At 41.4% G+C, this 72,089-nt stretch overlaps 1 protein-coding gene and 2 non-coding genes across 3 annotated transcripts; 2 read left to right on the forward strand and 1 right to left on the reverse strand.

The window, feature by feature from the left end:
- Window positions 1-3,223: 3,223 nt before the first annotated feature.
- Window positions 3,224-3,332, reverse strand: LOC136478646 (small nucleolar RNA R71). The gene has a single exon (XR_010764365.1). It is a non-coding gene; the product is annotated as a small nucleolar RNA R71 (small nucleolar RNA).
- An 8,825-nt stretch (window positions 3,333-12,157) lies between these two features.
- LOC136478694 (small nucleolar RNA R71) lies at window positions 12,158-12,266 on the forward strand. Its single transcript, XR_010764411.1, has one exon. It is a non-coding gene; the product is annotated as a small nucleolar RNA R71 (small nucleolar RNA).
- Window positions 12,267-67,964: 55,698 nt separating this feature from the next.
- On the forward strand, window positions 67,965-68,691 carry LOC136473623 (putative germin-like protein 2-2). Its single transcript, XM_066471274.1, has 2 exons — window positions 67,965-68,079; window positions 68,153-68,691. Exons 1-2 carry the CDS (start codon window positions 67,965-67,967, stop codon window positions 68,689-68,691), a joined length of 654 nt encoding a protein of 217 aa, XP_066327371.1.
- Window positions 68,692-72,089: the final 3,398 nt, after the last annotated feature.

Below are 72,089 nucleotides of genomic sequence, written 5' to 3' on the forward strand. Positions count from 1 at the left end.
TCTCCTTCAGCGGCGCGAACAGTAGTGGTGTAAGCCTATAGCCACTATGTTGGGATCATCCTTCCTTTGTAGGGCTCAACCCTAGTGATTTTGAAACCATGGGGCCACTGAAGTGTTTGGAGCACCCTTGTGAATGCTAGGGGCCCTATGGGGTTGTCGACGCTGTTGTCTATAGCATTGCCGGTGGTGAGCGGCTCGAGAGCTAAGTTCGGGTTACCTTACTCTTGCTTGTACTCCTAGCGGTGGCGTACTTCTTCTTCATGGCGACTGAAGCGGCATTCATCGATACGCCGTCGTGCATCTCGAAGATTTTTGAGGTGCACTCTAATGTCCTGGTCGACCTCCTGGTCATGTTGGTGGCGATGTTTGATGCGGTTGCCCCTAGCTCTAGCCTGGAGGAGTTGCCTATTGTCACGGTGTTGGTCGGTGAAATGACTTTGGCGGTGATCGGTTCTTATCGTGGCTGATCGGCGAATCAAGGTTGAGGAGTATGAAGGTCTCTGATCCTAGCGGATCTCATTGACCTGATAGTGTGCCGCTTTAAGCATGGCAACAACCTTGGCGACCTCGGGTGTTTGTGAGAGCTGCGTGAGCTCGTTGGCGGCCACTGTGAGATTGGCGCTTGGGGTCTTGTAGACATCATGGCTGTCAATGCGGACAAACTCGTCATCAAGGTTTGCGTTGGAGTGGCCTTCCTTGTGAGTCATGTTGATGCTCGACCGTTGCAAGAGCAATCTCGTTTGCATGGCGCTGCGCACGGTTGACATTCTAGTTCTCACGGGTGGCGCATTCCTCCTTGGTTTTGCCATTCTGAGGTGGCTATCGATGCTAACATTGAAGATTGTACATCCACAGAATGGAGGGGGAAGAAGTAGGTTAGTGGTCATTTCGGTGATGGTCTCCATAGGGCCCTTAGACTCAGAGTCTAGATTCTCCTCCGGGATGGTCTGGAGGGATGCTCCAGACCGTCGACCGACATGGAGCATGTTGATGATGGGTGGAGGCTAGTCAGTGATTTTGTCGGTAGGAGGATGGACATCTCCATCCTAGTCAGTGAATCTGCCCCTTAGGGCATCTTGGTAAGCAGCAGCGGCGTTGGTGAACCCAAAGGGTAGGGCCATAGCCCCTAGAGTTTCCTGAGCAGCCTTCAATAGATCTAGATCAGAGGGTGGTTGGTGCTGAACCAGAGTGTCTAGAGTCAATTCGGTGATGGAGAGGCAATCGTCGAGCTTCAGACCAACTTGATCGATAGATGCGATTAGATCATCATTATTGATCTACATCCTCTAGTAGCGAGGAAGTGGGCGACGAGTTGTCGATGAAGGTGACCTCAGAGGTGGTTCCGAGATCGGATCTGTAGTCACAGGTGTGGGGGTGATCGGTACAGAATTGATCTGCACTGGTTCAAGGAGCTCTCTGACTCTGTCAGTGTTGATGATCCACGAGATTGATCTGACTATGAAGATCTGGCCGGGCTATGGGAGGGATGAAGAGCCTATGGAAAAAGCCATCTTGTTTGATAAGGAAACAGCACGCACACCCCTACCTAGCATGCCAACTGTCAATAGAATATTGTCGGTAGTCCTCCGAGGGGTATCCCATGAAGGTAGATTGATGAGAAGAGAAGCATGTGATCAAGAACAAGAAGGCAACAGAGACACACGAGTTAGATAGGTTTAGGCCGTCAGTATGACATAATACCCTACTCCTGTGGTCTATTGGTTTGTATTAGCTATCGTGTGATATTGCGTGAGTTTAGAGGGGGTCCCTGCCCGCCTTATATAGTCTGGGGGGTAGGGTTACAAGTTAGTTAGATCTGAGAGATAATTGGAAAGTAATAACATATTACAGAAATCTTGGGATCATACGTATCCTAACAGATCTTGTAGTATCTTCAGGATATCTTCCCAGAGTCTTGCAGGAGGCACCAAGTAGAGTCGAGCCCCACAAGGTTTTGTCTTGTGGGCTGGGCTACCCATGGGGGCGCAGCCCATGTGGTCTAATGTGGGTATCTGGGGTCATACCCCCCACAAATATTCTACTTAACCATGCTAATGCCATAGAAAGGAGTACTCTGAGTGATCAATGATTAATTATTATGCACTATTCATATATACATTTACCTCTTGACTTACCCTTGTTGTGAGTAGAATATTGGTCATGGTTTACTTCTCCATCAATAGTATAAGTTATTAATACATGTCCTTGCCAAACCTTCCCTGTGGTAAAAATATAAATAACGATACCTCACGGGTGAAGTGCTACAATGGTATAATTATCTATGCACTTGCAGATCCCTTTCATTCATATATATATACAATCTTTCTAGTCACATAAAATAATAAAGAACTACTCTAGTAGTAATACTAGGTAGTATCAACAAGCATCTCTGGCATCATCACTAGGGATGATAATCTGGTAAAGTAATGTTAAGAGATGTAGACATACATTAGGTGACTACTAAAACAAGTGACAAGTTAATAAATACCAGTAAGCATTTCTGGCATTGTTGCTGGAGACTAGCTTCAACTTTGTTCTTAGTAGCGACGCTAAGGAATGTCAACAAGCATTTTTTGCACCATTGCTGGGGAAGATAGCTAGACAAAGGAAGTATTGATAAACTTATACTTATTGATGTGATCAAGAAAAACCATTGACCTCTGCTCAAACAGGCTTACCCTTGTTTTGTCTACTTTTGTATCTTATGCAGGGTAATGTATGACCGGTTTTGACCTTTCGACAAACTATGTTGAAGATCCTGAAACATTAATCAGGAGAACTAGAGCTAAACTCAAGAAAGTTTCAGCTTTAGAGTTGGAAGACAACCAGATAAGGCAAAGCTTAACACCAGAATTTGAAGCTATGGATGACAAGACTCTCCGAGAGTTCTTTGCTCCAACTACGGCTAACATTCGTACTGGATCGGTGATCAATATCAGAGATAATGGATTTGAGCTCAAACCAACCCTCATTAACATGGTGCAACCTAGCCAGTATTATGAAAAGGCACATGAAGATGTGAGTGCACATCTCCAACACTTCCTAGAAATCTACAACACTTTCACCATCAGAGTGACCCGAGATGCCATATTACTTCGCCTCTTCCCATTCTCTCTCTTGGTGAAGGCAAAGCAATGGTTCTACATCAACAAAGATTGAAACACTACATGGGATAACTATTCCACTGCCTTCCTAGCCAAGTTCTTTCCCATAGGCAAGACTAATGCTCTGTGTCGGAGAATCTCAAGCTTTCAACAATAACATGATGAATCTGTTCCTAAGGCATGGGAACGCTTTCAAGACTACATATCAGAATGTCCTCATCATGGAATAGAGAATTGGCTACTCAAGCAGACTTTCTACCATGAGTTGACCAACAGTACCATGAGACGATGGATGCTGCTCCTAGAGGTGCTTTTTCTATCACTCACACTCCTAGCTGCAATAGCTCTCGTGGAGAAGATGGCCTCCAACCAAGGTTGGAATGAAGAATGAGTTCAGACCCATAAGAGAGGTGGAGGTATGCATCAACTCAAGGAAGTAGACATCTTGTCTACCAAGATGGACCTGCTGATGAAGAAGCTTGAAGACCAAGCCAATGAGAAGCAAGAAGTCATGCACATTCATGATTCCCGCAAGACGTGTGAAGAGTGTGGAAACACTACGTATTCAGGGAATAGCTGCCCTGAAAATCATGAGGATGTGTATTTCGTCTATAACAACTACTTTCGTCCTCAACAAAATCAAGGATGGAATTAGCAACAGAGGCCGAACTACTAAGGTAATTACCAAGGTAACCCTCAAGGTAATAATTTCAATAATTTCAATCAACCACCCTTGAGAGAATTGATTTCTGGCCAAGCTAAAATAATAGAGGGCTTATCTAAGAAATTAGCTTCCAATGATAGAGTTTTAGAAAATATGAGTACTAAAATGGATAACCTCTCCTCTGTCATTAAGGACTAGCATAGCTTTAATTAAATGATAGAATCACAAATAGGTCAGCTGGCTGCTGCTATTCCTCCGATCGACAAAGATAAGATTCTAGGGTAACCGAAGATCTAGAAATTACAAATCTTGTTGATATTCACAATGCAACATATTACTATATACAGCCACCGATGGGAAGGTGGATAGATTGTACCTTGCCGGAAAAGAAGAGAGATCCAGGGAGACCTGTCATCCCCATCACCATTGGACCTCTCATTGTCCAAGAAGCTATCTATGACTTCAGAGCAAGTGTCAACATCATGCCTAAGGTAATTTATGATCAAATTAATAGAGATACTTTGTTGTACACAAACATGTGTTTGTAGTTTGCAGATCAGTCACTCTGCTACCCCTAGGCAATTCTTGAAGATGCTATTGTTCGAGTGGGACAATCATATGTTCCCATAGATTTTGTGGTTTTGGAAATAGGTAGAGATGTAAGGGCGCCCATTATCTTTGGCCAACCTTTCCTAAGCACTGCAAAAGCCATCATCTATGCAGACAATGCCAAGATCTATTTCACAATCATGGATAAAAGGGGACATTTTCTTTCAAGAATCATATCCTACAATCTCCTAGACATCCGTAGATGTCGTACCCATTTAAAGAGACAACAGTGACCAAGAAGAATAATAGGAGAAGGTGGAAGAACAAGGCCAGGCAGCTACAAGAAGAATCAATCAATATGATCAACACACTCAGATAAGAGTATGACCACCTCCTCGCTTCACCATTGCTTGCTAAGAAGGATGATGCAGGAGTACCCATGATCAAGTGTACCATTGGACAAAGAATATTCCACAAGACCTTCTACGACATTAGGTCGAGTGTCAATATAATGTCCAAGGTAATGTATGAATACTTATTTGATGATGAACCCTTGTTCCCTACATATATGCAATTGCAGATGGTAGACCAATCAATCCAATTTCTAGAGGGAATAGCAAAAGATGTCATGGTATGAATACATGACCAATATGCCCCTACCGATTTCATGGTTCTGGACATGGGTGAAGAAAAATATGATACACCAATCATCCTTGGAAGACCATTCCTTAACACTACCAATGCAATCATCTATGTCAGATCTGGACAAGTCCACTTCCAATTCCCTGGAGAAAAGGTACGCTGTTATTTCAATAGTTATATCACTTATGAACAGCCGAAGAAGTCCAGATCTAGGAGGAGACGTCGATCATCCCAACGCCAAAGGAATCAGCTCCCAAAGAATGATTGGGAAGACAATGAAGAACCTGAAGAAGTTGTGAAAGATGAACATACTTCTGCTAAGACCAGTCCACAAACGAAGCAGGTATGGAAAGAAAAGGTGACATCATCTGAGTCACCATCACTAGAGGTGCAACCATCAAGGTCTCCATCCCCGGGACCAATAGATGCACCTAGAGAATAAAGGACTATCTCCAGTCAAGTCCTGTCCGGAGGACTTAAAATCCGAACCCTCGCCGAGAGGTAACATCGGTAGTTATCCATATTTACTTTCTAACATTGCATAAATTCTTTTCACTTTAGCATATTTACTTTTCTGCATTAGCATTACATTTAATAAAAGAAAGATAAAAAGTTTCATGACTGCATTCTATCATTCAATTATAAATCCTAAGCCCCATGTGAATAAATCTATGGTGTAAATACACATGGTAGTATTCACTGTGGTGGCATAAAAATTAAGAAATATCAGGTACACATATTTTTTTGTTCTGCATATCATAAAACTAGAAAATCCAAAATATATTAGGTAAACATCCTGCCAAAATTCTACCAATGCAAAAATATTTCTAACCCTCAAGAACAACTACTCTTAGGACGGCTGACCGCTAACCTCTTATCCTAATGAGTTTCACGAGTTTTGGTATTCTTGTTGGTATTTTACAGGATGATGCACAAAGATCAAGAGCAAGTTCACCCAGTCGTTTTTTCATCTCATTTCATTTCTGGACAAGAAGGACATCCATTGGTAAAACCGCTTTAAGAAAGACCACGACAACATCTAGCTTGGGGGAGGAGCATCCCCCATGTATCTAGCTAAGTATTCCTTTCTATTTTCTATTTTTAAGTCTGCTATATAGTTCCTAAAAAATAATAATAAAATAAAAAGATGTATAACTAAAAACAAAATAAAAATTTATCTTTCTTATATATATATATTAGCAAGGTGTGATCTAGATGATGTAAACAAAATAAAAAGTGTGTCTAGTCTAAGTTTTATGTTTTTAAGAGCTAAATAAATGCATAAACCTATATCCCTAACTTTATTAGGTTGTCATCCCTATTGTTGATGCAGAGATATTTGTTGGTACTACATAGTATTACTACTAGAATAACACTAAGCAATTATTTATTAATTATGTGACTAGAGAGAATATATATAAATCTATGAACCAAAAGTATTCGCAAGCACCCAGATAATATACCATTGTAGCATTTTACCCGAGAGTATTCCAGGTATCGTTATTTATATTTTTACCACTGGGAAGGTCTAGCATGGATATGTATTGATAACTTATACTATTGAAGGAGAAATAAACCATAACCAATGTTCTACTCATAATAGTGGTAAGTCATAGGATAAAAGATATATATAATAAGTATTGATCAATGATAAATCACTTAGAGTACTCCTTTCTATGGCAATAGCATGGTCAGGTAGAATATTAATGGAATAATTCCTAAGTCATTCTTAATTACAAGTCAGAGCAAACTTTGATTAGTGCAATTATACCAAGTAATCTTGGCTAAGATCATCTTCATATCTACACATAAGGGATATTACTAGGGAAGAGTAAGAACAGAGCTTATCTTCCTTTGTAATCAGATCCTACGTGCTACCTACATCGAGGAGTGGACTAGAAAGGACTCAATGGGAGTATCACGTCCGCAATCTGCCACATGACCCAAAATATAGGGTGTATTCATAGGTAAACAATGTATAAGCACCACGCTTACACAATGTTGACCACCCACCCATGGTACCTTAGAGTGAGGGCTATACAAACTTATGCATGAACATGATGATAATTCAACTATACTAAGCATATAATCAAAGTAGATGATGAACATTATAACAAAGAACAAGATTAAGATGAATACTAATATTGTCATAACAATTGTAGCAATCATATAAAAATAATGGAGATACAAAAGAGAGAGGGGGTACAAACATTATACTAAACCACGCTCTCGACATGATCGGGAATCCAAGCGAAGCCTGCTTGCCTTCCTCTAGACCTAGCCTAACTAGCTATGCTCTAGAATATGCTGGAGCTCTAAGAATGATTAGGGTTTCTGTCTTCTCAAATGAATTGATGACTAGTGTTATGCTTGGGGGGAGAAGCAGGGGCTGGATTATATAGCCCTGAGGGTCCAACATGAGCCCTTGGATCAAACTGACTTAAGCAATGACCTAGATGCATCCTCAAAGGCGGTGGGAGAGCAACATACGAAGTTGGCTGATAGGTGGGCCCATCAGGGGCCGAGCGGCCTGATAGTGGGGCCGAGCGGCCCCACATGTCATCCCCTTGCTCTTTGCTTTGGTGACATGGCTTCTAGAGTGTTCTAGAGTCTTCCCATGCAGGTACCACAGTGGATCTCCTTGGTGGTTTTCTTATTAAACCCTGCTAGAAACATAGATTCACCAAAACTTGTGGAATTTATTAGTTATACCCCTAAACCTTCATTGATGATTATATTTATGCCCTTTATGCATGTTTAATTGATGGTTTATATTGGTTGTTAACTACCATCAACAACTCCCCCAAGCTTACCTTTTGGTAGTCCCTTAGCAAAACTAAACTTAGTAACTAAATCTAGAGTTTAAGGATTTTGAAAACATTGAAGCAACTCCTCAAAAGTACACATGCATTCAAACAAGAATTCTCCTCTGGATTCGAATAAACCGATCTAACTTTCAAACTTACCCATATTACCTTCAACCATGGGGCTTCTCAGCCTTCACTTAGGTCTTGAGCAATTGAAAGATAGAACAATCAAGTCAAGCACTATGTCTCAAGTTATTCGCTCAACAATTATTCTAGAGTTTTCATAGATTTTCAAAATAAAACTCAAAGCTTCCCTTGTATGACACTCTCAAGTCTCTCAATATTTGTGGTATTTGTGGATCCTTACCAAGGCAATAGTGATGTTATGCCTTTCTCTTCCTACAACTAAGTCTTATGTGGAGTTCATAGGTAGGGAGAAAGCATAGAGTATACTTGCAATACATATATTGTAAAGTCAAACCTCGGATCCAAAGAGAGTTGAGTCATACAATCAAATCAAGATATGCATGTGTATGGATATATGGTGAATATAGTTGGTGGCTAACCTAATTCTACTTTGCTCCTCAAAAACACATCTCTCTTTTGAAACTTGGAAACAACTTTGCAAGAAAACATGGGCTATCTTATTCATCTCTTCTTTTTCTTTTCTTTTTAGGTGGGCATCTAAGTACCCATTGTTTTCAATATCTCAGACACTTGTCCATTTTTTTCTTTCTTTTTTTCTTTTCATGAATAACTTTTTGCATAGCCTCATGCTTCTTTTGATTGCAACAAAACTTTTGAGAGATAGCAACAAGAATTTGGAGCATTTATTTGGTTGATATCCTATAGTGTATATTTTTGGTGTTCACTCCTAGTGTAAGAGTAAAATATTTTTGGATGGATCTAGATGGAATGGCATGGTCTTTGCACCTACCCCAAGTGTAGGAGTAGTGCATATAGGGTTGGTGTGTATGTGATCTTGATTTTTAAGAGCATGACAAACCTCTCATAAGGGTCAATAAAGCTTGACTAAACTCAATGCAAAACAAGCAACATATATGTGGAAGTTTTCCTAATCTAAAAATCATATATGGCTCTGGTAGGAATTCAAGCTTTGTCATACAAGGAACTCATCATGTAGAATTTTTATGTTTTTCAAAAGATAAATCTCCAAAACTCTAGTATCACTTGGAACTAGATAAATAGTAGCTTAGACAATGTCATATCATAATCATCAATTACCTAGACTTAGATCAAACATATGCTACCCACGAGTTTCAAGTTCAGAGTAAATTCTTATATCAAATGAGTCGTATCCAAAACTCGGGAGAATTCAAGGTTGAAAACTAGGTACTTAAAAGAAATTACAACAGAGCAACTATTCATCATTTCCGTTGTAAGAGATTATCTCAGAGTCCATTTATTTAGCTCTTAAAAATTAAATTTTAAAGAAATCTAGACACATTTTTTGTTGTGGTTTCAAGATTTAAAATCATACCTTAATACTAATGTATATATATAACTAATTAGCTAAGATAATTTTTTATTTTGTTTTAGTTTGTTATGCATCTTTTTATTTCTTTAGCTAATATAAAGCAAACTCAAAAACATAAAAACTAAAGGAAAGAAATACGTAGCTAGATACATGGAGTATGCTCCTCCCCCAAGCTGGATGTTGCTATGGTCAATTGTTGAATGTTGAGTGATCCTTCTCAGAGCGGGTTTGTCGGCGTATGTCCTTCTCATTCATCTAGAAGTTGGGTTCCTCATGTGTAGCGAGTATAGCAGCGGTTAAGGAAGATGTACTTTGGGTGGATGAAGACAGTCGGGTAAACTTGCTCTTGATCTTATGTGTCATCCTGCAAAATACCAACAAGAAAACCAAAACTCGTGGCACATGTTAGGATAAGGGGTTAGCGGTACGCCATTTGAAGATTAGTTGTTCTTGAGGTTTAGAAATATTTTTGAAGCGATAGAATTCTAGCATGATGTCTATCTAGTATTTTTGGAATTTCTTATTTATATATTGCAGAAAGCAGTATGTATGCATGTTTATTTTTATGCCACCAAAGTGAATATTCTTGTGGGTGTTTACACACCACAGATTTATTCACATGGGGCTTAGGATTTTTTTTGATGCAATGATGTAATGTAGTAATTGAACTTTTTATTTTTCTTTTCTAAATGCAATGCTAATGCAGAAAAGTAAATATGCTAAAGTGAAAAAATAATTCATGCAATGCTAAAAGTAAATATGGATAACTACCGTTGTTACCCCACGGTGAGGGTTCGGATTTTTATGTCCTCCGGACAGGACTTGACTAGAGAGAAGTCCTTCATTCATTGGGTGCATCATCCAGTCTCAGCGATGGAGACTCAGATGGCTGCACATCTTGTGATGGTCACTCTAATGATGATATCACCTTTTCTTTCCACACCTGCTTGGGTTGTGGACTTGTCTTAGGCAGAGTAGGGTCATCTTTCACAGGTGCTTCAAGTTCTTCATCTTCCCATTCATTCCATTGGGGTTGGTTCCTTTAACATTGGGATGATCAACATCTTCTCCTGAAGCCGCTATTTTTGGCTGTTCATAAGTAGTATAACTATTAAAATAATAGCGTACCTTTTTCTCCAGGGAATTGGAAGTGGACTTATCTAGATCCGACATAGATGATCGCATTGGTGGTGTTGAGGAATGGTCTTCCAAGGATGATGGATGCATCGTCTTCTTCTCCTATGTCCAGGACCATGAAATTGGTAGGGCCATAATGATCTTATATTCTTACTATAATGTCCATCGCTATTCCCTTAGGGAATCGTATTGATTGGTCCGCCATCTGCAACTACATATATGTAAGGAATAAAGGTTCATTACCAAATAAATATTCATACATTACCTTGGACATTATATTGACGCCCGATCCAATGTCGTAGAAGGTCTTGTGGAAGATTCTTTTTCTAATGGTACACTCAATCATCAGTACGCTAGGATCGTCCTTCTTAGCAAGGAATAGTGAATGAGGAGGTGGTCGTACTCAGATTGGACTGTGTTGATCATGTTGACCATTTCTTCTTGTGGTTGTCTGGTCTTGTTCTTCCTCCTTCTTTGGTTCTTCTTCTTCTTGGTTACTGTTGTCTCTTCGGGCAGGTATGCCTTTTGTGGATGACTAGGAGATTGTAAGATGCGGTTCTTGAACGAGAACTTCTCCTTCTTGTCCTTGATCATGAAACAGATCTTGGCACAGTCTGCGTAGATGATGGCCTTTGCGGTGCTTAGGAAAGGTTGGCCCAAGATAATGGGTGTCCTTACATCTCCACCTATTTCCAAAACCACAAAGTCTATGGGAACATATTATTGTCCTACTCAGACAATGGCATCTTCAAGAACTCCCTTAGGGTAGCAGAGTGAATGATCTGCAAGCTACAAATGCATATTTGTGTACAATAAAGGATCTCCTAAAATTTTCTCATAGATTACCTTAGACATGATGTTGACACTTGCTCCGAAGTCACAAATAGCTTCCTAAAAGATGTGCGGTCTAATGGTGATGGGAATGACAGGTCTCCCTAGATCACCTTTCTTGTCAGGCAAGGTGTAATCTATCCACCTTCCCATCGATGGCTCCATGTAGTAGTAAGCTGCATTGTGAATATCGACAAGATTTATAGTTTCAAAATCTTTCGACTGCTCCAGAATCTTACCTTTGTCGGATGGAGGAACAGTAGCGGCCAGCTGAGCTATTTGTGATTCTATCATTTTATTAAAGCTATGCTGGTTCTTGATGGCAGAAGCACTATCCATTCTATTATTTATGTTTTCTAATATTTTATCATTGGTAGCTACCTTCTTAGATAATCCTTCCATAAGTCTAGATTGGCCAGCAATTAATTCTCTCTAGGGTGGTTGATTGAAGTTATTATAATTATTACCTTGAGGGTTACCTTGGTGGTTTGGCCTATGTTGTTGGTTCCATCATTGATTCTGTTGAGGATGATAGTAGTTGTTGACAAAGTTTGCATCCTCTTAGGTTTTAGGACAGCTATTCCCTAAATGCCCAGTGTTTCCACACTCTTCACATGTCATGCAAGAATCATGAATGTGCATGACTTCTTGCTTCTCATTAGCTTAGTCTTTGAGCTTCTTCATGAGTAGGTCCATCTTGGTAGATAGCATGTCTACCTCCTTGAGTTGATGCATACCTCCACCTCTCTTGAGGGTCTGAACATGTTCTTCATTCCAGCCTTGGTTGAAGGCCATCTTCTCCACAAGAGTGGTCACAACTAGAAGTGTTAGTGACAAGAATGCACATCCAGTAGCAGCATCCATGGTTTCATGGGTTCTATTGGTCAACCTATGGTAGAACATCTACATGAGTAGCCAATTCTCCATCCCATGATGAGGACATTCTGATATATAGTCTTGAAAGTGTTCCCATGCCTTAGGGATAGATTCATCATGTTGTTGCTAAAAGCTTGAGATTCTCCCACACAGAGCATTGGTCTTGCATGTGGTAAAGACTTGGCTAGGAAGGCAGTGGAGCAGTTGTCACATGTAGTATTTCTATCTTTGTTGGCGTAGAACCATTGCTTTGCCTTCACTAAGAGTGAGAATCGAAAAAGGTGAAGTAGTATGGTGTCCTTGGTTACTCCCATGAGGTGAAAGTGTTACAAATCTCTAGAAAGTGTTGGAGATGAGCACTAGCATCTTTATGTGCCTTTCCACAAAATTGGCTTGCTTGCACCATGTTGATGAGAGCCGGCATGAGCTTGAATCCATTGTCTCCAACATTGACATTAGGTCCAGTACGAATGTTGGCAGTGGTTGGAGCAAAGAATTCATGGAGAGTCCTGTCAGCCATGGCTTCAAATTTTGGTGTTAAGCTTTGCGTTATATGCTATCTTCCGACTCTAAAGCTAAAACATTTTTTGAGTTTAGCCTTAGTCCTCTTAAGTAGTGATTCTATATCATCAATGTAGTTTGTCGGAAGGTCAAATCAGTCATACATTACCCTGCATAAGATATGAAAGTAGACAAAACAAGGGTAGTCCTGCTTGAGCAGGGGTATATGGTTTATCTTGATCACATCGATAAGTATAAGTTTATCATTACTTCCTTTGCCTAGCTACCTTCCCCGGCAATGGCGCCAAAAATGCTTGTTGGTATTTCTTAACGTGTCACTTGTTTGAAGTACTTAGCCACCTATCATAAACCTATATCCCTAACTTTACTAGTTTGTCATCCCTAGTGTTGATGCAGAGATATTTGTTGGTACTACATAGTACTACTACTATAATAACACTAAGCAGTTCTTTATTAATTATGTGACTAGAGAGAATATATATAAATCTATGAACCAAAAGTATCCGCAAGCGCACAAATAATATACATTGTAGCATTTTACCTGAGAGTATTCTAGGTATTGTTATTTATATTTTTACCATTGGGAAGGTCTAGCATGGATATGTAATGATAACTTATACTATTGAAGGAGAAATAAACCATAACCAATGTTCTACTCATAATAGGGGTAAATCATAGGATAAAAGATATATATATTTATATAATAATAAGTATTGATCAATGATAAATCACTCAGAATACTCCTTTGTATGGCAATAACCTGGTCAGGTAGAATATTAGAGGAATAATTCCTAACTCATTCTTAATTACAAGTCAAAGCATATATTGATTAGTGCAATTACACCTAGTAATCATGGCTAAGATCATCTTCATATCTACACATAAGGGATATTACTAGGGAAGAGTAAGAACAGAGCTTATGTTCCTTCGTTATCAGATCCTACGTGCTACCTACATTGGGGAGTGGACTATAAAGGACTCAACGGGAGTGTCACGTCCGCATTCTACCACATGACCTAGAATATAGGGTGTATTCGTAGGTAAACAATGTATAAGCACCATGCTTACATAATGTTGACCACCCACCCATTGTACCTTAGAGTGAGGGCTATATGAACTTATGCATGAACATGATGATAATCCAACTATACTAAGCATATAATCAAAGTAGACAACGAACATTATAACGAAGAACATGAATAAGATGAATACTAATATTGTCATAACAATTGTAGCAAGCATATAAAAATAATGGAGATACAAAAGAGAGAGGGGGTACAAAGATTATACCAAAGCATGCTCTTGACACGATCGAGAATCCAAGCAAAGCCTACTTGCCTCCCTCTAGAACTAGCCTAACTAGCTATGCCCTAGAATATGCTAGAGCTCTAAGGATGATTAGGGTTTTTATCTTCTCAAATGACTTGATGAATAGGTTTATGCCTAGGGGGAGAGGTAGGGGCTAGATAATATAGCCCTAAGGGTCCAACGAGAGCCCTTGGATCAAACCAACTTAAGCAATGGCCTAAATGCATCCTCAAAGGTGGTGGAAGACTGACATATGAAGCTGGCTAATAGGTGGGCCCATGGGGGGGGGCTAGGCAACCTAACAGTAGGGACAGGCAGCCCCACATGTCATACCCTTGCTCTTTGCTTTGGTGACGTGGCTTCTGGAGCGTTCTAGAGTCTTCCCATGTAGGTACCATGGCAAAACTCCGTATTTTCCTTTGACGATTAGGTCCTTCTTGGCGGTTTTCTAATTAAACCGTGCTAGAAACACAGATTCACCAAAACTTATGGAATTTATTAGTTTAAACCCCTAAACCTTCAGTGGTGATTATATTTATGCCCTTATGCATGTTTAATTGATGGCTTATGTTGGTTGTTAACTACCATCAACAATGGGTAAGTTTGAAAGTTAGATCGATTTATTCTAATCCGGAGGAGAATTCTTGTTTGAACACATGTGTACTTTTGAGGAGTGGAAGCATCGACGCAACTCCTGATCTAGTTGCTGAGTTTAGCATTGCTTAGGGACGAGCAAAGTTTAAGCTTGATGGTAGTTAACAACCATTTTAAACCATATCTACTGAAAAAACTACTCGTTGTACCTTGTTGCACTGTATCTACCGATTATTATTTTTATTTGTGTGACTGCATCTGCGGCTATTTGAACTAAGGCCTATAATTTGGAAGCAAGGGAAGGCAGGCCCAGGGATGGAAAACCCTCCATAAATAACTAAATGGGTTATTGATATCCCCATGGATTTCCCAACCTAAAAAAAGTCATGGATTCTATGGGGATTTGAGTTTCCAAAGAAAGAGAAAAAATGCATCCCCCTGCTCCCTAGTGCTCTGGCGATTCGCTGGATGAGTGGCAGTACTTTGGATCATCATCCTCCTCACTGGAGTCATAGTTGGTGTTGTACTATGCCATCGCTCGAGTACATTCCCGTTGCTCGTCGTCGTTACTACTCGAATCGCTAGTGTAGTAGTCAAGGGGTTGATGCATTTTTCTGCTCTGATAACGAGAAGTCCACAGCTTTGTGTATTTAATGCATGGGACTTTCTCATAATTAGAACAAGAAAACACACCCACCCCTCGACTACTACTCTGACAGCTCATATTCTTAATCTATTTTATTAGTAATTAGTAACGTTACAATGACTCACGTCTTCTAACGTTTGTTAGCGTCTATATCGAGTATAAATATCCTTCCTGGTCTCTTTTACTTTTCACTTGCAAGTTGCTAGCCAAGGAAAGGAGGCAGTGTTACAACTTCATTAGCAGCTATTGCCCATAGAACTATAGTGATCGTCCTTATTGAGGTGAGTTTTAGTTTCTTTGTCATTTTATTCTAGTCAGGAGCAAGATCTCAATCAAGGCTAAGATATGGCCTAGGCAATATTCTGTTGCTTTGTACTGGTTCTTGCTTGTTCAAGGTGTAGTGTTTTTTCAGATGTGGTTTTTTCTAATGATTTTTTCCTTGTGTTTTTTGTTCTGCATATAGAGAGATGTCATCGTACCACAACACCCATATGTTTACTCCACCAACAAGCTTGCACTCTGGCTGCTAGGAATGTCACAGGTATCATAGAAGGGGTGCTTGTTGCTTGGAGACATCATGTTTATCAACAGCCCATCTGATCATTGTTCAAGCTATAGTTCATTATATGCTTGGTAAAGATTGCTTTGTTACAGTTATCGAAGACAATGATAGTGGTGAGATTTTTGTGCGTGTTAGGAATTTTGAGCAAATGAAATGACTTAGTAGTGTTACTATGTTTGTGGGAGGAGACTCTATCATCTTCACTCATGTTGATCAACTGAATGCAATTTGCCAACTGTCTGACATGAGTCCCCTTGGAAAGATGAGATGTTTTAGACATTAGAGATTAGAGAAATACTACGTAATGTACTTTTGTATATAAAGGAATGAAGTTATTATGTTGGTCCAACTATATTTATCTTCCTTTATTTCTTTCATACTTCATATACTTCGGTTGATTCTTATTACATTGAGTTTTTTTTATTTGGTCACATTTGACAATTCTGACTCCTTGATTGGGGACAAAGGGAGTAGTTGAATTTAGATTTGGGCTGATAGCAATGGTCAAAGGACGGATGCATAGCCATTGAAATGTTTGTGCATCCTATAGACAGAATGATCATCTAAAATTTTCACTAGCTGGACACTAGTGGAGCGATAAGGTTTATCATAGAAGGTCTGGTGGTTTTAAATCGTGACTACCCGGATAGTATTGATGAACAACATGTGGCATCTATTTTTGTCTTGTAGGCTCCTAGATTCCCACGCAAGTGCACGCGCATGGGTGGCATCAGCAGGTAGTTCCAGCAGGGACATCGCCTCACTGCCCGTCGCATTGATGTGATGGGGCAAAGCCGAACCGCGCACCACACAAATGTGTTGGTGGTCGTGGGTCGTGGGGTGGTTCCATGGGTTATCTGCTACCTTTTGTGATCATCTACCTTTCCACCCTAGATCTCCTCCTTCCATCCCAAACCTTTAGTCCTCCACCCTACTATGCCCTTTGCGTCGTTGACGCCTCCTGCGAGGACCATCACCACGTAGTGGATGAAGTTGTTCATCGACCGCAAGGCATTTGATGAGCTATGACTGAACATGGTGATCCCGGAGGCCACCGACATGATCAGGTGGAGAGTCCCACTGAGAATCAAATTGGAGCCAAGGCCGAAGGAGAATGAGGTCGTCTCTTTCACCCATTTCCACTCTTTTGGGTTTGGGGTGCCAGCGCACCCCTTACTCTGGTGGTTGTTGTACTACTATGGGCTCTGCTTCCATGACATGACCCCAGAGGAGATCCTCCACCTCTCTATCTTCATTATGCTGTGTGAGGGATTCCTAGGAGTCTCTGCCCACTATGAGCTGTGGCAGTCTTTATTCTGGGTGGTTCACTCAATGCTCAAGGGGTCCATCTTTCTTGGATGGGGGGCGCCTTGATCCAACTTCATCCCAAATTAGAGGATAGGTACCTGAACCTTGGCCCCTACCCTTCTGTGGACTTAGGGTGGCAAAAGTCATGGCTCTATGTCCCCAATGAGAGCCCACCGCTACCGTCTTATTCTCCTAACCGGTTGTGTGTTGACCTCTCGGAATCATGGGAGGAACTACTGCCCCTAGAGGCCTATAGGCACCATGTGTCCAACTTGTTGGATGTGATCAAGGACCTAAAGGGTCAGGGCCTAATAGGGACAAGGGTCATTCATACCTTCATCGGCCAGCCATTGGGTCCTCCCCTTGAAGATGAATCACCACCCTAGTGGGAGTTCCGAGGCCCAATGGACCCTACAATCGAGTCAAGGGTCACCATCTATGAGGATGACCTAGACCAATGGGTGATGAAGGTTATGGGAGAGTACATGATGGATCATGGTAGGGGAGAGTCCCTAGTGGCCTTAAGCACCAACCATCCTCCACGGATAGATGGACCACTCGTCGGCGTGGTCTCACACCTGCCGCTAGTTCATCCTGATGAGATGATTTTTTCATGTACCGCTATTCATGTTGTTTCTCTTCATTAAATTAACTAGAGTATATATGCAAGCAATGCTCATGCTAGTATTTGTGTTCATGCTACTTAATTTAACTAGTATTTGAAAATTGCCTATCTTTTTCAATAGGTGGACATGGGCGTGATGGTGTCCCTAGGATCATGGCCCTAGAGCTAGGTTCTTCGTCCACAGTCACACTAGGAAAGCGGCCGCAGGAACCATCCCCTAGTGGGGGCAGCCACCAGTGACAATTCCATCCCATGCTGCTCTAGATAGTCCGGTGAGTCGTTTGCCTTCACAATTAGATCGCTCTCCCCCTTATCCTATGGGTTTGAACTTGGCTTGCATTGTGCAGAGTGACATCCTGTCACCGCATGCTATGGTAGAACCACCCCAATTATATGGCCCACATGTGCCTATCATTGTCTTAAAGACATCTAACTCTGCACATGAGAGCTAGATAATTCAAGTAGTCTGTCGGGTGTCCTCGGGGAACCCTGAATCATCCACATTTTACAACTCATACAGGATCAACATGGAGTTACCACAACATTACAACATTTGGTACAAAAATGTTTTAGATCAGAGTGTGGAAGACTTATAACAATAGTTTACATAACATGATCAAGTCATAACTTAACTTGAGTTTAAATGGTGAGTAGAACTGTAGAAGCAACTTAGGTAAAACATCTAAGGTAGGAGAGACAACCAGATCATGTCGAGCCCACCAACATGACCTCAATCATCAGCTCAAGTTAGATCCTGCAATAGGGTTAACAAACCCTAAGTACTTGAGGGTACTCAACAAGTCTTACCCGACGAAAAGAAAAGACTCCAAGGGTATGCAGGCTTAAAGGAAAGTTCGAAGCAAAAATTACTTTTGCAGAAAAGCTTACTATAAGTGGATCCTTACTTTCAATGTTTTAGCTTTGTATTAAGTCATTTAAGGTATCCAGTTTGCACCTGATCTAAATCAATCACTTTTTTAATCATCTCATCTTCATCTCTTATCCACAAGTACCCATGTTCCATTGATTAATCTATGATGCAGGTTAGAGGATCGAGTCTTCATCTCCGAGAAGCAACGGTGATTTGAATCGATTGGCCCAACTAGGATTTCCTTACCACATGACATATGTAGGTCCAAGAACTACATATATCAACCCTCACTCGGATCCTCCAAAACAAGAATGGGTCTAGTGCTACCCGAGAGTATGGTACTCCACCTCCCAGCGCCGCTCTTGGTGGATTCGCCAGATGTGTACATGCTACTCTTGCCATCTCTCCACTCCTAGTGCATAGTTGAACTTTCTCATAATGGAATAGCCGAGGTATTAGGCTTACCGGAGTATGTGGCTAGTACTAGCAAAGTCTCGACCACACAACAAGCCTACAATGGTGTGGTCCTCAATCGACACAGGCAGGATGATGTACAACAGGCTCTCCCTGTCAGCCTACATGTGATAGAATCGCCCAATTTATACAAGATCAAGTATGGCTATCCCCGCTAACACATTGACACGCGCATACTTTCACTTATATAAACCCGGTAGTCCATCGAGTGTCATGAAGTACCTTGGTAAATAAATATCATAACCAAGATCGCATGATTAAGCAAATACACAACACATACACAGAGTTGTAGCAGAAATAATATTACAAATGGGTTCACAAATATTAGTACAAGTTTGGGTTTCAAAACTGGTTAAGGGAAAATGACAAAGCTTTCAAATGATTACATTAATATAAGTTCAAAATACATTGCTAGCATAAATGACATCCTCTGATAAAAGCATATAGATGAGAAATAAATATGGAGTCACAGAGCACACCGGCGGTTAGCCACCATCTTCAGCAGGCTAAGAAATTCACCTGCAACATGGTGGGATAAACCCTGAGTACTCGAATGTACTTAGCTAGACTTACCCATCATAAACCAGAAATAAAGTGACTCCAAGGATCATGCAAGGATTTATAGGTGGAGCTAGCTTGACAACATTTTGCATAAAAGCTACTAGTTGAGCTATACATTTTATAATTCAATAACCAAGTTAATTATAGCTATTCGTCACTAGATTAGCAACTAACCTATGCCAAACATGTCAAATATCATTTAGTAACATGCAATAGTAACCATAGCCAGTGTAACATTTCCATATTCATCATAACCATAAAATTCCATCAATTAATGATACGTTGCCGCTGCTCAGTCAAGTTCTCACTATTCGGGAGAGACGGTGACTCGAATCAATCCCAACCAGCTGGGGGAGTTATTCCTAACATAAACCTAGACATACCTGGGCCAAGGTAGTCTTAGGTCACCTTTGGTACAACTTAGGTACAGTCGCGGGTCTGATCAGCGCCACACCCTCAGATATTCTACTAGTCTGCTAGGAAGTTCAGGCCCGGCCTACCCTTGGACTCATGCCACTGGCTCCCTGCACATCCTTACTGCCTCCATTGTGCGCACTTTCACTTACCGGGTCCTGACCTAAGTTGAGATACTTGGTTTTGTGGTCGGAATGACTTATCTAGCCAACTAAGTGCTGGGCATGCATTCAACATGACATGAGGACATACAACGAATCAGTTCTTAACCGACATAGACGGGGATAAATAGGCACCAAGACCTCCATGCCTTGTTGCTTCTCTATCACAATCCCGCCTGGTCTCCTTTTATTTATCAACACATGGTTATTTCCACGATAGTAACTATAGCCAACCATGCTTTGGTATCCACTTATATTTCGCAGGTGATAGGAAATCACCCAACTTCTACCAGTCTAAGCATGTTAAGCATACATTCGATCCTGGACCTACATAGGGTTCAAGGTATATTTCTAGACAAGGTAGATCTATGCATCAAGTGGTTCCAAACAACACTTATAACCTAATGCATCAAACATAAAGAACTCAAGTGATGTTTGTAAAAACATAGGAGGCTTAGAATGCTTCGGGGCTTGCCTAGGATCCAACACTGGGTTAGTGTTTGTTAGATGACAGTCGCTTGGTGAGCATCTTCCATCTCGTCACTTGCTTAGTCCTTCTGTTTTCTAGATGGATTCACCAAACTCCATCTTTAGGTTTGGCTCTAACATCATGTCCTTCTCATGGTGCATCTAGCGTACCTAGATGAGATGCAACAATGCAAGTGCATGAATACGAAGAATGGTAATATGAGATGCCTCACATAAAGTATTCAAGATGAGCACAAGGTTACACCGAACATATATAAGCACTCCATATTACTTAATTAAACATCCCACAACCTATCATGCTGGGATAGCAAGGAAGGTAGCACCAAGCATGTCACAAGTTTCACAAGGTTTTAGGTATATTAACTTAACACCATCAAAGGCATGAGCCACATTTAGCAACACACAAAGCAAAGCAAGGTGAAGCAAACAATTTTAGGTACAAACACAGATTCTGAACAGCAGCACCACAGTCACTTGTTTTAATCATACCTAGAGTTCTGGGCATGCAAAAAGTGTGATTCAAGACTTTATGGAAAGCTAATGAAATTATATAAAACTTTAATATTAACACAAAAAGCAGATTCAACAAATAACAAGGTCAAAATACATCATGAAGCAGAGCTTATACAACTAAAGACACAAAACTGATATTAACTTCAGAAATGCATAACTGGAGTTCTAGACATTCAGCAAAAAATGATTCTTAACTTTATGGAAATATTATTAAGTTATCTATAACTTTCTCATTACCATTTTGTAACAACCTAAAATTTGAAATTTTGCAAATAGAGCTAAAAAGATTTAAGTTGGAATTTTTGTGCTCATAAAATATAGGAAAATAAAAATTTTCATTTAATTAAAATTCATCATAAGGTTTAGCAACATGTTTTGTGCATACATGTAGGTGCATTTGTTTCTTTGAATTGTGTAGATTTGATACAAATTGAAAACTTTCAAAATGCTTTTGGAAAAAAATAGAAATGGCTTTGAAGTAAAGGAAAAGAGGGAAAAAGAAAATTTGAAAATAAAAGAATTTAAAAAGGTTGTAACATTTATTTTTGAGAACTTACTAAAATTTCTCACTTTTAGTTAAGTTGAAAAGTATATTTGAAATTCTAATTGAATTTGGTTTGAAAATGAAAAAGGAAAATAGAAAAGAAAATTTGGAAAAGTATTTTTCATTTCTCTCCCTCTCTCTTTGTTTCTCGGCCTAAAGGCCTGCTCCCTCATCTTGCTCAGCCCAGCAGCCGGCCCGCCATGGCCTGCCCTCTCTTCCTCACTGCCTTCCCCGCATGGGATTTAGCCTTGGCACCAGCCCAGCCCCCTTCCTCCTAACCACGCGGCCTATCTCTACTTCTCCACTGCGTAGCCTAGCAAGCCATCCTAGGTCAGCCCAAGCCATAGCCCACACCACGCGCTAGCCTAATCCACACGGACGTCACACGTTCTCCTTTCTTCCTCTGTCATCGACCTCCCGGGCTCGCCTGTCAGCTCTGCCTCCTACCTCGGTCCATCACCGAGCCAGACTCTATTGCCGCTGCCATGGACTCCATGTCTACGCTGCTCCCGATTCCTCCCCTGCCGTGCGAGCTACGCCAGGCTGTCCCATAAATAGTGATCCTTCGCGCCCCTTCCATCCTGCCACCGAGCCTAGTGCAGCCACCATGCCGGTTGTGCCTTAGCTCCGCCGAGAAGAAGATAGAGTCGCCGAGTCAATTAGCAGCTCCTCCATCACGGTAAGCACATCCTAGAGCTTCTAGTCAAGTTTCCGAACCCGTGCAACCCCTTTTCTTCTTCTTTTTCCTCCTATGCTACTCTGCGCCGCGTAGCAGTTGCTCTCTAGCTCCCTTGCCAAAATCCGAGTCCAATTTGGCTGTAGCGGTCTTCCCCCAACATCTCCTATGAGGAATCGAACTTTGCCGGCAAGAAATCCCACCGACGGCCACTGTTCCGGCCGTTATTTCCCCAAATCCCCTCTCGGTTCTAATCTAGACCGTTCAATCTAGATCTAACGGCCGATATGGCTTGATACCCCTTCGCGTAGCTTAATTTCATAAGAGCCCCTTGGTTTCTTCAAAATAGAACCCGCGGTCCATTACGTATTAGATAGATTACACCTTATTCTTTTAAAAAAGTATTTTGCTCGGTTGACTTCAAAAATACGTTTTTAGTTAATTACACTTTTGTCACTATTATCTTTAGGCCATAACTTCTCCGTTTTAACTCTGATTTGACCCGTTCAACTTGCATTAGGTTTGTAATTCCATAATCTACATAATTATACTATTGTTAGATATGTTTTCAACTTTTAAAATTCGAGGTTAGATTTAATCTATTATTTTATTAAAGGAAATCTTGTTTATTTCATATCTTCTGCGCTTTAACTCTGTTTTGACCCATTCAAATTGTGTTAGATTCATAGCGCTGAGATCTACACGTTAGTAACAATGTTTATAATATTACTATTTCTAGAATTTCATGGTTTAAATCATATCTTGATTAATAATTATACAACTGGATTTTATAAATAAAATATGATTTGTTTTACTTTAGTTTTAAAATTCGAATCTAAATTTGACTTAAATTATAATATCTATAAAATATCTTATATATGTTTTTATATAATTAAAACACATGAAGCTAATTGTTTTATATTTTCTCCTATGAGCAAATCTTTCGGAAGTTGTATCTTTTCAACCATAGCTCCGATTAGCGTGCTTCTCACGACTATGTTCATAGCGATGTGTAGAATCGTGTTTAAAACTCTTTTACTTATTTTTCTATGATTGGTGTACTGTTCTAATTTAGATCTATTGTTTGCTTTGTGTATGTTTGTATGGATGCTTGTGTGGTGCTTTATGATTTTGTCCAGTCGGTGTGATATACGTGGTAATCAAGAAGAAGAAGAACGTTTAAGATTAAAGCTTACCAAAGGATCGGTGTTTTAAGGCAAGTATAGCATGGGATCTTCCTTGTTACCTATTCATCCTTAATCATTTAATTCATACTACATGTGTCTACCTTGACTGCCACTAAGGATTTCCTAGTACTTTGTTACCCTGTACCTTGATTCCTAAGGGTTATTGCATTGGGTAGTTTGATGCTAGTGCTCAACTAAAGCCATGATCTTGTAACTTTACTAATGGAATATGCAATAAACATTAAAAGATGCTTTTTAGCAACATGGAACAAGGGGCTAGAGCATTGGGCTATTTTATGGTGCTCTAGATTCCTCTCCCTAAGGACTTATCTATAAGTGATCATTAGGGACTTATAGTACAACTATGAGGGCTATATGGCTCTAGCTTTAGCTCAGTATGAGGACCTTTTCTAGCTTGTTAGTGGTTACCTTTATTGGCATAAGAATGGTTTGCCAAATCAGGTATAGGACAACCTCTACTCTTATCTTTATAGCTATGATGGAATTGTGCCATTCGACAAGGGGGGTTCCTTTATTTGTTTATCGAGTGAATCTAATGGCCCTACCTTGTTACATGAACCTTTTAAAGGCTTTATAGTGAACCCTATCGACCTTCCTTGGTAGTGGGTCAAGAGGCTGATCACCTCAGGTGAAAGGGTAAATCATGACTCATAGTGAAACTATACAACCTCTGTAGAGTGTAAAACTGGTATATCAGCCGTGCTCATGGTCACGAGGAACCTTGGAACATTTACGAAATAGATGATGAACACTAATGATACTAATAATGAAGATGCTCACTAAAGATTACTGTTTATGCTATTTATTATTCATATTTATCTTATCATGTGTTTACATGGGCTTGTGATAAACTTGTTGCTACTCAACTGCTTAAAATCATGACTCATTAAAAGCTAATCGTAGTTAAACTAGTGTCAGCCTTTTGACCCTCATGAACCCCATGTTATATTTGTTGAGTACAACATGTACTTTCGCTTGCTTTATTTTTCAATTATTTGGAAAAATCTCGAATGGGTACCAGATTGCTAGAGTTTGAAGGAATTAGGCTTGTGATCAACCAGTCAGTTGTCCCTGTGGAATTGGAGTCTTCTCCCGAAGATCGGAGTTGTCTTTCCACTGGTTGCTGTCTAAGGTTATATTCTTTATACTAAGTATGTTATATATTGAGCATTGTCTATTGATATTACCCTTATTTGTAGCTATTTGTGAGATTTGACTTCCTAGGCTCACATATGGTGTGTATCTGGTTTTGTCCTTAAAACCGAGTGCTACAAAGTGGTATTAGAGCAATGCTAATTGTAGGATGCAAGTCTAGTAGAAACTGGTCGTTTTAAGGTTTAGAAGTTGCTACAAAAACCCTTGCTCTATGAACCTTGATATTTTCTTCTCTACTATATCTGTACCCTTGCTATTCATCTTTACCTTGGTGCTTATTTTAAAATCTTTGTTCTTGTCTTCACTCCTTGATTTGATATACTTTTAGAACTATCTCTCACCACCTTCTTGCATAATCCAAAGATGAGTCTTAGGATTGTTACCCCTAGTACAATAAGGACGATAGTATCGCAAGTTGAGTTAATGATTGAATTGTGCATCTTTATTGCTTGTTGAATTGTCATTATGCTTATGATTGTTTTGAATCTTTGTAATGATTGCAATGATCTTGTTGGGTGTTCCCATAATTTCATTTAGTTTATTGGCCCAAGGTATAAGGACTAGTGTAATAAATAGTGGGTTATGGTTTTCTTCTGTTTCCTCTATCCTGTTTTTTTTGGAGTAGTATGCACTCATTGACTTATATCTCTAGTCTTGGATGACCAAAAATCATGAGAACATTCTGGACAATAGTAGACTTCGCTATCTTTTTGTGACCATAAGAATCACCCTGATAGCTATTTTGGTTATGGAGATACGGAAATCGCAAGGCGATGCATCTGTGCTGTTTGGAACCTGGAGTAGTTTCTCTTGTGCACTATTTTCGACCATATAACTGCAGAATTTGGGAAAGTGTTCTATAAGAAATTTGTGGAGAATTTTATAAGCTTTCCAATGGTATAAGGTACAACTTCATTAGATTAACATAATGAGAGTTACAACCGTTTTACTATGCTGCTGTTTTTCTACTCCCGAGGAATTTCATAATTTCTTGTCCTTGCCCATATACAAGAGTACCATCGGGATGTCAGAATGACTTAATACTTGTTAGCTCATCTGAAAGAATGTGTAAGCTATTCTTGGTGTCCCCTAGTTGGTCCTTTCTTAAGGGGGGTAGCCAAGTTGAAGAATTTGCAAGATGAAGTATCCTACGTTCTAGTTTGCGCAGCGGAAGCGTGAGTTGAATTATCTAAAGTGTCTTCTAGAGTTATCCACTGTGAAGCATACAAGTACTATCTTTTTGGAAGTAAAAGTGACATCTAGGAGGGTCACAAGAATCTATAGGACATCTTCACTAAGTTGGTCTTGAGCTTGTGTTATCCTCGTTGGAATGAAATTGGTTATGACTTGGAAAAGTGCTATTGCTTCAAGGAGCAAAGTCATGGCCGATGCCCTTAGCAATGGAGAATTGTGCTAACAAGGTTCGGATGACACCAAGGACTAAGAATTATATTTCAAGTTTGTGTAATCTGACCAGAAGCATTAATGTTTTGAAGATTGGTAGTAGAATCCCCTTCTGACTAAGAGATTCGTTAGGTTCCGTTGGTAGGTGAATATTTTAAGAAAGAGAATGGATAGTATGGACTATGAAGGAAAAGGTGGCCTAGTGATTGGAGATGCCTATTAAAATCTTGGAATTAGTTTGGCAAGTTACTTGGAGGAAGATCAACATGTATGCAAAGTAAAGTGGGATCCTTATCGAGAAGATGGTATTACACGAGGAAGTAGAGAAGAATTCAAAGACAGAGTATCCCTATCTCCTAGTCGACGTCTTCCGAATCTCAGGGACAAGATTCATCTTAAGGGGGTAGAATTGTAATACCCTAAAACTTGAATTTTAGGAAATAGAGCTAAAAAGATTTAAGTTGGAATTTTTGTCCTCATAAAATATAGGAAAATAAAAATTTTCATTTAATTAAAATTCATTAGAAGGTTTAGCAACATGTTTGTGCATACATGCTGGTGCATTTATTTCTTTGAATTGTGTGGATTTGATACAAATTGAAAACATTCAAAATGCTTTTGGAAAAAAATTAGAAATGGCTTTGAAGTAAAAGAAAAGAGGCAAAAAGAAAATTTGAAAATATAAAATTTAAAAAGGTTGTAAAATTTATTTTTGAGAACTTACTAAAATTTCTCACTTTTAGTTAAGTTGAAAAGTATATTTGAAATTCTAATTGAATTTGGTTTGAAAATGAAAAAGGAAAATAGAAAAGAAAATTTGGAAAAGTATTTTTCATTTTCTCCATCTCTCTCTTCCTTTCTCGGCCTGAAGGCCTGCTCCCTCATCTTGCTCAACCCAGTAGCTAGCCCACCCTGGCCTACCCTCTCTTACTCACTGCCTTCCCCATGTGGGCTTTTGCCCTGGCACCAGCCCAGCCCCCTTCCTCCTAACCATGCGGCCTATCTCCCCTTCTCCACTGCACGGCCAAGCTAGCCATCCTAGGTCGGCCCAAGCCGCAGCCCACCCTGCGCACCAGCCCAATCCATGCGGCCACCGCATGCTCTCCTTTCTTCCTCTATCACTGATCGCCCGGGCCTGCCCATCAGCTCCGCCTCCTACCTCGGTCCATCACCTAGCCAAACTCTACCGCTGCTGCCATGGACTCCGTGTCTGCGCTGCTCCCGATTCCTCCCCTACCATGCGAGCTACGCCAGGCCATCCCTTAAATAGTGATCCTCCATGCCCCTTCTATCCCCCCACTAAGCCTAGCATAGCCGCTATGCCACCTGTGCCTTAGTTTCGCCGTCCAAACTCCTCTGAGAAGAAGATAGAGTCGCCGAGTCGATTAGTAGCTCATCCATCACGGTAAGCACATCCTAGAGCTTCTAGTCAAGTTTCTGAACCCGTGCAACCCCTTTTCTTCCTCTTTTCCTCCTGTGTTGCTCTACGCTGCATAGCAGTTGCTCCATCGCTGCCATAGGTCGTCGCTCATCGTCTTCGTTCGCCAATAGCTGCAATTGATCACCTAGTCACGTTCGCTTTAGCCCTCTCTAGCTCCCATCCCAAAATTTGTGTCCAATTTGGCCGTAGCGGTCTACCCCAATATCTCCGCTGAGGAATCAAACTTTGCCGATGAGAAATCCCGCTGACGACCACTGTTTTGACCGTTATTTCCCCAAATCCCCTCTCGGTTCTAATCTAGACCGTTCAATCCAGATCTAACGCCCGATATGGCTTGATACCCCTTCGCATAGCTTAATTTCATAAGAGCCCCTCAATTTCTTCAAAATAGAACCCGTGGTCCATTACGTATTAGATAGATTATGCCTTCTTCTTTTAAAAAAGTATTTTGCTCGGTTGACTTCATAAATACGTTTTCAGTTAATTACAGTTTTGCCACTATTATCTTTAGGCCATAACTTCTCTGTTTTAACTCCGATTTGACCCGTTCAACTTGCGTTAGGTTTGTAATTCTATAATCTACATGTTTATACTATTGTTAGATATGTTTTCAACTTTTAAAATTTGAGGATAGATTTAATCTATTATTTTATTTAAGGAAATCTTGTTTATTTCATATCTTCTGTGCTTTAACTCCGTTTTGACACATTCAAGTTACGTTAGATTCATAGCGATGAGATCTACGCTTTAGTAACAATGTTTATCATATTACTATTTCTAGAATTTCATGGCTTAAATCATATCTTGATTAATAATTATGCAACTGGATTTTATAAATAAAATATAATTTGTTTTACTTTAGTTTTATAATTCGAATCTAAATTTGACTTAAATTATAATATCTATAAAATATCTTATATATGTTTTTATATAATTAAAACACATGAAGCTAATAGTTTTATATTTTCTCCTATGAGCAAATCTTTCGGTAGTTGTATCTTTTCAACCATAGCTCCGATTAGCATGCTTCTCGTGATTGTGTTCGTAGTGATGCACAGAATCATGTTTAAAACCCTTTTTCTTATTTTTCTATGATTGGTGTACTATTCTAATTTAGATCTATTGTTTGCTTTGTGTATGTTTGTATGGATGCTTGTGTGGTGCTTTATGATTTTGTCTTGTTGGTGAGATATACGTGGTAATCATGAGGAAGAAGAAGAACATTGAAGATTAAAGCTTACCGAAGGATCAGTGTTTTAAGGCAAGTATAGCATGGGATCTTCCTTGTTACCTATTCACCTTTAATCATTTAATTCATACTACATGTGTCTACCTTGACTACCACTAAGGATTTCCTAGTACTTTGTTACCATGTACCTTGATTCCTAAGGGTTATTGCATTGGGTAGTATGATGCTAGTACTCAACTAAAGCCATGATCTTGTAACTTGACTAATGGAATATGCAATGAACATTAAAAGATGCTTTCTAGCAACATGGAACAAGGGGGCTAGAGCATTGGGCTATTTTATGGTGCTCTAGATTCCTCTCCCTAAGGACTTATCTATAAGTGATCATCATGGACTTATAGTACAACTGTGCTGGCTATATGGCTCTGGCTTTAGCTCAGTATGAGGAACTTTTTAGCTTATTAGTGTTACCTTTATTGGCATAAGAATGGCTTGCCGAATCAGATATAGGACAACCTCTACCCTTATGTGTATAGCTGTGATGGAATTGTGCCATTTGACAAGGGGTTCCTATATCTGTTTGCCAAGTGAATCTAATGGCCTTAACTTGTTAGACGAACCTTTGAAAGGCTTCATAGTGAACCCTGCCGACCTTCCTTGGTAGTGGGTCAAGAGGCTGATCACCTTGGGTGAAAGGGTAAATCATGACTCACAGTAAAAGTGTACAACCTCTATAGAGTGTAAAACTAGTATATCAGCTGTGCTCACGATCACGAGTGGCCTTGGAACATTTATGGAATAGATGATGAACACTGATGATATTAATAATGAAGATGCCCACTAAAGATTACTGTTTATGCTATTTATTATTCATGTTTACCTAATCATGTGTTTACATGGGCTTGTGATAAACTTGTTACTACTCAATTGCTTAAAATCATGACTCATTAAAAGCTAATCGTAGTTAAACCAGTGTCAACCTTTTGAGCCTCATGAACCCCATGTTATATTTGTTGAGTATGACATGTACTTATGCTTCCTTTATTTTTCAATTATTTGGAAAAATCTTGGATGGGTACCAGATTGCTAGAGTTTGGAGGAATTAGGTTTGTGATCAACCAGTCAGTTGTCCCTGTAGAATTAGAGTCTTCACCCAAAGATCGGAGTTGTCTTTCCACTGGTTGCTGTCTAAGGTTATATTCTTTATACTAAGTATGTTATATATTGAGCATTGTCTATTGATATTACCCTTATTTGTAGCTATATATGAGATTTGACTTCCTGGACTCACATATGTTGTGTATCTGGTTTTATCCTTAAAACTAGGTGCTACACATTTTAAGATTATTCTACTGCTAACAAGGTCAAATGACACCAAGAAGGCATCTATGTCCATATTTGGACGAAAATCTGCCATTCCACTTTGAACAGCTATAACTAGAGTTCTAGACCACCACAAGTAGTGCTCTTAGACATTTTAGAAAGCTTAGGAAAAGAACTACAAGTCTCCTATTATCACCAATACATGATTCCATATTTAAATGAGTCAAACAATACAATCATTCAGATCTATCCAGAGGACATGCAAAACCTGACAGCAAACTTGTAAAATCTATAACTACTAAACCATCAGGCCTAAAATCATGAAATTTTAGGACAAGAAATATAAGGAAATTATCTACCACTTTTGTATTCGACATATCTACATAAAACATGATTTGCATCACAAAGTTATCATCACAACAGGAAATGCACATGCAGCCATTTTAGAATATAACAATTTGATGTTTCACTTGTTTGTTAACAAAGAGCATGCACACATGAGCCATTTAAGAACTCCAACCACTACTAACATACTTAGCAACACTTTATTGAACCCAATCACTCAATGCATCACCAAATACAATTACAAGATTTATCTATAATTATGTTTTTATTAATTCTTTCTCCTAATAAACATATATATATATATATAATTTTAGTGATATATGAGAACAACTAGTTTGGGGCTGAGATTTTTATGAGTGGTATATGTTATCAAAACATGGCTACTACACAACTTTAACATGTTTAGGTTTTATAGATTAATTACTATGAAAAAGACAAATTGCTATTGCAAGAAAACATGTAAAAGCAAGATAAATCTAAAGACCATTATTTTCTATAAACACATAGCCATATTATGTGTTATTATGGTATAACAACATCATACAAAGGTAGTGGAACCACATTTTCCATTTTTACACCTACATAAAAATTATAACTTATTTAAAACCATTTATCAAGCATTAATCAAGTTAAATCCATAAGTCAACCATACTGCATCTAATGAGCATGAAATTTTTATCACAGCACACATATAGCATAAGTAGCCTACCATAAAAATTTCATGGCAATTGGAGCACCACAACTTTAGATATGAGAATAACAAGCAAAACAAGCTAAAATTGCCTATATAACAAGATTAAATCAAAACATTATAAAACAGTATACAACTAGCATGTTTAATATTTCTACTAGCTATATCATGTCATCACAAGATTAACACAACTAGAATTAGCATTTTTTTGACTTCTATAACTCAACATATGCATCTGTCCAGCTTAAAAGCATTTTTAAAAGCACTTTATAAGAATAAATAAAAACATCAGAAACTTTCTACTAACACATATCATATTATGACTCTACTGTGTATATATACTCACAAGGATTCCAAAAAGTCCTCATTTTCTACAATTTATTATGATTTTCTAAAGTTTTAGCCAAATAAATGCAATAAAGGCAAACACAATTGCTTCGAGGCCCCTGAACATCCACGAAAATAAATTTCAATGAATGAGTCCCTCTCTGTACTATTCCCTTGAGTCACGAACGTTCATTTCACCCCTTATTTTCTTCAATTGCTATGTAAGGTCTAGCTTCTTATTTTCCTCATCGGGTAGAGTAGAGGAGGCTGGCGGGACAGCCGGTCTTAGCGGGCGGTGGCCGACAGCAACGGGGAAGGGGTAGTGTAGCACCTAGGGGCCCGCGCACATCCCCTGAGCTACTTAGCTTAGCCAGAGATGGCCCAAGGTGGCCCGGCCACACGTGTGCGCAGCGCACAGAGGTGAAGCTCCGATAATGATGGCTGTGGGGTTGGCCAGCAGGAGCCAATAGTGGCGGGGAGCACCTAGGGGTCGAAGCACACTCGTGGGGCTGCCTGGCTTGGCCCGAGGTGGGCCAGGATAGCCTAGCTATGTGGTACCAGCGGCATAGCTCCGGTGACGATGGTTGCACGGTGATGGACGGTGGAGGAGGGGCAGCGTGGATAGAGGATGGTGAGGTGGGGTGCAAGGGGGCTGGAGCCATTCTCAGCTGAGGCTAGGGAGGCTTGACAAGTAGCAGCCATGGAGCTTGGCTACCAGCAATGGCGGTGGCTGTCGCGAAAGCTTAGGGCGAGGAAGGGAGCGAGTAGAGGCAAGGGCAAGCATGCACGAGAGATGGAGCACAATGAGGCAAACATTGTGATGGAGGTGGAGGGCAGCCATGGAGCTCAGTCACCGGCGGCCATGGCGAGTGCGTTTTGGCGCGCGCGTGCGGCGCAGAGGGCGAGAGCAAGCGAGTGAGGGAGGAGTGGGAAGCATCTGAGAGTAGCTCAACATCCCATCATGCGAGGAGAGAGCAGAAGCATGTAGCAAGGAGGTGTGGCATGCTCAGGCATGGACGCCACATCCCAGACATGCGTCGCCCATTGGGGCATTTTACGAGTACGTGGCGGGCAGCTTTGTGGGTAAGGTGGGCACCGTTTTTGGCCTAGCTAAGGGCTGATTTGGACCTTGGTCCCAAAAGCAAAGTTGTAGCCCACCTAATGATATACAAAACTCATTAAGGTGCCTGGCCATTAGAGCTCTCCATTAGCACCTAATTAAGCCCAAATTTGACAGTGTCAGCGACTAATCAAGGATTATGCATTTCTCTGCTTGAGCTCGAATTACTTGGTCAAAACATTGTCAAATTGATTCCAACTTTTTGTATGTCCTTCTACGAAACATATATTCCAACTTTTCCTTTTGGCTCAACTTGAGGTGTTTAACAAATTTTAGAGAACGCAGAACGCCAATGTCAATGATGATGAATTCTGGACTTAGAATTATTTAGAGCCTAGAAACAGCAGCTGATTCCATCTTGAGTCCTCTGTTTGAGCCACTTAGGAGTTGAATCAGGTCTTGGTCCAATAATAAAGTTTGTTGTAATCCACTCAAACTTCAACTTTTATTAAAGTTCAAACTTCATATCTAGTACGTAATCCATTGCTTCATCTTGGTCAAAGCAACACCTCGTTAAACCCTAGAATTAGTGTTTTCAACCAATTGAGGCTTTTTTTACATTTGCTCAACACGAGCCCTTCATGACTTTTGTTGTAGAGTTCAATTAGAGTCATTTGAGCAAGGTAGCAAGGTTTGGTCAACATCTCATATTCTCATTTACTTAATAAAGCAAATCAATCAAGGTTATAACTTATCATTTCATGTGACTTTTTAGCTCCAATCTTCATGAAACTTTTCCACTGGTCAAGATGGATGCATGTTGATGTAATGTACATGAAACAAGCATGTTTAACATTACTCATGCCTAATCTTAAACAGGGTCCACATGTAAGCAAAGGTGTGTTGTCCAAGTTCAGGTTGGGACTCGATTTCATAGTTTGGACCTCAATACCTTCATCATTACTTCCATATTATGAACTAGAGATCGTAATCATTGCTTGACATATCCTACTTAAGTCCAATTTCACTGCTTAACTTGTGACTAACACCCGAGGTGTTACACTACCCACCAGAGACATATCTCATGTTCCATACTAGGACATTACCAATATCCCATACAAAGACATGACCATGTCCTGCCCCTATCTTAGTTTAGATATTTAACATTATATGGGTAATCTCATGAGCCATCAGCAGGGCTAAGAGGGTCCAGGTAAAACCTATTTCTCACGAATGATGAAACCATCATTCGACTTTTACCAAAATCTAAGCCTTACTAAGCATAAGAAGTATTGACCCATCCATACTAGCAGGGTATAACTAAGGATACCTATATATCAAGGTAATCATGCAGCAATGGTATTCGACCAACTCCTAATTACTTAATGTACATCTCACAAGACATAAAGTGTAATAAATTTTTGTAAATACTAGAGAAGGGTTTATGATCCAGGGCTTGCCTATGTTGCGAAGAAGGTTAGATTTCCCAGGACATCATAGGGGTCAGACTTGGCACCAACACCACTGGTGGATGGACCTTCTCCAAAACTTGATCAACACGAGTCTTCTCACTCTCGTATATACTTCATGTAAGAAATGATGCTTTGCTTAACAAGATGGAATGCATGACATGATGAATGATGAAAGGCACATAAGTGCATAGCAGAACTTAAACTAATCTAAGAAAGTTGAATACAACTTTCCTTCATGGTACAACTAAGGTTATTACTCATAAAGTACTTTTATTTATTTAACTAACAAATGTGATTAGTGGTTATCATGAAAGCAACACTTACCACATTATACTAATCAAGCAAGGCATGGTATTTAACTAACATTACATAGGTTCAAACATGAGGACAAGCAAGGATCGTTACATGCCTTAATCACATGCATTCACTAATTAATCATTTGAGTAAACCATTTTATTTATTAACAAACAAGTTAATTAGTTATCTACCATGAAAAGGGATTACACTAACAAGGTCTAGAAAGAAATTAACATTTATCTTAACTCATGATCATTATAAGTGAATCATAAAGCTAAACTAAATATTTCATAAAACCATTTTAATAATTAAATAAACAAGTCATTATAAGCATATCAAGGAAAGAAATCAAGTTGCCAAGGAACAGCATGGGTTTTGGTGTTCCAAGGCCCACAAACAATATCCAAAATGCCCAAAGCCATTTAAGTATTTATCAGGTATTTATTTAATCATGGAAAAGACATTTAAACACATTTAAATTAATTAACCAAGTTAAGTAACTCAAAACAGTACCAAACTTTTTGTGAAGGTAGATATTAGCGCATGACATTTACACAAAAAGTTTCATAATTATAGGATAATTATTTTAGCCTATAAAAATCATGGAAGGTGCATTTATTAATTAAAAGAGGTAATTTTTAAGCATACCAAAACTACTTATTACGGCTAAATCATATTTTTTTCATGGTAGAGCACATCATGACAAGGCTACACAAAAATTTTCACGTTTTTAACAACATCCTATAATTAGTTATGAATTTAACAAAATCAACATCATTTAAACATTTTCTAGAAAACAAAAAGGATCAAAATTCCTTTTTCACCCACGCACAGCCAGCCACACTGACTAACACGTGGGGCTAGGTCAACTATGCCTGCTGATAGCATCGACACTGGCCTTTGACCAGCAATTCCTCGCCGGCGGCGAGGCTGGTACCAATAGACTCGGGAAGACCACGCACATCGATCTATGGTGATGGTTGAACAAACTAGGGCATGCAACAAGCTCGGCTATGGCCATGGTGGCTCGGCAACGCTGTAGTGGAGTGGCCACTATAGCAAAAGACTGGCCTAGCAAGGGGTCAGGGGAGGCATGGAGGAGCTCATCGTGGCTTGCTTTGGTAGACGATTAAAGCAGAAATGACTCGGGCGAGGCTACCGACGCGGAAGGTGGATATGGTGGTGCAAACCAACGACATGATCAATGTTCTAATGGCCCCTGTAAAGGAAATGAACAACCATCAAGCCAAAAAGCTTCACGGTGCTAAGGTGATCACAAAACCAAAGGGAAGAGTGAGAGATAGTAGCTGGAGGCGGCTAGCCAGGATGAGGTGGTCCACGGTGGCATGAACCGATCATGATGTAGTATCAAGAGTAGTAGAGGTAAAAATGATGAGCCGATCATGATGTAGGCATCAAGGCGAACTCAACGCAAAAGACATCATGTTGAATGGCTCAATAGAGTGGCCTGGCCACGGTGAAGCGGTCACGACGGCATTCCTGACCAACCATGAGGAAGATGGCAGCGCGTAGCCGATTGTAGTGGCCAGAGGTGAGGTGAGCGGTTCAAGGAGATGTGTAAGAGCCAAGTGGAGCTACATGCACAAGCAATTGAGCTAGGATGCAAAGGCAGCAACTAATTCCACTAGCAGGTGGAATCGGCCAGCGGTGAGCAGGAAGGAGAAAGAGAGGACGATTGGCGGCGCTGCACTTTTAAATGGTGAGGCGAGACTTCTCCAAATGCACCAGTAGCTGCTTAAGCAAGCCACGTAGGCAGCTACATGTCATGTGCATGTGAAGGCGGTGAGCAAGGGTGATGACCGACTTTGGCGAAGCAGCAGCGTGGCAGTTGCCCCCACGCTACTGTAGCAGACTGAAAGCTCATCTTCCACTTCATTTTTGTCCAGATTTTGCAAAAGAACATGATGATCGGCCTTGACCAAACTTGTACAACGATCAGAGATCTACAACATTGCTTAAGGGCCTAGCATCCAAAACTTGATAGTTTTTGAGATTTTGAATTCCCAAGACAGGAACTTTAAAACTAAAAAACATGATTCAATTAGGGTTTTGAAAAGGAGTTTTGGTTAGCAAACTTTGAGCAATTAATTAAGACTAAACATGGATCAAGCATTACAACTAATTGCCCCTTATCATAGAACAAGCATTACTCCAATCAATAGAACAAAAGTTGTATAAATTTTATTTGTGAAAATTGAGTTAATAAAATCCCAAACATTGAACCTTATAACTAATAACAGACATTGGCAAAAATGACTAAGTATGAGAATTAGTTATAGGATTCAATCTTTGAGCTCAGATTCCAACATGTTTGATTTGAAACCATTTCCCATCTTTACTTCCTTGATAAAAGGCATACTTTAAATAACAAAGTATATATTAACAAAATTTTAATGGTTTAAATAGATATTACTTTATAAATTCATAAAGATCCTTAATTACTATTATGGACACCATTTCATGAAACATGTGAAACATCACCATTGCAACATATGAAACATTACATATGAAACACTATAAAGCAACACATGAAACATCACATATGCGACTTGGACATGCTATAAATGAAACATGAGTTGCATTAATGAAACATTACTTGATGAATATGCTTTATGATGCTCATGATCAAGTTTTAACTGCTTTTTAACATTTGGGATGTTACAAACGCCATCACCAATCCTGTCTAACCCCAGACAATCTTCTGGTGATGCATCGTTAGACCATGAAGTCCTATCTGACCCCAAACAGTCTTCTGGTGATGTATCGCCAGACCACGAAGAATACTTTAAGTTAAAGGAGGCTTACCTCAAGGTCATAGACTTGTACTTCGGGGCCAGTCTGGACACCGACAAGCTGCGCGGTGAGTTGAAGGCCACATGCGCCGCACTTGGCGTCGCCCAACAAGAAGCCACCCAGGCACGAGACGAGAAGGTGACTACTGAGGCGGAGGTCTAGAACCTGCTTGTCGATGCTACTTCTACCTATGATGTTGCCTTCCCAGTGCAGACAGTGGACGATCCAATCACTGTACCAGAGGAGCTCCTCCAAGCCCTGCTGGCCCGCATTTGGGCCATGGCGTCCGAAGCCATCTGTCAAGGGGTTGCCATGGCGTTGGTTGCTAACCAGCTTGAGTTTAGCGCAGTGGTGAAAGTCCATGTGGTGCAGTAGGCTTTTCCACCAGCACTAGAAGACGAAGATTATATTGATGATCTATTCAAGCGCGTTGAGCCAGCCACCAACACTGTCTTAGCGAAGGTGAATGCGGACAAGATCCTACACGACTGCCTTGACCATTGATCTATGAGACGTATCAGTAGTACTAGTCATGACTAGGTTTGGTCTATGGGACGACCATATGTGAAGTATTAATTATTTGCATGCATGTCTATGTTAACTTTTGTTGAACTTCATATTAGGTCTGTTAAACTCTGTTGAGCATGGTGTAGCTCAATTCCTTTGGTTATTTGGTAACTTGTTTCTAGCCCCCTGTTGGTTGCTTTTGCCTATAGATTTCTTTTGGGTTCTCTTTCTGATCTATAATATACTAATGGTGTTCGCCGCTTCTGATCGGAGGATGTGGGTGTATAGATGTTGAAATTTTCTTTGATAAAATTTGTTGAACTTGAAAGAAGCATGCAGCAAGGAGTTCATCTAAACAAGTCTTGTCTTGATCTAATGCAGAACGGATGAGCCATAGCTGTTGACTTTTACTATGAACGCAAGAAAGTCCACCCGCTATGTATTTGATCTCGTAGGATAGTATAAAGTGTCATATAAATTAGTCTACCCCTTGACTATTGTGATTGTTTGGATTGTAGTGAAATAAGTCTAGAAAGACCTATCACAACCACACTAAGCATTCAAGTGTCAAGCATGTCATGGTGGTCAAAAGCTCTTTTTCTTGATTCACTTCTTGTGTCTAGCTTTCCTGCCGCATTCACTTCACTGTCATCAACCGTGCAAGCTCTATATGAAAGGAGCACCCCCCTTCTCTCATCCGATAGCATGCATTGAATCAATTGTCTACCTTCTAGCTCCCCCTGTAATAGAACCATCAAATTTACACTTTTAGGTATACATAATCACCTACTTCAAATTCAATGGGTCTTCTTCTCTTGTCTACATAACTCTTCTACCTTGATTGAGTGGCTTCTATATGTTGTTGAATGATATGCACCTGCTCTTTAGCCTCTTTAACAAAATCAATACCATAGTATCTCCTTTCTTCGGGTTCAACCCAATTCAAAGGAGTTCTACATTTACGGCCATACAAAGCTTCAAAAGGAGCCATCTTAATACTCTCTTGATAGCTATTGTTGTAGGAAAACTTGGCTAAAGGTAACCATTTTTCCCATGAACCTTTTAAAGAGATGACACAAGCTCTTAACATGTCTTCCAATATTTGATTTACATGTTCATTTTGCCCAGAGGTCTAAGAATGATAGGCAGAACTTCTTACTAAGTTGGTGCCTAACATCTTGTGCAAATATTCCCAAAAACGAGCAGTGAACTGTGACCCTATGTCAGACACAATGGTTCTTGGCACGCCATGTAAATGTACTATGTGGGATATATACAACTCAGCATACTCATGCAGTCAATAGTTGGTTCTAACTAGAATGAAATGTGCAGACATAGTTAGGCGATCTACAATCACCCATACAGAATCAAAATTCTTTTGAGTAGATGGAAGTCCAACAATAAAATCCATGCTAACTTCTTCCCACTTCCAACCTAGAACAGACAGTGGTTGAAGCAATCCAGCAGGTTTCAAATGGACAGCCTTAACTCGACAACAATTATCACATTTAACCACATAAGCTGCAATTTCCTTCTTCATTTTGGTCCACCAAAAATAGTTCTTCAAGTCCTGATACATTTTACTACTACCCGAATGAATGGATAGTTTAGAAGAGTGAGCCTCACCTAAGATCTGGTTTCTAAGTTCCTTATCCTTCGGCACTACTAGTCTATCTTTAAATCATAGAACACCATTCTCATCGATCCTGAAATGCTTAGTCTCTTGCTCTTTCATCTTTCTTTTGATGTGGAACACACCCAGATCGGTCTTTTGAAGCTTGATGATCTTTCTCTCAAGAGAACAGCTGATCATAATATTGTGCAGCACAGTAGGATGTAAAAAATTGAAGCCATCTTCTAATAGAGAATTGCAATGAGACTTTCTGCTCAAGGCGTCTGCAACAACATTCGCTTTGTTGGATGATAATGCACTTCTAAATTTTAATCTTTGATCAATTCTAGCCATCTTCTTTGTCTGATATTCAATTTGGGTTGAGTGAAGATATAATTAAGACTCTTATGATCTATGTAAATATGACACACATTGCCAAGCAAATAGTGTCTCCAAATCTTCAATGCATGGACAACCACTGCTAATTCCAAGTCATGAGTTGGGCAATTGACTTCATGCTTCTTCAGCTGACGTCAAGCATAAGCAATGACCCAGCCTTCCTACATAAGAACACATCACAAACCGGTACCAGATGCATCACAAAACACATCAAAAGGTTTCTCGATATCAGGTTGTGCCAAAATAATAGCTGAGGTCAACAAAGTTCGTAAAGTGTGAAAAGTAGCTTCACACTCTGGAGTCCATACAAACTTCTCATCTTTCTAAAGCAATCTTGTCATTGGCTTGGTGATTTTTGAGAAGTCCAGAATGAAACGATGGTAGTAACCTGCTAAACCAAGAAAACTCCAAACTTTGTGAACTAAAGTCAGGGCCTTCCAATCCATCACTTCTTGCACCATAGAGGGGTCTACGGAGATCCCATTTTCTGACAGCATGTGCCCTAGAAAAGGTACCTTCCAAATCCAAAACTCACACTTGCTGAACTTAGCATACAACTTATGTTGTCTTAGCCTGGTCAGAACAACTCTCAGGTGCTCTGCGTGATCCTCCTCATTTTCTAAAAAGATCAAAATGTCATCGATGAACACAACCATGAACTTATCTAGCTCAAGCATGAACACTAAATTCATCATATACATAAAATATGTAGGAGCATTTGTCAACCCAAAAGACTTGACCAAATACTCATACAGGCCATACCTAGTGGAGAAAGCAGTTTTAGGTATGTCTTCCGGCCTGATTTTAATCTGATGGTAACCGGATCTCAAATCAATCTTAGAGAACACCTTAGCCCTTAACAATTAATTGAACAAGATATCAATTCAAGGCAAAGGATACTTGTTCTTGACCATTATGGTATTAAGTGGTCGGTCATCCACACACATCTGCAAGGATTTGTCTTTCTTCCTCACAAATAAGGCAGGACAATCCCACGGAGATGAGCTAGGTTGAATGAGACCTTTCTCTAAAAGCTCTTGCAATTGAACCTTAAGTTTGGCTAGCTCATTTGGTGGTATTCTATACGGTCTCTGAGAGATGGGTGTTGTACCCGGCAATAACTCAATCTTAAACTCTACATCCCTATTGGGTGGCAACCTGGGAAATTCATTTGGAAACACATCTAGAAACTCACATACCATTGGAATATCAAGGAGGGTTGTGGTCTAAATAGCACCGGTGAAGTTTTGGAGATCAAAATTTCTAGGAAGTGGCACTAGGAAAGCATCGTTACTCTGGGGTTCTCTCAACATGATGGTTCTAGTCAAAGTGTTAATGAGAACTCCATGGCCACTAATCCATTTCATACCCAAGATTACATCTATCCCCAACCCTGGTAATACTATAAGATCTAAGGTATACTCTCAGTTACTGATTGAGATGCACACATCTCTAACCATCTGGTTGGTAGAGATATTATTTCTGACTAAACTTATGCAATATTCACCCTTATCTACAGTAACTACCCTTTGATCATGCTTGGATGCAAATATTTGACTCATAAATGAATGTGAAGCTCTAGAATCAAATAAAACAACTATGCAGTGTTGGTTCACAAGAAACATACCTACAGTAACAACTTCACCTGAAGGGATCTCTTCTAGGGTGGTATAGTACACATGTCCCTGACGTGCATTTGGACTACCTTGCTTCTGGTTGTTGTTCTTCTTGGGATAGGGACAATTTCTTACCCAATGGCCAGTCTTGTTGCAGTTCCAACATGGCATGCTGCTAGGTGGAATGCTGGAGCTTCCTTGTCCTATGCAACCCTTTGGTAGGGCAACCGAAAAGGCCTTGCGATACACTTTCTAGGTCTGACTAGTCTATACCTTCTTCTGAGGTGGCCTATACTTTAGAGCAGGTGGGCGAAATTGGGGTCTCACAGCAATAGGATCTTTCGACTAAGATGCACATGCTTCATAAGCTCTCTTATGACTCTTAGATGTTGTTCTAATTCTATTGAGTTAAAGCATCACTAACAAACTCATTGAAAGTGGCACACTTGCTGTTAGCTAGAGTCTTCATTAGCTTTGGACTAAAACCCTTCTAGAAACTAGCAATCTTCATTGCATCAGTGTTAACAAACTCTGTGGCATACTGATGAGGACATCGCCACACTGGACACACCGACGCCATGGTCTTCCCCAAGTTGCAATTCATTCCCAACTCAGCTGCCACATCGCCCTTGGATTCAGCAGACACGTCGTCACTGTTTCGGTCATAACTTTCTCATACGACATTGAAATGGGCCATTCTTGGATGCGTTGGAAAGGGGACACCGACGCCATCGTTTTGGATCTGGTCCCAGCTCCAGAAGGTCCATGGATCATTCTGTGTGACCACGGCAAGGTGCTGCATCACCTATTTGGGCCAACTTGGCCATGTATCATGTCGGGCCTTAAGCCCAAGTTGTGGGTGCCCAACCCCTGGCTGTCCCCAACCCTAGGTCGAGTCTTAGACTATAAACACAGCCGCCGCCACTGCTACACAAATGGGGTTTTTGTTTAGAGTTTAGTTTTCCATCGAGAAACTGTATCGTTCATTGTAACTGTGGTGACAAATCCTTTTATAGTGATCCAGGGCCCCCGTTCTTGATCTCCTCCACTGTGTCGATTAGTCCTTTGGAACCGAGTTCTTGAATCCTCTATTGATATTCGCGTCATTCATATTTGCAATTTTAGATTGCGTGTTTTACCTTCTTGCTTGTGCTCTTCGATTCGCTTGCAAGAAAAGCCTTCTTGGCGAGGTCAATCAAGTTGTGCTTGGTTGATAACCAATGGAGCAGTGGTGTAATGGTTGCAGGGTTCGAATCGTGTCTGATTTGAAGCCGGATCGCCAATGTCGAGATCTCCACAAAATCGAACTTGTCGGCTACCTCTCGGAAGATCGGGCCTGTACTCATCAATTGGTATCAGATATTTTAGGTTTATCATGAGGTATAATCTCGTTTGCCTTAGATTCATATTTGTTCATTACCTAGAGTCCACAAAAAGCCCAAAAATATTTCAATTTCCGCTGTCCTATCGCCCTTTGTGCCTTTGCAATTTCGTTTTAGATTCGTGTTGTTGAGTTTGTGTCCGTGGTCGAGTCTTGTTGCTGGTTTAGGATTGTGTTCATGGTCGTAGTTCAATCGCCCATTGCTGTGATTTTTGTTTTCCACCGCTATCCCATCCACCATTCCCAAACAACAAGTCGAAGCCACCACATTACTCGACTTGCCCCGCTAGCCGCCTTGTGTAACTTCTCGCCACCGCGCAAACCCTAGATAGGTTGCCAGGCGCTCTTATTTTGCCTGCATCGCAGCCCTCCTTACATCATCAGGCGAATACCTACTACTGTTAGTCATAGTGATGATCCTATGATCGGTGTTAGAGTTTAGGGACGCTTTGCCCTAACTGCCGCCGCCGTGTTGTGCAATCCGGAAAACATACCTTGAGATACCTTCGGTAAAACAGGCATAACTTTTCGCTCGTTTATCAGAAAAATCTGAAATTTTTACAGCAGCTTCTTGACACCATTTGGAGCCGAACCAAACTTGGCTATGCCCTATTTGGTTTCATCAGAATTGCCAAAAAAATTCAGGAAAATATAGAAAAAAATTGTCAAAGTTTTTGCACGCTTTTTCAGAGAATGTGTTGAATTTCTATAGACCACATCCCACCTCAGTTGTAGGTGCTAATTTTTGTGGTTGCATCTTTTGTGATCCTTGTTCAGAGAAAAGTATACAAAAAATAGTGAAAAAAATAAAAAAAAGTTTGTTTCCTACTAGTGCCTTTTGGAAAAATCCGGGAAAAAAATTCAGGAAAACAGGAGAAGTCCAGGCTATTTGCTTGTTCTGTGAGTTTTTTCGATCGTCCTTTGTTTTCACCTTGTTGCCCTACGTCTCAACACATCTTAGCCAGCACCTGTGATTTGTACTTTGGATCCAGATTGAACAATCATTACTCTACACTCGTTAATTGCTAATCCTTGCTGTCATATTGTGTGCCTACCCATAGCTCCACATATTCTTCTGTCAGCACAGGTTCATCTTGCAACTGTTACCCACGCTCAACAATAGATTGCTTCGCCACTTTGGTTTTGCTCCTATTTGGCGTTGGTAAGAATACAAGCAAGATGGTGGTAAGCCGCTTGTGATTTTGCATTCCACTTTCACCACCATCACCACCACCACCACTTGTTTCCTTTTAGTTGATAGGGATAATACTTTGGTGTTGTCTTTTTCTATCTTCTAACCATGGCAGGAACTCCGACGGACTTCAATGAGTGCATGTCCAAGGGCAAGCTTACAACGTTCATGACTGAACAACGCAATCTTATGACCGAGCTGACACGCAACGTGAACAATCTGGTCACCCGCATTGAACAGCTTGAGCAACGCCCTCCACCTTATCGTGCTGATGATGAAGATACGGATGCTTTTGGTGATGAAGATGCGTATGCTGATGGTGGTGCCCGTCGCCGCCTCAACTTCAATCGTCGTGGTATGGAAGGTAATAATCATGGTAATAATGATCCTTTTGCTAAAATTAAATTTAGTCTACCTCCTTTTGCTGGTAATGTTGATCTAGAGGCATATTTAAATTGGGAGCTTGCTGTTCAACAAAAATTTGATTCTCATAATGTTCCTGCTGAGCATAGAGTTAGACTTGCTACTAGTGAGTTTACTAATTTTGCTTTGTTCTGGTGGAGTGATCTTTGCAATGCCAATAATGCTGCTGCTGTGCCTCAAACTTGGAATATTTTAAAGCAACATATGAAATCTCGTTTTGTTCCTCCTTATTACCAACGTGATTTACGTTTGAAACTACAAACTTTAAAACAAGGTGATAAAGGAGTAGAAGCATACTATCAAGAATTGCTTATTGGTTTAGCATGTTGTGGTATAAATGAAGATGATCATGATGCTAGTGCTAGATTTTTTGGTGGTTTAAACCATGATATATAGAACATACTTGATTACAAAGAATGGCGCAATTTTTCCAATGGTATCATCTTGCTAATAAGGCAGAACGAGAAGTACAGGGACGCAAACAACACCAGCCTTTTAGGTCTAACAATGGGAGGAATTTTTAGCAGCGTTCCGAGCCGAAGATGCCCAAGCTTCCTGTTGCACCACAGCCATCTACACCTCCATTTTCTTCCGGGGTAAGTAAATTGTCTAATGTGTAGTTTCCACAGCTGAAGAAAGGTGGCACTCCGGGTGCTTCTACTAGCTCCTCCTCGTCTAGCTCTAAAATCATTTGCCACCAATGCAAAGGCATGGGACATGTCATGAAGGATTGCCCCAGTCGTCGCACTTTCATTGCTACCGAGGATGGATATGTAAGTGCTAGTGATGTTGAAGATGATTTAGCCCTTGCTGCTAACATTGATGCAGATTCCACCGAGGGCGATCAAGACAAGGAGGCCATCACCATTGACTCCGTGGCTGCTGCCGCGGACTACCCTAGGCTTCTTGTGCAGCGTGTGTTGAGTACACATGTGGGACATGAAGAAGAGATGAAGATCCAATGCCACAATTTGTTCCACATGTATCTCATTGTGCAGGGTTGTCGTGTTCTTACTATCATTGATAGCGGGAGTTGCAACAACTTGGTGAGTTCAGATTTGGTTGACAAGCTTGGCTTGACCACACGACAACATTCGTATCCATATAAACTTCAATGGTTCAATAATAGTGGTAAGACTAAGGTAACTAAATCAGCACGCATTAGCTTTTTCACAGGCTCTTATCATGATACTGCTGATTTTTATGTTGTCCCTATGCAAGCTTGCTCCATTTTGTTAGGTCGCCCATGGGAATTTGATAATGATGCTTTACACCATGGTAGAACTAATACATACACTATCATACATAAGGACAAGAAAATTACATTGCTGCCTTTGTCTCCTACGGATATTATTAAACATGCTAATGAGATCAAAAATAAACCTCCAACAGACATTGCTAAAAATAATGGGATTAAGTTAAAAGGAGGTGCTTTTCTTGCTACAACTTCTGCTACTGCTGAGTTATGTGATAATCCTAATACACCATGTTATACTATGTTTTGTCAACCTTTTATGTCTGGTGCATTGCCTGCTATCACTAACCTTTTTGCAGGAGTTCGCTGATGATGGGATGGAGTCGAGGACGACTCCAATTCTAGAAGGAGGGGATGATGAGGACATCGCCAAGATGGAGTCAAGGATGACTCCAATTTGAGAAGGGGAGGATGATGAGGACATCGCCACACTGGACACACCGACGCCATGGTCTTCCCCAAGTTGCAATTCGTTCCCAACTCAGCTGCCACGTCGCCCTCGGATTCAGTAGACACGTCGTCACTGTTTCGGTCATAACTTTCTCATACGACATCGAAATGGGCCATTCTTGGATGCGTTGGAAAGGGGACGACGACGCCGTCGTTTTGGATCTGGTCCTAGCTGCAGAAGGTCCATGGATCATTCTGTGTGACCACGGCAAGGTGCTGCATCACCTATTTGGGCCAACTTAGCCATGTATCATGTCGGGCCTTAAGCCCAAGTTGTGGGCGCCCAACCCCTGGCCGTCCCCAACCCTAGGTCAAGTCTTAGACTATAAACACAGCCGCCGCCGCTGCTACACAAATGGGGTTTTTGTTTAGAGTTTAGTTTTCCATCGAGAAACTGAATCGTTCATTGTAACTGTGGTGTCAAATCCTTTTACAGTGATCCAGGGCCCCTGTTCTTGATCTCCTCCACTGTGTCGATTAGTCCTTTGGAACCGAGTTCTTGAATCCTCTATTGATATTCGCATCATTCATATTTGCAATTTCAGATTGCGTGTTTTACCTTCTTGCTTGTGCTCTTCGATTCGCTTGCAGGAAAAGCCTTCTTGGCGAGGTCAATCAAGTTGTGCTTGGTTGATAACCAACAGAGCAGTGGTGTAACGGTTGCAGGGTTCGAATCATGTTTGATTTGAAGCCGGATCGCCAACGTCGAGATCTCCACGAAATCAAACTTATCGGCTACCTCTCGGAAGATCGGGCATGTACTCATCACATACCTTGACAGCATGCAGATACTCAGTTAGGCTCTTGGTACCCTATGTCAGCATCATGAATTATGTATGTTTCGTGCTCATAAGACCCAAGGGAATATAATGTCCCCTAAAAGCAGCCTTAAAATGGTTCCAGGTAATTTGAGCATCCTTAGGCAAAGTGGATCGATGATGAGTCCACCAAATGCCTACAGGCCCTTGCAGCTGGTGCGATGCATATTTTGCCTTTAGGTGCTCTGTGGCCCTTAAGAGACAGAACTTCTGTTCAATTGTATTTAGCCATTCATCTGCCTGCAATGGCTCCTCTGCTTCCTTAAAGGTAGGAGGCTTGGTGTCAAGAAAGTCCTTAAAATTGCTGACCTGGTTAGGTTTAGGTCCTTGGTGTTGGTCCCTTCCTCGTCCATGGCCAACATTGTATGCAAGACCGCACAACACATCTCCCATGGAACGTTGGGTTTCAATGAGTTGGGCCATCATCTCTGCTGGTGTGGGATGAGGCGGTGGTGAGAGGTCCTCATTGCCATTGCCACAGGAACCACTACCACCCACCTCATCTTCACCATATCCCCTATGAGTGTGCATCATCTACAAAATTGCAACCACAAGTATTTATTGATGATGTCAGAAAAATTGTAGAGGAATTATATAATTATGCCAAACTGAATTTACTGGAGAGAATTTAACATTCATACAATAAAACAGAGGCATAATAATTCATTTCCACAACACAACATCACCAATTATATTACTTAGCGATCACGCAATGCATTCCCATACATGCCAATTGCTTACCAGCACACAAACTGGACATTTATGAAGGTTCAACAACAACATAGATTAAACATGCAAGGTTCTGAGATTACATCTAAGGAGTACATCATGAGATCGAAACCTAAATGATGAGTTCATTACATAAATTATCGAAGATAGAGAGCTAGCACATCTAGCTAGATACTATAGCTAAGCTACTCCTCGGGGTGGTCGCTGTCAATGTCGGCCACACCATCACCGTGGTCGTCCTCAAAAGGCTTGACCTCTTCTTCAGGCTCATCCTCGGCATCCACCTCCATGCCATCATCCTCAGCAATCAACACATTGGGATCTTCTTCCACCGCTGGAGCTCTAGCATGCAGCTGATGTAGCTATCTTGGAGGGAGTAGAACATCTTCAGGACGGCGAACATAGCGCTCATAGTAGCACTAGAGCTCCATGCTCGCTCATCATGGTTTCTTACCAGTGCATTGCCACCTAGCTACACCCAAGCAGTCACCAACAGATCCACCCGATGAAAGGTTCCAGCTAGACCGTTGACGAGCTCATCACCAAACTCCTGACAGATCTCACTTAGTGCCTCCAAAGCTACCACTTGGGCACCTTTCCAAGGAGATTGTCCATCTGACTCAATACTCCAACCTTGCCACTTTGGATTGTCTACATGGGCTAGAATGGTCACCCGCACATCATACCACGGCTGCCCCTCAGCTGCCACTTACCTCGAGAAGTAGCGGGGTGGCTCAATGTACCCAACTAAGTTTAGCACCCTCCATAGCAAGGTAGGAGTGCCAAACATAGCCAGAAATGTGTCACTGCACGGTAGGGCTCCTGGTGCTGCCATCTATAGCAAAGTGTGCAACTCTTATGAGAGGATATCATACATGAGAAGAAATTTATGGATGGTGTAAGCAATTATAAGTAAGGGACGAATGCAAAAATGTAAATGCATGAGTGAACATGATGCATGCACGTTCCGTACGTCCTCACGAACCTTAGGAGAAATTTAAAATTCTAACAATGTACACGGTAGCATATATACGTTCTCTCAATATACGTAACTAATCAGGCTACATGCTTTGCTTTTAGTGTACCTACACAAGAATTTCATTTTTGCCCAACCCAACACTTATATATGCAAAAATGTAACTCTGGGCTCTAGGTTGCAACTAAATACTTCCATATATGTATACCCATATATATACTTCCGTATCAAAGCTACCCGCAAGTAAATACGTGTTATACATACTTATAAATATGCATCTATAGCCGTATCAAAGCTAACCCATAATTGAGTACCTTAGTATATATATATATATGGGACATATATATACTGCAGTACCAAAGCTACCTCTCCCCATAGACTGCACGCTCACCCTTGCGGTCTTGCCACTCTTACCTTGGGCATTGAAGCAATTGATCCATACATTACCACTCAAGTGAATGGCATCCATACAATAGCATGCCATATGGACGACGAAAGTAAAAACCCCCATGTTAGTACTTGTTTAGACACCTGATAGTCCTTAACTGGGCATAAAGGATATGACCACTAGCACACTCTAAATTTAAAATTCAGATTTTTAACACACATATATATATAGCTATAAGTTGTCAAACTAATTTTATAAAACAAAACCTTTGTTTTAAATATCCATATGACAAGTTTAGTGTTGAACCTTGCTTCGATGCCAGCTGTAACAGAACCATCCAATTTATAAGAGCACAAGTACAATAGCAATCACCGAAGCGATCAAACCATCATACTTGAGCCCATATAAACCCGGTAGTCCGATGAAATCATAAAGGATCTCAAACAAACCAATGTACAAACCAAGATCATACATGATTCAACACAACCAGTCACATGTTATATCACAGTTCACAAATAGTTCACAAGTATCTCACATACATTGGAGTTCAAATAGTTATTACAAACCAAGTTCAAATAGCAGAAGCAAAGTAGTTTGACATCAACATCACACTTAGTTCAAATACATGCTAGTACCATGGTCATTTCTAGCAAAAGCAGAACAGAGAGGATAACTTAGAAGTACCATGCCCATGGTTTAGTCCTCATTTGTAGTAGGATGAAGGCAGTTCTTATAGTACCCATAATACATCATGTCATCTGCAACAAGAGGGAATAAACCCTGAGTACGAGAATGTACTCAGCTAGACTTACCCGTCATAAACCAGAAATAATATGACACCAAGGAGTATGCAAGGCTTTATCGATGGAGTTAGCTTAACAACATTTTGCATAAAAGCTTAAGTAACATAACTTCAAGATTTAATATCTCTAGCATCAATTTGAATACCTATTCAATTAAGTATCTCTAGATTTGCACCTATACTAGAGCAATCACTTGATTAAGCTAACAAGCATTAGTAACCATATCTGATGTAATAATTTGAGCCTCATCATAACCATCAAGTTTCCATCAAGTTACTCTATGTTGCTGCTGCTTAGTCAAGTTCTCACTATCTAAGAGAGATGGTGATTCGAATCGATTCCTACCCAGTCGGGGAATTATTCCTAACACAAACCCATACTTCCCCCATCGGGGTCACATCGGGTCACCTTTGCTACAACTTAGGAACCAACTTCGCGGGTCCGATCAGCACTGCACCCCCAAAGATTCTACTAGTTTGCTAGGAAGTTTAGGCCTGGCCTGCCCTTGGACTCACGCCACTAGTTCTCCGCACATCCTTACTGCCTCTAGTGTGCGCACTTTCACTTACTAGGGCCCGACCTAAATTGAGCTACTCGGCTTCATGGTCAGAACGACTTATCCGACCAACTAAGTGCTAGGCATGCGTTCAACATGACATGAGGACGTACAGCGAATCAGTCCTTAACCAACACGGACGGGGATAAATAGGCACCAAGACCTCCATGCCTTGTGCTTCTCTATCATAATCCTGCTCGGTCTCCTTTTTATTCATCAATAGATGGTTATTTCCATGATAGCAATTATAGTCAACCATGATAAGATATCTACATATATCCTGCAGGTGACAGAAAATCACCTGACTTCTACCAAACTAAGCAAGGCTAAGAATATATTCGATCTAGGGCCTACCAAGGATTTGAAGATATATTTATCTAGACAAGAAGAATATATGCAACAAGTGTTTACAATCAACTCCTATAACCTAATGCATCAAACATAAAGGACACAAGTGATATTTGTAAAAACATAGGAGGCTTATAATGCTTTGGGGCTTGCCTTTTAAGAATGAGGAAGGTTGGTGGTTAGGACACTCAGGAAGATCTTCCAAGCTGACTCATCCTTCCACCTGAACCTCCTGCTCCTAGGCTGCCTATTGCTCCTCTAGGTGCTCAGGTTCGAACTCGAGTAGAGTCACTCCTTCTAGCGAAACCTATTGCATGCATATGCACAAATTAGTATCATGAATGCATAAGAGATGAGATGAGATGATATGATAAATTGTATATGCATGAGCATTATTATCCGCAAGATGTATGATAAGTTTAACATTCGTTGACCAAGTAGTTGTATAACTTTTTTCTAGTTGATCATTATTGAGTAGGTGCATCTCTTCTATAGTATAACAAACATACACTCACCAAGTTCTAGCAACTTAAGGTAAAGTTGTTCATCATCAGTAAGAGTCTAAGAACCTACAGCTAACAACTAATCTCAATTATCCTAAGCATCTACACAAGCATCACATAAGACAAACAATTTCAATTGACTTAGTCATTTCCTACAGTAAACATTAGCTACTTATTTTAGCTATATCTGAAGTTCTACTCAACCAAATACTATGATCTTGGACTTTCTAGAGATAATATAAAACTGCCTACAACTTTATTATAGTCATCTTAAGATGATTCAATGGTTATCAAGGGCAAACAAAGCAATTTCCCAGCTCTATCCAGAAATTTCATAAAACAAACATATCTGGAGATCAACTTCCAACAGTTATAACACTCAAACCATTTAGCCTATTGCCATGATAATTTGACACAACAAATATAAGTCAGTTATCTACAACTTTGTTATTGACATGATTCATAGCAAACATCATCTTACCCATGCAATTTACTTACAACCAAAACTGTCCGAACAGTCACTATAATTGAATTCTAGAGCAATTAATATTTCACTGCATACAAGCAATCAAATTTGGGCACAACCAATGGTACCAACACTTCTTAGGCATCATACACACTCTAGAAAATATGATGGTCAAGCCCAAATAAATTATTTAAGTGCCTTTATTAATTTATTTGAACACTAAGGTAAAATAAGGAAAATATATGAAAAGTGCACAATAAATTCTGACAAAATTATAGTAGCCTACATATGACCCCAACAGTCTACTATACAAATTTCATGCCATTTTTATAAGTATAGCCATCTCTACAAAAGTGACAAGTTGCATAGGCTTATTTTAGCAAAAATACTTTAGCCTAGTGAAAAGTGTCCAACAACAGATTTCATATTTTTCTTACATTCATCTTATCACCATATCACTATGTAAAAATTTGCATGATCATCGATTATGTATTTTTACCCCATTTATTTTCACTAGAAACTAGCAATTATTTAATATTAAATAGGAAGATCATATTCCAAATATGCTTATAGTAGGTTTAGTATTTTTCATAGCTAGAGCATATCAACACAAGATCAAAAAAATTAGAATCACAATTTTATCACTTTTCTAGCTCAAGTTATGCATTTTACAGATTGAAAACAATTTAAAAGCACTTATCTAGATCCATTTAATTTTCCTAGAAAAATATCCCAAACGGTTGGTTTCATATTTTTATCAAATAGTACACTTCATGATAAATCTAACAAAATTAGGTTCACTCAATTTGGACACTCCTAGATCTAGATATGAATTTTTGAAACATGCATTCAAATCTATGAAAACAAATAAGAAATCAAAGAACACACAGAGACTGACAGATGGGGCCCGCAGTCAATGAGACCCGCTTGTCAGCGAAACCAAAATAGAGGATGGCATTTGACCGGTGATAGATCACTGACGGCGAGGTCTCTGGCGATGAGGTTACCTTCGTTGTGTTCCTCTCATCAACCCACACCTAGGAGTACCCCTAGGTTGGGTCGGCGGCTCACCAGCGAGCATGGCGGACAGTGGTGGTCGTGCGGTGGTACATCGGCCGTCTCCGGCCATGGCAGGCTCTGGCGAGTATGGTCCTACCTCTAGAGCAAGATCTAGCCACGGTGAAGCAGTGGGGAAGCCCCACCGCATGCATTGCTGCACGGCGGCGGCGCTTGCTGTTCTAGCGAATCGACGGCGATAGGTGGGTCTCCATCTTTGGGAAAGATGCTATGGCTTTAGGTGACATGATAATGGGCACCAGAGAGGTCTACGGGCAGTCAGTTGAGGTCGGCAGTGATGAGCTCGTGCTCGTGGCCATGGTCGGTACGGTGGGAGCGGCGGTGCATTCCCACATAGCGGTGGCGGTAGCGGTTAAATGGATGGTTGATCTAGATTCTAGGACCTACAGTGAAGACCAAATGAGGGAGAGAGAGAGAGCAGAGGTGCACGTGTTGTGGCTAGCCATGGTGAGCTTAAGCTCAGCGGCGGACCGCAGCCATGGTGGTGGCGGCGACTCGGAATGTGGCCTCACCTGCGCTCGAGTGGCTACAATGGCGGTTCGAGGTGGTAGAGGAGGTGGTGACGAAGATGTGGGTGAGGTGGATTGGATGGCAGTGCTACATGCATGGTGAGCGAGCATGGTGGAGGCACACAGTGATGGCGACGGCGGCGTGGTTTTGCTCGGCGAGCGAGAGAGAAGCAGAGCGAGGGCGAGAGAGAGGGAAATGAAGGGAGCAACGACATCGCCTCACTCTTCACTCTGCTACTACCTGATCAGCCAAGCCAACGCCGGCATATGGCCACCACATGGCACATGAGGCCTATGGCCAGTCGGCCACTGACGGTGCGGCAAAGGCTGGTTCAGGTTTGCGATCGGTGACTGACAGCGTGATTTCTTCCACCTCTATCTCCTAATCTATGGTGAGTTGGCAAAAACTGCATTACTAAGAATTGTAGAGCTATAGGAGATCTACAACTTTTCTTTAGAAAGTTTCCTCTAATTCACCATCATTTTCAAAGTGCATAGCTTCAAAGTATGGTACATCGAAACTAAAAATCAGTTCATGACTTAGAGAAATTTCTAAGTTTGAAAACAGCATTTCATTGCTACTTGTGAGCTATTTTTGAGCATGCTATGCACCGAATTAGGTCTAGGCCCAAAAATGAAAGTTGTTACTCTAGTCAAGTACTACAACTTTTCTTAAGGGTGCACTACCATGGAAACAATCTATGCTATAGTTAAACTTTGGTCAAAGTAGGATCATGAAAATTGGAGTTTCTAGAATAACTATGACTTGGGGACTATTTTGGTCCAAGTCATGAATACCAAACTTGTTCCATGTACCATCCTAAGTGTGTCTAAGGTGTTTTTGTGACCTCACAAGCATTTCATGCATTGGTCACACACAATGGCAAGCATATATATGTATATAAGCGACATCACATGTGATAAAGATAAAGTGAATGGGATGAAACTTCTCATGCTCATGCTCATGAATGCTTGGATGATGCTTGTGCTCATGAAATGCAAGTGCCCAATGCATGCTTAACACTAGGGTGTTACATCCCCTTCCCTCACCCATTTGCATTTTCCCAACCACGTTCCATGATGGTTTGAGGATCTAGATAAAGGTAACGTGCTTCATATCGAACCGTACTATTTGTATGAACTTATTATTGCGTTCCATGCTAGTTTGAGGATCTCAATTGACATTTATTCTAATCAAAATCATGCTTATAGATGGCAAGTAGTTACCATACTAGGGTTGTGTACTCTACAACTATCGACCATAACTTTCCCCAACCATGTCCCTCTAGTATGTTAGACGAAATGATGTTTACCTATTTCTTGTAAACCATCTGCTTGCCTAATAGTCCGAGCAATGTAAATTTGAACAGGCCAGACATGTAACTCTTATATAGCTATGAGTAGAACTTTTGCCTGATCATCTGTGCTACAAACAGGAGTTGCACCATCTGTGGCTGCAAGCATGAATCCTAAAGCAGTAGCTTTAAACATAGACGAGGGAGTGTAGATGAACAGAACCTATGAAACCATGTAATGTAGCCATCTCTAGCTATCTGCTGCCTCTCGACTGTTGTGAGCCTACGATTGCTTGGATATGACTGCATTGTATAGTTCACCAGATGACAGAAGGTTCGACCTGACTAAAATATTCATTACCATGTAATGTAGCCATCTCTAGTAATGATGAACATGGTGCGCTTACGTCGAAAGCCAGTTCCAACCCTGGTGTTCATGTGTGTACAAAGCCTGGCCTCACTCCGATTATTTGACTCCTACTGTATCCCCCACTCGGTGGCCTCTCCCGCCTCCTCCTCAATCAATGTACGTCACACCACTCCACCTCTCCAGCCCTCTAGCTCACCGCTGTCCATAGGCCATAGCTCGATCCATGCGGCAATCATGTCACTGACGGTGCTCCCTACTGAGGTGCAAATTGTGATCACGGACCACCTCGCTGTGACCTCGGAGCAGCCCATGGATGACCTCCATAGCCTACTAGCGACCATCTCATCCATGCACCATATCTATGATGAACTCGCTATCAGTAAGCGTCTGGCACTAGATCGGTTCAGGCACGGGAGGACATTGGATGACCCCATTGACTACAAAGCCCTCCTTGCTGGCCTGACCCAAGTCAACAACCCGAAGGCTTGCTTCCTCACTAGGATACAAACTATATTCATGGATAAGCACAGCCCTCGCCCTTGCCTCGATGATCTTGCCCATGCCGCTAAAGGTGGGCACAATCTAGCAGCCTTTTTGGTCGCCCTATTGCTCTATAGGCACAATGGCGATGCCGGCGATGATGACACTGTGAGGCTGTACATATAAGATGGGTCAAGGGCGGGGAAGTATCGTGGGCGACAGGGGCGGGTGGCAGCGGTGGACCAATGAGTAGGTGGCTAAGCAACAAGGGGTGTGTGCTGTGCCGCCTCCCGGGCACTGTGGTGGTCCTCGGAATGATGTGGGCCAAGTTGTTGCTGCCGTCGCCACCATAGGTGCATGGTGATCTTCCATGCACAGGCAGCGTCTGCAGCTATGCAGATGGATGGGAAAGAAGGGCTCTATATTGTAGTGAGGACTATAGGCTTTGCCAAGAAATCCATTTTTCGAATGGAAATTAGAATAAGAAACTAGTAATTCACTCTTTTTGAATGTAGTGTATTCTGGCATTTGAAATTTGTCCTCAAATATAGTGTATTTTGCAGCTTTTGAATTTCTATTACTTTTGCTTTTCTATTGTTTTGTTTCAATTTTATTTGTTTCCTTTAGGCCTTGTTTGGATGCATGTGTATCCATTTCAATCCACAAGTGTTGGAGTGGAATGGAATGGAACTTAGTTTAATTCCACTCGAATCGACTTTAATACATGTGGATTGAGATGAATACATGCGTATCCAAACAAGGCCTTAGGGATTCAACAAAAGTACTAGTACGAAACAGGTTTCCCTATATAACGTGATACATGTCTAGCCTATTCAGATTTACAATGCTCAGACTTTCTTATGTGTGCAGTAAACTTCGAATAGCTATGTGGCTCCTCTATTAGGCATTAGATCGATGGGAGACTTGATTGGATGAATTTTGTTATGCATATTTACCATACTACAGATAAAAAAGAGAACTAGAAAGAAACTAGTAGGCAAAACCAACCAACAAGGGCTAGAAAATGGCTACCAAATGACCAAAGGACCTGATCTACACCATGCTCAACAGAGTTTAACCCACGCAATCGCTATGTCTGCATTAACTTTTGTTGAACTTTGTATTAGGTGGGTTAAACTCTGTCTAGCCCCTGTTGGATGTTTTTGCCTATAGTTCTCTTTCTGATCTATAGAATACTAACGGTGTTCGCCCTTTCTTATCGGAGGATGTGGGCACATAGATGTTGAAATTTTCTAGAGCCTAAGATAGTCCAACCTAAGGAAATATAGACGATCCGGATCACTGCGAGTCGATGAACAATGAAATACAGTGATGGCAACTATCAGGAACCATCCAACTAGTCCATAGAACCCAACAATTAGTTCATGATACAAACAAGTATGGACTAATAAAACAACTAATTGGCTAATTTTTAGCCATGACTAACTAGTCACAGTTCATCCAAACAGGGCCTAAGATAGTCTGGTACCTAGAAATGTTGACATGCTAGATAATAGTATTGCTGAAACAACAAAATACAGATCATGTCAACTCTTGCACTGAGTTCACCACCTCCATCCACCATTTGTCTTGCGCACCTCCACCATGAGCTTAGCTTCATCGTCCTCTAGCTCCTCCTCTTGTTCCTTGTTGCCATCATTGCTACAGGTGGCCTTGTGGATCATGTTGAAGAAGCAGGTGTCCCTGATGTTGAGGTTGTTGTCAGTGTAGAAGGTGCCCTACCTATCCTTGAATTACACTCATAAGACTTTGTTAGTGCAGGTCCTCTCTAAGCCCATGAACCAGGACTGCCTAGCCATCTGTAGCTTGACCATGCACTACTGCTTGTAGTTGTGTGCTCGCTCAAAGTCCACTGGCATGTTCTTTGCCTCGCACAAAAAAGACTGATGACAAAGAGGACAATGTTAACTTGCGGCATTGTCGGTATGTTCTGCATCTCGCGCGAGTGCTCACCAGATACTTCGCTTTGAGGTGGTACTTCTTAAGGATCACTACAAAACTCCTCGGCTCCACAAAGGGTAGGGAGAACTGACTACCATTGGCCTCGAAGTCATATGGGTACTGCTTGCGGTAGGTGGTAAGGTCAAAGACCTTGATGTTAATTTGTGACTGGCCGTCATACTATAATACAAGTGAGAACCCATCTTGGAGCTCGAGGGCATGGGCAAAGTGCTTCCATCCCCAGCAGAGGTATAAGTGACCATCATCGAGGAACACCTCCACCTTCCACCAGGCCAGGCTCTGCTCATGGTCCAGACAAATCTCGAGTTTCTAGCGACCTCTGATGGCCCAGGCCATTGCAGCCGATAGTTTTTGCGTGCACAACGATCAACATAGCCAGATAGCGGGACAAGTTCATTCCTAAAGGCAAACCCTAGCAGATCGGATTCAGCACACAGAAAATGGGCACTTACTAATGTTTCTACATACAATCGAGGAAGAAGGATCTTCATGCAGTCTAGTTCACTCTAGCTTGGTCCTGCCATGTCTTCTTGTAGCCCCACCGTGCCAGCTAGGGAACTTGACAGTGTTGAGGAATCCTTGCTATTATGTCTTTGTTCTTATTCTCCTCTCATGGGGGGCTTTCTTTTTTTTGTGTTTTTGGTGTTGTCACAACCGCAAGGAGTTCACACACTATTGGGGCATCAGTGGAGGAGATAACATGTAGTAAAAACTAGTGCTAAGACTGACGCCGTCTCATCGGCGTAAATACAGGAGACATGCTCTATTTTCATTGGTGTACACTTGGGAATGTGAATACTCCTACATCTTGGGTCGAACATGCCTTGTGTGGTATGATTGGTTGAGGTTCCCGAGGGAGTGCGACAGCACCCGAGGTGAAGCACACCGGTTGGAAAAAAAATCTTTATCTTGCCTTGCCCTAGAGTCCCTGTGATGGTCCAAGCATTGTAAATCTGATCGAGCCGGACACGGCTTCAGTCTGCCCCTCGACTACTATGACTTCTTGGATTGGAATCAAGTAAGTATAGAAAAGACCTATCATAACTGCATCAGGCATTCAAGTCTCGAGCGTGTCGAAAGGTCCTTTCTCGAATCACTTCTTGTGTACAACTTTCCTAACGCATTCGCTTCACTCTCATATTTTACTATGCTAGCAAGAAAGTCCGAATATGGCACATTTGATCTCATCGAACACTATATAGTATAGAGCTGTGAGTAAAACTATTGCCCATAGAGTGCACTCGGTCACAACATTTGTATCAGTAGTAGTAGTAGCCATGAGTGGCTTTGATCTGTGTTGAACCCAACTCATCTTATTTTCATGTATTTGATAAGATTTGTTGAACTTGCAACAACCATGCATCAAGGATTATTTTTATTCAGAAACTTTATACCTTACAGGATCACACAAGGTCCAGACGTCTAAAATCTTGACCACCTAGATGACATGCTCCTACATTCCCATGTAGGCACATGCGCGTGGGTGGCGTCAGTAGCCTGTTGCAGCAGGGGACATCACCTCCTGGCCAGTCGCATTAACATGATGGGCCAAAGCCCTGCTATCCACCCACACAAACATCTCGGTCATGGGGTGATTGATGGCCCCCAAACTATAACAACAGAGACAAGGGTGAGAAGAAAGGTTATACCTATTGCCTTCTCTCTCCAGAGCTCCTAATTCCATCCCAAAGCTTTTGCCTTCCACCCTACTATGCCACTGACGCCTCCTGATAGGATCATGGTAGAGCGAACGAGGTCATCTGTCGATGTGGAGTCCCTAGAGGCCTTCAACGTCGGCAATCGTCCACCGATAGATGGATCTCTCATCGGCTTGCTCTCTAACCTGCTAGTTCCCCCTTTGGAGGTGGATCATCATAGCTCTTCATGTTGTTTATCTTCATTTAACTAGAGTATTCGAGCAATGCTCACACTAGTATTTGTGTTCATGCTGTTTAATTTAACTAGTATTTGGAATTGATCACGGGCATGATGGCATCCCAAGCCTTGTTGGCCCTGGTGCCTGGTTCTTTGTCTACAATCGTGCTCAGAAAGTGGCCCCGCGAGGCATCCCCTGATGGAGGCAGCCACCCACGATTCCATGCCATGATGTGTCGGTCAGTTCGGTAAAAGTCATTTGCCTTCTCAATTAGATCGCTCTCCCTCTTATCCTTATGGGCTTGAACTTGGCTTGCATTGTCCAGTGCTTCCTCCATGGCGGCACCATTCCAGGTAATGGGGCTTTCCCCTAGTGTTGTCGGAGAGTCGTCCGATCGCCGCTTGCCGCTGCCGAGCCTGTCTGTCCCCACACAACCCTCTTGTTCTAAAGTGGGCGAATCATCAGAAGAGCGTGAATCCTCAGATGATGTAAACTACCATCAATTATTGAAGGATTACTACGAGGCCCAAGTAGATTTGTCATCAACCAGGCTAAACACTAATATGTTGTGTAGTGAGCTAGACGCCATGCGCGACGCACTTCATGCTTCCGAGAATCTAGCTTCCTAGGCACGAACTGACTTGGCGATCGCCCAACAGCAGGCCCAACACAAGATGAACCTTGTTGTGGTACTGAGCATGCGGGTTGACACCCTGCAGATATACGTCCTAGCCACCTATAATGCGGCCTTCTCTATTGGAAAAGTGGATAATCTATTCACCGGAGAGGAGCACCTCCGAGCCCTACCGGCTCAAATTTGAGCCATGGTGACCGAAGCCATTCATCACGGGGCTACCATGGTGCTGCCTGTTACCCAACTTCAAATTGGCATAGCGGTGAACCTCGAAATGGCGGAGCAGGGTTTTTCATCGCGTTCGACGAATGATGACATCGCTGATATGAGCGAGAGTTTCGAGCTGGCTACCAACGCCGTCTTGCCAAAGGTGGACGTGGACAAGATCCTCCATGCCAACCTCAACCCTTGATTTGTGGGACATATCAGTAGTATTAATAGTCATGAATAAGTTTGATCTGCGGGATGCCCTTGCAAAATATGTGAACTCTTATTTGCATGTTGGTGTTAACTTTTCTTGAACTTTGTATTAGGCCTTGTTTGGATGCATGTGTATACACATCAATCCACATGTGTTGGAGTGGAATGGAATGAAATTTAGTTTAATTCCACTCCAATCCACTTCAACACATGTGGATTGAGATGATTACATGGACATCCTTGGTTGGATGCATGTGTATCCACTTCAATCCACATGTGTTGGAGTGAAATGGAATGGAATTTAGTTTAATTCCACTCCAATCCACTTCAACACATGTGGATTGAGATGAATACATATGCATCCAAACAAGGCCTTAGGTGGGTTAAATTCTATTGAGAGTGGTGTGGCTCAGGTCCTTTGATCATTTTGTAGCTAGTTTGTAGCCCCTATTGGTTGCTTTTCGCTGTAGATTTCTTTCTCGTTGTCTTTGATCTTATCTATAATATGTTAAACATTCATGAGAGCCTTTGATCTCTGTTGAAGCCAACTCATGTCTTTGATAAAATTTGTTGAACTTGAAAGAACCATGCAGTGAGGTGTTCATCTGAACAAGTCTATAATATTGTTTTTGCTTTTTGCTTTTTTGTTGTTTTGTTTCAATTTTATTTGTTTTCTTTAGGGATTCAACAAAAGTACTCGTACGAACATATTTCCATGTATAACGTGAGATGTATCTAGCCTAGTCAGATTTACGATGCTAGGACTTTCTTGCGTGTGCCGTAAATTTGAATACCTATGTAGCTCCCTAAAGGAAACAAATATGAAGAAGGTACATGTGACAACCATTACAATTTTAGCACCAAGAGCAAGTGTCGCACTTACAATCTGTTGAGCGTGGTGTAGCTCAGGTCATTTGGTTTCTATTTGTTTTTTGTTGCCTTGGTATCTTTGTCAATCTTTGTTGAACTTGCAAGAACCTTGTAGCGAGGAGCAAGTCTTGCCTTAGTGTAATGTAGAGCAGAGGAGCCATTGGTGTTAAAATGTTATTGCACACATAAGAAAGTCCGACCGCAAGTGTCATCTCAGTCTCTTGCAGAGCAAAGGAGCTATTGGTGTTGAAATGTTATTGCACATATAAGAAAGTCTGACCTCTGTACATTTGAATGCGTCTGACAGTATCCTCCATAGTTTTCCTCATCTTCCTGTGATGCTTATTACTGTGTCATTTACGATTTTAAGTTTGGCTAACTTAATAGTAGCATAGCCTAGTAGTACAATATGGTGGGTGCATTGTAGTGCTTTTGAAGTGTCATTTTTGTGTATTTTGGAGTGCCCTCATGAGCATACCCATGTACACATGACATTAGAAATCAATATAAGTATTGTACTACAGCTGAATTAATGGATGCAATGGCAATGGGAGATGTAACACCACTGTAACACATGTGCACACCAAACAAATAATTCAATTTGCAAACAAACAAAGATGGCACACTAGTTTAGCTGAAATAATGACAACATCCATCATTGAGGAAATTAACATGTTCATAGACAAGGAAACAACATTGGTCCATTTAAAATGCATGATAGAGAGATACATCAAATGCAGTTTTATTTACTGCTCTACTAATGAATCCAAGAACAAGGGAACATAAGGAAGATAGTATGGTCTATAGATGAACTCTTTTTTAATGGTACGTCTATCATACTGAAAGACATGGATAGGGATGACATGAACTTCTTTGTGGTCCATGTTATATGCGATGATTGTTCCATCCTCTGTAGCAAAGAAAATCAAATTCTATTCTAGGTGAACTATGATCACTATGTCCTCATCATCAAAATCTGGGTAACCAAATCTAATATTAATCCTTCCAAACAGGATCTACATGGCGACCATATGCTTCAATGTCTAATTATCAATACCATAGTCTTCAAGGATCTAGATTGAAAGCTTGGAATCATTGGGACCATCAACAGTACATACAAACAAGTGACCCTGATCTTGATTCATAGAGTGGTGAAGACCATCTGGCCTATCAAATTTCCTCCATGTGTTTCCTTCCATATCCACAGTAAATATCATAGAGTACCTCCCAGAGTGCTCCATAATGTATAGACAACCATTAAGAAACACACTTGTTTGTTTGTAAAATGTAACATCAGTATGTTTGCCCATTCAGATTCCTTATAGATCTATGCTGTAGTTTGAGATGAGTAGATCTCCACACCTACGCACACAGTGTTGACATCCACATATTCAATCACATGGCCAACATCATGGGTGCTAGGTGGCAGAATTTTACATTTCTGGGCCATTGAATTGTAGACAACATAGAGGTATCCATTAGCCCCAAGGCACCAGCATAGGATGAAGCCATTGCCGCAATCTGAGAGAGCTACATTATCAATGTTGAAGGGCAATAATTCCAAGGAGCAAGGGTGTACACCATGGATGACGCTGGTAGTGTCATCACCAACGTGTTCCCCGACTCATTCCACATCTACGGGTGCCCTTGGTTGCCTTAGAGGCTCGCCGGAGCTAGCTCGATGGCGCCCATGGCGGACGGTGGTGCTGCATGGTGGCGCACCAGCCATCTCTAGCCACAGCAAGCTTAGACACGCTTGGTGACACTTCTACTAGGATCTAGAGGAGACCTAGGGTTAGGTTAGGGCGATGGTGGAGCGGCGGTGAAGCTTGGGCATGTGCATGGCATCATAGCGATGAGAGCGCGGTGGTGAGCAGCCGTGTTCCAGCATCGACACGCAGACATTGGCTCGACTGCCAGCGGCGTGAGCTAGACATGACCCTATGCTAACCCTGACAAGAGAAAGGCATGTGTAAGACTGCTTGGTGGAGCACGGCCACGGTGAGCGCAAGCTTGGTGGTGCTTCAGTGATGGCTACGATGACGACGATATGAACTGTGACCTCAGCTAAGCTCGGATGGTGGCAAGGGTGAGTCGGCTGGGTGGAGCATGGTGCAGTAGAGCTATGGGTGCGAGGAATCGAACAATGGCATGGCAGCGGGGGCATGCGAGCTCAGCGGAGCTCGGTGGCAATGATGGTGGTGCTATGGTTTTGCTCGGGCGCGATGAGAGCGAAAGCGAGGCGAGGAAGAGAGAATGAGCATGGCACGGTGTCTACTTCTACCCACTCCAGCCTGACCGATGGGGCTAGCTTTGGCGTATGGCCACTGGGTGGTGGCCATAGCCTACGCACGGTCAACCATGATGGCCGGCGTCGAAATCGGCTAAGTGCCAATTCAGTTGACTGAACCCGTGATCTTTGAGCCCCTAAATCTCCTAATCCATAGTGAATTTGTGAAAACTTCATTAATACGAAGTGTAGAGCTATAAGAGTACAATAAGATTGTTTAAAGGAGTTTTGTCTAAATCATAATGGTTTCCAAACTACAATGCTCCAAAGTAGACTTCTTTGAAACTAAAAACCAGTTTAGGACAACAAAATTTTCTAAGTTACAAACAACATTAAGTTGAAACTTGTGAGCTCTATTTGACTAAGTTAGGCACTGAATTAGCTCATGACCCTTAAATAAAGTTTGTTACTCATGACAATAACTACAACTTTTATTTAGGTCACATAGCCATGCAAGCTCTCTAAACTACTGTTCAACTTTAGTCAAACTAGCATCATGAAAATAACATTTCAAAGTAAACCAACACTTAGAAGCAAAATTGGTTCATGTCATAATACAAAAGTTGTTCTATTTACCATCCTAGATGTGTCTAAGGTGTTTTCATGACCTCACAACCATTTTATACATTGGTCATACATGATTACAAGCATATGCATATATCTAAGGAAAAATTTGCTAGGAGACATCGTTAAAGTATAGCTTTTACCCCAAACCACTAAAAAAGTTTGGCTTTGCTAAAAAACACTATAAATCCTTGCTAATATGCTATAAGACACTCAAGCCATTATTTTATCTGATTGTAATAGGCAGACACTGAAATGGCGAACATGCCCTTGCCCTTTTACCTTAACCTTTCTCTTCTCCGCAGCTTCATTCGCTCGCAGCCACACACGGAAAAAAGGATGAGAGGCCACGGCGGCATGGTGCACCCTCTCCACCGCTAGCTATGCCTGCAGTTTTCGGCAGCGGCGTCGTCCCACGCGGCGAGCACGTAGCTGGGCAGCGCGAACGATGCGGCTGTGCGGAGAGCAGTCGTGCACGTACGCACGGCCGGACGGTGGGGATGAGGGCTTCATGGCGAGCACGTGGCCGGGCATGGCAGCGGCACGGCAAGCATGGGCGCATGCCCATGCGGCAAGGACGGGAGTGGGCCTCAAGGCAAACACATGGCCAAGCGCTGCGGCTGCACGACGGGCATGTGCACACACCTGGGCGGCGATAACAGACTCAACCTTCACGGTGAGCATGCTATCGGGCATCGCGAATGGTTTAGTGGTGTGGAAAGACCATGGCTGGGAGGCAGGATCGGTGTGGCAGCGTGGAGCGAAGAGCATGGATGCACATCCAAGAGGCGAGGACGGACGCGGGCTTCCCAGCGAGTACGTGGCCAGACATGTCACGGCGGCACGGCGAGGACAGGAGCGGGCTTCGCAGCAAGCACGTGGCCGGGCGCCGTGACGGCACGACTAGCACGGGCGCACGCCTGGGTGGAGCAAGTGTTGCAACTCACATGTAGACCCATCACCCTGCTGCTACTAGCAGCACTCGCCGAGTATGGCTAGTGGGCGGCGCGATGAGGTTTTGGCTCTAGGGCATCGGCGAGGCTTGGCTTGGGTCCTACAAAACTAGTGAAGGGCAGGGGTATTTTGTCCAAATTTATGTGTTTTGTGACCTATGAGATAAAAATGCTATTATATAAACTATAGTGTCTACCAGCAAATATACATGAAATTGTAATGGTTCTCGGCTAAGACAATTTTTTCTGGTGGTTTGTGGCAAAAGCCACACTTTAACGATGTCTCCTAGCAAATTTTTCCTATATCTAATCAACATCACATGTGATAATATATAAACAATGAAATGAAATTTCATATGCTCATGCTCATGAATGAATGGATGATGCTTGTGCTCATGAAATGCAAGTGTCAAATGTAATGCTTAACACTAGGATGTTACATTGCACATGCATAGATCACAACTAAGCACGTCTAGGTTTGGAACCTAAGATCACCAAAGAGCATAGGTGCTCAGTTTGACGGAGTGTCCATCATATCAACGGAGTGTTCGATAGCTCCTAGAAACCAGCCACTAGGACCTTACCTTCTGTCGACATGAACCATCGGAGAATCCACGGTCTCTCATGGAGTGTCCACTAGTTTATATAAACCGAAACCCCACAACTCGAGAGCACCCAGTTGTTAGCAGAGGGTCCATGACCTCACATGGAGTATCTACTGATTTATAAACCTAGTGACATAGGAAACCCGAGACCTTCTAGTTCCTACCGGAGAGTCCATCACCAGAGTCAAACCAGAGCCAACTCACCCCAAAACCCTTACCCGACGGAACATCCGCCACCTAGGTCGGAATGTCCGTCAAGTTAACAGTAAGGATAAAGTTGTCTAGTGAACTTACCCAAGAGGTCAACAATACTAGGTTAAACATAGTTTCAAAAGACAACAGTAGAGCCATAGGTAGAAGCCTCTATCCTAAGTCCTAAGCTGAGTCTTATTCCTAAGCCTTCCTCGGTTATCTTCAGCCTCGATCTTTGTTTTCTTTTAGGAACCGAGTAGCGTAAGGAATGTGTGTGAGTTGTCATGTACAACTTCGAATTCGTTCGAGCAGCAAAACCAGGCAGGCACCCCACTACTATAAACCCTATTTTGGATGCTTATCGAGTCTCATTATGAGTTATGCATTACATGTAGTTTTGGTTGTTAATCTTGTTCACCTTACACTTAGAGTCACTCATTACTCTATTATTATAAGCCTCTCATCTTAACAATAGGAATGGAAACGCTTAATTGCTTATTGCTTAGTTGCTTAGCAATGGTAGAAGTCGAGCATGAGAAGGGAACTCATTCTCGTGCGTGTAGGATGCTGCACTGGGATAATTAATCACTAAAACCAATGGGGATACAACTTGATTTACTTTCCTAATCTAGATAGGCTTCACTTCACTTAAGGTTATACACTTGGGTACTACTTTGGTAACTTTGCTCATGCGAGCGGTAGGTCATTGTGAGTGTGGGATCTCAAGCGACATAGCTCGTGGAGCAGTTAAGGACCGTTTATTGGGATACATGAGTTTGAGTAACCACCCGTACAGACCATATGTCATGGATGGGGTCGATAAGCCAAGTAACTAATTGTGACCGGTTTATCCGTGAAACTAGCAAGGGGGTTGCGTCGGTCGGGAATGTCCGGGATATTGACCTGGCATCTGTCGAACCCTTCATAGGATACTCGGGCTGGTTTAGGGAAAGGTTGGGAGACATGAGGCAACCCTTATCTTATACACAAGGTATGGTGGTTAATCCTGTTCTTCCATGTGGATACAAGTTGTACACCTCTGCAGAGTTTCGAAAGCCTAAAGTCCCTCGGGATGGACCCCTTATGATTATTCTTTCTTTCTATACCCATGGTAGAGAGATGATGGAACATAATGATGTTGCGTCTTATATGTGTTAATCACTCTTTTGGATATCATACCTATTTAATGCTAATACCTTAAAATAAACCATGAGCATGTCATCTAAGAAACGTCATGTACTCTTCGCAAATGTACAACTGCCTAATAATACTCTTTGCATCCACCAAATATCTATGTGTTGGAATTAAGTCCTGCGAGTACGAAATGTACTCACGGCGCTGCGGTTAAGTTGTTTTGCAGGTGTTGTTGCCCCGGTGGATGCGAGGTAGCGCTCTATTCACCGGTGCAATAGCAGACCTTGGATTGAGCGAATCCAAGATAAGCTGCAAGTTAACTCCGATAAGAAACTGAGCGAGATATGGAAGAGTCGAGCCTAGAAGGAGAAACTAAAACTATATAAACTTTGCGAATTATGTATTTTTATGTAAGCATAATAACCTAGATAGTTGGGCACGATGTTGGATGTTATGTGTGTTGGTTTGCCACATGGGGTGTTCCGTGTCACTCGACCATTACAAAGATCCTAAAGTGTCGTGTGCGGATGGGCGCGCGACAGTGGCGACCAAAATCGAAGACACACTTGTGGCAAGGTTTGGCACGAAAATGAGTCTATGACATGTGGGGTAGGGTGCTAAGAAAGTTTGGCATGTCATTGGTGTGGCATTGAACCAAACAGCTACCGAAGAAACTGTGGCACGACAAACGTTTGGCGTGGCAGGTTTTGGTCACCAACCAAACAGACCCTATACACCTTAACTTATCGTAGACTGATGCACTTGAATGAAACTGTACTCCATTTGTTACATGAGTATCTCTTTAGCGACAAGTATGTAACGATGATGTGTTAGACTTGTTCAAGCCCAACCTGACGAATGTACATACTTATTGCTGTCGTCATCGCATGTAGTACATATACATAATATGCATGCTGCGAATACATCCATCTAATTAAATCAAACACATGCAATGCTGCCAAATGCCAATTGGAAAACTCGTTCCTAAGCTGACGAAGCAATCATCGCTCACAAATAAACTAATAATAAAGTCGCCGGCCTGGCCAACAAATCATGCTTGATCACTCCCACTATAAATACAATCTGCTTCGTGCTTAGTTAGGCACACGGAAGTCAAGGTGACATATATCTGCAAACCAAACTTTAGTGTAATTCAGGTTACATAGCTAAGGAGAAACAGAGGCACAGATGGCGAGCCATCATCTGCTTCTCCTTGTTCTGTTAGCTATGGCCTGCTGTCATGCCATTGCCTCCGATCCGAGTCTTCTCCAAGATGTCTGCGTTGCCGACAAGACATCTTCAGGTAAATGCAAACTTGCACTGCACCTACACTAATACAAGGTTGCTTGACTATATATATGAATACATCCATGCAGTACATGTCAATGGATTTGCTTGCAAAGACGCAAAGGACGTTGCAGCAGAAGACTTCCACTTCTCTGGCCTCCACAAGGCTGGCAACACTAGCAGCAGCAAGCAAGGCTCAGCCGTGACGGCCGTCAACGTGGCACAGATACCAGGGCTCAACACGATGGGGATCTCCATGGTCCGCATCGACTACGCTCCCAGCGGCATGAACCCACCGCACACCCACCCTCGTGCAACAGAGATCCTGACAGTGCTGGAGGGCTCGCTCTTCGTTGGCTTTGTTACCTCTAATCCAAACAACACGCTCATCTCCAAGGTCCTGCACAAGGGGGACGCGTTCGTATTCCCAAAGGGCCTCGTCCACTTCCAGTTCAACAATGGCAAGGGCAGTGCCGTGGCTGTTGCAGGCCTGAGCAGCCAGAACCCTGGAGTCAACACTGTTGCCAACACAGTGTTTGGATCCAAGCCGTCCATTGCGGACCATATACTCGGCAAGGCCTTTCAGGTCGACAAAGCTACGGTGGACTTAATGCAAGCTCAGTTCTAATATAATGAAGCATGCAGATCTATCAGTAGTCTGGGTTGATTATTTATTTGCTGAGCAGTCCAATTGTTTTCTAGCTACTTGCTTTAATTTCTTCATGCACGTTGTACTATTGTTTACATTTGTATACTAATTGTTTTATATATAGTTGTGTAATCTTGTGTTATTGTTGGTGGTGCAAAATTAATGGCAGCATTCAGTGCTATGTCAGTTTCCAACATGTTTTGCAGCAAAATACGTTCTCTTGCATTCTGTCATGCGTGCTTATTTTCTACTCCCTCCATCCCAAATTATTAGTCATTCCAACTTTTTTGGAGAGTCAAAGCATCTTAATTTGACTAAAATTATAGATAAAATTACAAAAATTTATAAACATCAAACATGTATACTATGAAAATATAATTAATAAAGAATCTAATAATACTTATTTGATATCATAAATGTTGTTATTTTAAAGAATCAAATGATACTTATTTGATATTATAAATGTCATTATTGGGAGCCGGGATCCATGCAGTATACAATGGCAGGGCCACAGTTCATGCAGAAGTGTATGCTCCATGGTGGCTTGGTAGCTTCATGCATTACTACAAAAGTGGTTTTAGCAGACATCCCTTTTTGAATTTATAGGTGGTCAAGAAGAGCATCCCCCTCTAAAAATAATTAAGGGCTCCAAGAGACAAAATCCATACCAAGAAATAAGTTTATAGCAACATCTGAAGTTGTCCTCCTCTGAATATATATGTAACCATTTTAAGAGATAACCTTCTTAACAGGCCCACCTCTAGATATCCATTTTTAGAGCTGTGTCTTATATTGTCCCAACTTTTGCAATATAGGTCCAAGCCCATTTAGTGTGACAAAAACCATAGAAACCCACTTAGCTGGATCCTCTCTCTCTCTTCACTACTAGGAATATCCACTTCTATGATGATCATCTTTCGTCACTGAAGTAGCCAAATTCGTCATATTTTCAGTTTTATGACGAATTTATGACGGAAAACGGTTCGTCATAGAAGTCGCGACATTCCTTAACTTCTACGACGATTCTAGAAATTTGTCATAGATGTGGATAGATCTATAACAAAAACTGACTATCATAGAACTGCTTTGGCATGCGTGGCAAGGAGACATGCACGCTGGCAATTGCTTCCGTTGGAGATGCTTTCCACGTGTACTTGCTATAGCCGGTTGCATTGGAGATGGTTCGGGTACGTGTCACCTTGTTATTGGACAACGTGGCCATCCTTGGTTCTTGCACGTTTCAGGTTCTTAATGGACAACGTGTCGGACACCTATTGTTCCACATGTTAGTTTTCTATTGGCACACGTGTCGTGTTGCTGTTGGGTCATGTGTTATTTCTTCATTAGACTATGTGTCATACTTTTATTGGTTCACGTGGCCGTTTCTTATTCGACCACATGTCACGGTGTGTCCGTCCATGTTTCGTTTTTTATTTGGCCACGTGGCTTGATGACTTCCTTCCACGTGTCAGATTTTTATTAGCCCACATGTCGTGCCATGGCTATTTCATGTGTCATGCACTGGTTCGTCCACGTGTCGTATTTTTATTTGATCACATAGCCTGCCTAGGTTCTACCACGTGCCCAATGATCAATTCATCATAAAAGTTATTCAAGATCGTCACTGGTGCATAGATTAACTACATAATTATTCGACAATGTCTACATAATTATTCAGCATGATAATCAAAAACAACAAATTACTGTTTACACATCAGCAGCAACCCGTTGATAGTTTCACTTTCACCACATCAAACCAGCATATGAGTACACACATCAAACCATAAATGTTCACTGCATCAAGCCAATAGAGTTGACGACTAGGAGTTACTAGAAGACGAGCTAAAGCGCATGATATCCTCATGTAGCTTATTGTACTCCTCCTATTGCTGTATCTTGAACTCCTCAAACTCCCTTTTAGTCTTTTCTATCTTCCTCTTCAGTTCGTCCACTTGTTCGACGAGGTTAGCAAAACTTTCCTGTTCAATAACAAGCTATTCCCGAAGCATTCTCTCCGCCGATGTCTCTGTTCTAGCTAAGCTTGTCAGTATACCAGCATTCTTCAAAAAAAGGGTGTTGCTGCTGACCTGGGAGTGGACCTAGCCATGGGAGAGGCAACGGACCATGGGAACAACATTAGCACTTGTCATTGGTTCATGCCCATCAGCAACAGGTTATGTTCGCATAGTTTCTATAGCTTCCTATGAAATTCAAGCAGTAAACATTAGGTTACACATAGTGGAAGAGGACTTTAATTGAAAACACAAGAGATTAGTTCATAACAAGTAACGCAGGTTTCATATTGATATGGAATACATAAGCACAATGCATAGGTTCTGATATGGATTACATACTGTGAAATTCAACCAGTAAACAATAGGTTACATATATGGATTGCATAAGCACAATGCACAGGTATTGCAACTTCAAAATTAAATGATGATGCCAAATTTAGGGCCCCTTTGGTTCATAGGATTTTCAAAGAAAAAATGTAGGAATCAGTAATCCTATGGAACCAGCACCATAGAGGCCTTGGGTTCACAAGAAGAAATGGGGGAAGGAAAACTATAGGAAAGTTTCCTATCCTTCAACTTTCATAGGAAAAATAAACGAAAAAAACATCCAGTGAAACCTCATTGTATTTTTTTCCTATGTTTTTCCTGTACAAAACCAAACACCCCTTCTAACAAAATTTCTCTATTTTTCATTCCTCTGTTTTTCACATGCATTCCAACCATATTCCTGTATTCTTCCTGTTCCTACATTTTTCTGATCTTGCGTTCCAAAGGGGGCCTTAGGCTCCTACCACTATTGCTTCTATTAATAGTGCACATGAGTTTCTATTTATACAAAGGTTAGAGTAATAATAAAACACAACCATCACTTACAAATGATTGCAGCTGTATAGCATAGGAGCGAGAACCTATAGCCTGGTGGCACTTCACTTTTGCACGGTTTTGCATGTTCTTCTTAGATCCATGAGTCAACTCTCAAGGTCATGTTGACTTCACTCTATTGGACTGCCTTCCTCTAGGACTGATATCAGCGAAGCCTTTTGTCCTCCTGGCGGAGCCTCCTTTGCAGCTTCTTTAAACTGGACATTGAAATTGGAGAAACAAATTTAAGCAGGAAGCATGTACAAATTGCTTTGCTATCCAGGCAGCAAAGCATTGCATTACTATCTGCACCCCACCCCCCGGCCCCTCCCGCCTAAACTCAATACAAGGTAGAACAAGCACCTCAACTACATGGGCCACTAGCTCATCTTGTAAATCTAAATATGTTTCATCTGTATCACCAAATCCCTCAACAACCACCCCTGGTTCTTCCATCTTCCTATGATTCTTTGTGACTTGTGCCTCCCGCTCTCATTCAAA

The sequence above is a fragment of the Miscanthus floridulus genome, chromosome 8 (genome assembly GCF_019320115.1).
Source record: "Miscanthus floridulus cultivar M001 chromosome 8, ASM1932011v1, whole genome shotgun sequence".
NCBI lineage: Eukaryota > Viridiplantae > Streptophyta > Magnoliopsida > Poales > Poaceae > Miscanthus > Miscanthus floridulus.

What these genes read in the sequence shown, in the direction of transcription:
- LOC136473623 (XM_066471274.1), top strand. Translation starts at nt 67,965, where the DNA reads ATGGCGAGCCATCATCTGCTTCTCCTTGTTCTGTTAGCTATGGCCTGC. An exon ending in TGCCGACAAGACATCTTCAG is followed by an intron (nt 68,080 to 68,152) that starts GTAAATGCAAAC and finishes ACATCCATGCAG; the next exon opens with TACATGTCAATGGATTTGCT.